Source organism: Pithys albifrons, chromosome 1 (assembly GCF_047495875.1).
Source record: "Pithys albifrons albifrons isolate INPA30051 chromosome 1, PitAlb_v1, whole genome shotgun sequence".
NCBI lineage: Eukaryota > Metazoa > Chordata > Aves > Passeriformes > Thamnophilidae > Pithys > Pithys albifrons.
This window is the reverse complement of record NC_092458.1, coordinates 22,668,961-22,740,547: the sequence shown is the minus strand read 5'-3', so window position 1 is coordinate 22,740,547 and position 71,587 is coordinate 22,668,961. Positions and strand designations below refer to the sequence as shown.

The 71,587-nt window shown below is 39.0% G+C and overlaps 2 protein-coding genes across 8 annotated transcripts; both read left to right on the top strand.

Annotated features, from left to right (window-relative positions):
• Window positions 1-23,419: 23,419 nt before the first annotated feature.
• LOC139683531 (interleukin-1 receptor type 1-like) lies at window positions 23,420-48,749 on the top strand. Of its 2 annotated transcripts, none has more exons than XM_071578808.1 (14): window positions 23,420-23,521; window positions 24,747-24,824; window positions 26,576-26,842; window positions 27,864-28,007; window positions 29,782-30,013; window positions 31,547-31,736; window positions 32,668-32,842; window positions 33,975-34,040; window positions 37,907-38,027; window positions 40,966-41,111; window positions 42,561-42,704; window positions 43,746-43,910; window positions 45,417-46,322; window positions 48,466-48,749. In XM_071578808.1, exons 4-13 carry the CDS (start codon window positions 27,947-27,949, stop codon window positions 45,791-45,793), a joined length of 1,677 nt encoding a protein of 558 aa, XP_071434909.1. In that variant the 5' UTR covers window positions 23,420-23,521; window positions 24,747-24,824; window positions 26,576-26,842; window positions 27,864-27,946; the 3' UTR covers window positions 45,794-46,322; window positions 48,466-48,749. The 2 variants fall into 2 exon arrangements, with proteins under 2 accessions (XP_071434909.1, XP_071434996.1); XM_071578895.1 differs by having other exon boundaries at window positions 23,425-23,521; window positions 24,750-24,824.
• A 3,454-nt stretch (window positions 48,750-52,203) lies between these two features.
• Window positions 52,204-67,486, top strand: LOC139683257 (interleukin-1 receptor-like 2). Of its 6 annotated transcripts, none has more exons than XM_071578332.1 (12): window positions 53,072-53,145; window positions 53,639-53,785; window positions 55,755-55,824; window positions 58,249-58,492; window positions 58,799-58,985; window positions 59,783-59,945; window positions 61,615-61,680; window positions 62,241-62,361; window positions 63,872-64,020; window positions 64,321-64,464; window positions 65,834-65,995; window positions 66,457-67,486. In XM_071578332.1, the coding sequence occupies exons 2-12, from the start codon at window positions 53,765-53,767 to the stop codon at window positions 66,846-66,848; spliced, it is 1,719 nt and encodes a 572-aa protein (XP_071434433.1). In that variant the 5' UTR covers window positions 53,072-53,145; window positions 53,639-53,764; the 3' UTR covers window positions 66,849-67,486. The 6 variants fall into 6 exon arrangements, with proteins under 6 accessions (XP_071434690.1, XP_071434346.1, XP_071434433.1 ...); XM_071578419.1 differs by having other exon boundaries at window positions 53,076-53,145; window positions 53,691-53,785; XM_071578589.1 differs by lacking the exons at window positions 53,639-53,785; window positions 55,755-55,824 and adding an exon at window positions 52,204-52,634.
• The last annotated feature ends 4,101 nt before the right edge of the window (window positions 67,487-71,587 follow it).

The window sequence follows — 71,587 nt, the reverse complement described above, 5'->3', positions numbered from 1 at the left end:
AGCATTTAAGCAGTCGTCCTTCACCCTCTTCTTCAGTGTTTGCTAAATGATGCTTTCAGAAGGAGAACACTGAATCTTTGGATGAAGTCAGAAGAGGTCAGATGAAGTACTAAATGCTCTTCAGAAATGACAGAAAAGAAATGAAATGGAGTGTTGCAAAATGAAAAGTGAAGTGCCCTATGCAATTGTCTGCTGATTTCCAGTGGGGTTTCAATGGAGTTTTGTGACTTCTTCAGTTCACCTGGATTCACAGGAGTGGGGGTGAAGATACAAGCCCTGCAAATCCTGAAGTACACTCTGTACTTCCACTCCTTGAGCTTACTGTTTGAGATTACTGAATGCCAGAAGGCTGACTGCTTCTCTGTGCTCTTTCAGAGCCTCTCTCTCCCCTGTAATTAAAGAGAGCCTAGTCATCATCTTGATTTATTTTTAACATTTAGCAGTAAAACTCCTAAATAAGTTCGAAATGTGGTGTCACAGGAAATGGAATAACTGGGTGTTGTGGTTTAACCCCAGCTGGCAGTTAAGTGTCACGCAGCCAGTTGCTCACTGCCCCACTCCGCCCCCAGTGGAATGTGGAGAATCAGAAAAAAGTAAGACCCATGGGCTGAGATAAGAACAGTTTAACAATTGAAACAAATAATAATAATGATGATGGCAATTCTGAAAAGGAGAGATACAATAATATTATATTACTACACTACCACTACTATAATAATACTCATACAATAGTAATACTTTTAATGATGGTGATAACAATAATAATAATAATAATACTAGTACTGAAAAGGAGACAGCTAGAAACAAGTGATGTACTATACAATTGCCCAGCATCCATTGACTGATGTCCAGCCCATCCCTGATCAGCCATCAGCCCCTCCCAGCCAACTCCCCCCAGTTTATGTACTGAACATTATGTTCTATAGTAAGGGAAATCCCTCTGGCCAGTTGGGGTCAGCTGTCCTGGCCATGGTTTCCCCCAGCTTTTTGCGCACCAGCTCGCTGGCAGAGCACAAGACAATGAAAAGTCCTTGACTCAGGTAAGCACTGCTCAGCAACAACTGAGACATCAGTGAGTTATCAGCATTATTCTCATACTGAATCCAAGCCACAGCACTGTACCTACTACTAGGAAGAAAATTAACTCTATTCCAGCCAAAACTACAAAACTAGGACTATGGGGCAGATTTTTTTAAAAAGTGCTTCAAATTATCTGAGAGGGTTTTTCCTATAAAGCTTTTTTAGGCTGTATTTCAATAAATAGTTCAATATTTAAACTAAATGTTAAAACCAGTACTATTGCAATAGTTTCTGTTTATGTATTATAAGGTTTTGTTAAAATATATGTCTAATAAGGGAGAGACAGTTTACTTTGCAATGCCTAAATCAACTCATGTACTGAAACCCAGAGTCCTTGAAAGTTGTTGGAATAGTTTTGTTCTTGGAAAAAAAGACATTTGTGGCTCAGCCTGTAAAGGCTTACCCAGAACTACTGCGCACAATGCAGGGGAGTTTGGCTGTGGTAGCAGTTATCTGAGTTTGTTCTGTGCCTGGCTGATGGTTCTTGGGAATGCACCAGACTCAGAGGAGGTGCCAACACCATCCTGGCATCTTATAAGAATTTTGAAGTCAGTCTGAGTTCAAACTGTTTTGAAATATGGCACATTTTTATGGAGGGGACTTGAAGATGCCTGAACAGTTTCCAAAAGGGCTTTTGTAGCCAAGAAAGTCCCAAGCCATCTTTTTGTTTGATTTTAAGGCAAATGTAGATAGAAACCATGCATCCTTCATTCTGTGAGGTTTGAGCATTTGACTTTAAACCTTCTTGCATAACATTTGTATTATCTTCCTGTCTAAGACTAAGATGTTTTTAGATGAATACTCAACAAACCTTCACAGTGATGCACTGCAGGCAATGAACTGGAAGTGAAATAAAATTTCAAGCATGGTATATTACATAAATTCCAATTAAAAGGGTGAAAGGTGAAAACAATATAAAATTTAGGAAAAAAAGATGATGTTTAGAATGATTAGGCTCTGATTCCAACCACCAGGACACTGGTCATTCAAGTTTTTTTTTAAAAAAGTCTACTGTGAGGAATGTCTTCAAATTTTTAGTCTCAACAAGAAAAGTAGTCAGTGAATGGTTCACAAGCTTGTCCTGTACAAGCATAAATTCATATTATAATTCATACTTTTATATTGCAATTTGTATTAGCTCTATGTTAATAGAAATTCGTTTTCAAAATGTAGAAATAAATTCAAAAAGAAGAAAATTTAAAATTCATAGCTATGTACAGGGATATAATTGAAAGCAGGTGTTATTTCTGATGAGATGATGCTATCTCTTACATAGTACAGTCCCATGGTTAATATACAGGTTTTCACGACTACCCCTGTAAGTGTTTAAATCAGTGAAGTATAAAGAGATGACGATAAGTTATTTATTTCTGAATTTGTTTCCAGACTATTCCTCCATTAAGTTTATTTAAAGTTGTCCAACTTTCATTTATCTTGCTGATCTCAAGCAGTAAGTCAAAGCATTCAAGTGACTCATTTCAGATAGCTCATTTCAGCAGCTACCTGGGGAAATCCAGGTCAGTCAAGATATGGTGTCCTGAAAGACTCTCTTACAAATCTGGACTTGTTATTTCTCCTCTATGTGGAGGCCAAATAAAGTTTCAATATTACAATGGAGCAGTAATTTCATACATGACACCTTGTTCAAATCTATTCAAATATCAGACTAGTATATTCTCTGGCTGTGGAAGCAGACCAGGGATGATGAGAATTCTATCTTTTTGGAAAAGGATTTTGTTTGTCTTGCTTTGGTCTTGTTTGTTTGATTTTTACCCCAAAATTTTCATTTGCCTGGAACTGAATTGATAATGATTTTTTACTGAATTCCTTCTGTTGAAGAAGTACAAACAACCAACTTCTTTCATGCTCTGTGGGTGCTTGCTTAACATGTACTAAGCTTTTGGCAGGCAATGAGGAGAACATCAGTTTTATCACTTACTGACATTTTTCATATTAAACCAAATTACTCCTTTCCTGTTCCATTTTTAAACAGGGAGCATGGCCTGACTCCTGGGTCATTACCAGCCTGCAAGAAACACGTGGGTGTTATTATTTTGATTTGTGTTTCTTACTGAAATTTTTTCTTTGTTATATTCTCTACTGATGCAACACAGAGTGTAACTGCTGCTCATAGAAGTAAGGGCATGGTCATAACTTCAGCTGCTATGGCTTATAAGCCTCTAAAAATCCTTTTGACATGCATCAATTGATTTAAAAAGAAAAGCAAATGTGAAAAATTCAGTACCTGCCTGCAGCTCTATTTTTCACTCTGTTTTATATATATATATGCATAGACATATACATAGACACGCACATATAAGTTCAAAAAGGTATCTGGTGGTGTTCAGAAATCCCTTTGGAGATAGGCAGCCTACATACATGCTCATAAATGAAAGTGGTTCATGGTAGAGGCCCAAGCTCTGTGCCATGATCATGTCTTTTTACTGCACACTCCCTGGCACACTTCTGGATTGTGTCAGCCAGCACTATGCTAGGAAATACCCTGTGCTACAGGGACTAGCCCAGCTAGGGACATCTCCCAGTCAGAAGTGAAGCTGAGAACACCATTTTGAGGCCACCCTCTGGAATTTAGTCTAGCCAAATGGAGAGAATGGAGAGAGAACTCAGACAACCCGTTCTCTGTCACATTCATATATTGGTGCTAAGATAATTGTGGATTGTCATGGTCTACCTGGATTTCTCAGATTTACAGCACAACATAATCTGTAAATTAAACTTAATTGTATGAGTATTAGAAAAGAAACAAACCCAAGAAATAAGCCTCACTACCCTTTATGCAGGCTAGTCTACCATATGAATTCACTAATTCACCACTCAATTAAAGGTGTTTCTAACTCACAAGTTCTCTAATTCATGACTCATAGCTTGCAACTTGTGCATCTATGGCCTGACAGAATGGCCTAAATTTGCTTCAGGGGAAGTTTAGATTGCATTTTAGAAAAGGTTCTTTACCCAGATGGTGGTTGGGCACTACCAGGCTCCCCAGGGAAGCACCAACCCTGACAGAGTTGAAGAAGCATCCAGATACTGTTGGATGTCTTTCAAAAGCTTTTTTGGGATATCTATACCTTCCAGCTTGGAAGTTTGGTCTATGCAGTTTCCATGAGTTATTTTGTTCTGAAGAAACTGCCAGACAATCGATATGGAGGCATGATGGCTACTGGAGAGAATAAGCTGCATGTTGCTGTGGCTGCATAATGACCTTTAACCCTTACTGGCCACTGTGTCCTGCCTCCGTGTTGTCCTCACTTGACCTAGTGGCACTGTTCCCAGCACACATCAGGCCTTAGCATTAGCTGTGTGTTAGCCAAAGTCTCAGCAGAAATTGAGAGAACATTACAGAGATGAAGGTCTATGGTGTAGTTCTTAATTTTGTTGCAAATTTTCTTATGGCAGAGAAGCAAAAGGGGCAGGGCAAACACACAGAATGCAGCAAAAGATAAGAAAGCAGCTTTGAAGCCTGCAACATAATGCTCTTTCAGTTGGAAAAAGCTGCAACTCCCAAGTATGGATGCAGAAAAGTTTTTTCATCTAAAAATAATGTGTGCTGTGTGATACACTGCTAATGTATACCAATTCTCAATCTCTACAGCATTGCTTACACTGGCATCCATGTGGAGCAAAGTGCAGTGTCTCTCTCACGTACAGCAAGCTCATCCCTTGTAGACTTCATAAAGGATATACCATCCTTGTTAGACAGTCTAGTTGTGGTCACTTTTGTCAATATTGGGCTATCAAGGCACAGCAGAGATTTTTGCTCAGTTTTGTAAGGTGTGTATACACTTACCTGCCAGGAGGTGCAAATATTCTCACCAATTAGACATAGAATTTCTCAAGAAACCTCTGTTCTCTCACAGGGCTGAAGCAGGTTATAGTGAAGAGTGAGCTGATCCACACCGTGAAGGAGCAAAGATGTGCCTGGGAATGCCACTTAGCTGGCATCCTGGGGACACCTCCAGCTCCAGTAGAGATTCAGAGCATGAGAAGACAAGGAGCACTGAGCTACCTTCCCAATTTTGAAGCTATAAGAGGACTGAAAAATTACCTGTAAAGGATGCAAATTTTGTGAGAGTTAGCGAAACATTTAGGCATGCTGGCAATCTTCTAGAGCAGCTAGGGAATTGCTATTGTTCTAATATAAAAATACGCAGAACTTGAAAACAGAGGAAGACAGTTTGGAAGCATCTTCTTCTTTTCTCCGCTGCACATCAGAAGGAGATAAAACAGGAAGCTTCAACATATCCCTTCATTGTTTTAGATTTTTCCAATTGCCTGGAAATGAGGGAGACAAGTGTAAAGAGATGGAGCCAAAACTATCTCCAGAAACGTCAAAACAAGCTTAGCTGCTCATAATCTGATACACTCATACAGTGAAAATGACAGTTTCCAATTTCCAACGGACTTAAAATTATTTCTAAGTTATGCATGAGTTAATAAATCCTAAAGCATGAAAGAGAGAGGAAAAGGATTAGGTGGGGAAGGAAAAGGATGTAAGAGGGTTGGGATGATTACAGTCACTTCAAGCACAGGTTTCAAGGTTTAGCCAAAACTAGTTGAACACCGGCAACTTCACTGCATGATTTAAGTAGTGCCTATTATGGCCTGGACAAAAAGTATCCGTGCTGAACAGCTGGATTTTGTATTGCACAAAAATGATCTCTTTTAATTGCCAAAAACTCTTGTCTAATGTGGTTTTATGTAATTCTGAAAAGAAAAAAAAATACAGATTAAAATGACTGCATGGTTTATGTTTTAATTATGGGACTTTGACCTTACACACGCTGGTAGACAAAGGAAGAACTTTTGAATCTTTATGAGCAGATCTTTGCTGTCCTCCTGAATTCAGACTAAGTGATGCCATCCTTCACAGAAACTTCTTGTAAAATTGAGGTAAGAAACTATTTGTATTTGAAGTTGGCTCAGCTGTTGATTTGAGGTGGGCCTACTCAAAATGAACGATGAATCTGATCTGTAAGACTTTGCAAAGCATTTCACCTTTTTAGCAAAGACTTTGTGAAGTGAGAATTTATAGAAAAATACTGGCTTGCTTAGCCCTATGTATAAGAAAAATGCCCCAACAAGTTGCCTTCAACAGAAAACACAATCAAGCATCAAAGAATTAGCCATGTTATTAAAATGGATAGGCAACTAATTATACTTAAGACAGTGATTTATAAAAAGTATATCTCCTGCTTACTAAATCAGGGCAATTTCCAATACTAATTGGGTCACCTAAGCCACAAAGCACATGCTTCACTTCCTCTTCAAGCATGTCCTTTGGTGGCTTCTCAGAAAGTTGCAGCTCTATGACATTACTTTGAAACACTCCAGAATCACCAGTGTTCCTTTTGCAGTCATCACCTTCCTTCTCTTGTTTTTTTTTCCACTTTACCCCTCTATTATTTTTATAATCTAAAAATAAAAATCCATTTTTTTCATCTTTTATATGTTCTGTGGCTACTACTTTTTATGAAATTTTAAATGTTTTGTCTTGGCATTTTTTTTAACAACGGTATCTTTTTCTGCAACCTCTTTAAAATTTTTTTTGTTTCTAGTTTCTGTTGATTCTTGCTTATTTATCTTCTGTGTTTTATATTGCTTTCCTGATAAAGCTATGCACACATGACAATTTCTCCACTCATATCCTCAATTTTTTAAAAGTTCAAATACTTCTTTTCCCTCTTCTTTTTAACATCAGGTTTGGCTTCCCATTCTCCCTTTCTGTTTTGTTTAATCCAACTCCACTTGTTTTCATCATTATGAGAAATTAGGAACTTTGAAACTAAAATATCATAAAATATTCAGTGTTGATATCTCATTTATGAAATGTACTTGAGAAATAAGGTGGGATGATGTGAAATTCCTGCTCTAATAGAAAATGGAAAATTCCCCAATAGAATGTTTAGGAGAGTCTTTTGAGGTTTAGCAATCTATAGTTCTAAAGATTTCAGCCTTTACTGAACATGCTTCATTGCTTTGTGGCTGTTTGTGCTGAACAGGCAGAACAAGTCTGCAGAACAATAGGACCCTCTAGTCTAGGAAGAAAAGCTCATATTTCCTGTATTTACTCTATTACATGACAGTCAATCTGGACACTTCTACTGAGAGAGGGAAAGTAGTCTCTCCTTGGCTGCCTGTGCCCATCCCACAGCTGGCAAGTGGGCATCAGGAATCAAACTGCATGAGTGCACAGGGGACTACACCTGGGCCAGAGGTAAAGGAGTGGAGGAAAGAAGTACATGGTGCATCTCAAAAAAGAGGTTGAGAGATGTGGCTGTGCAGCAGGAGAGCTGGGGCAGACTGACCATGGAGCCTAAGACTGAGAAGTGAACTAACTCCAGCCGAAGTTAGATTAGGAGCAAGTGGTTCATATTCTACTGAGGAGTTTGAAGGAATAACAGAAAAGAGTAAAAGTGGGTAGGAAATAGAACCTCATAAAGAGAAGAAATTTTTGAAAGATGGAGATTGTCTAAATAGGGACACTGGTATTAGCCACTTTTGTAGGAAAAAAAGAACAATGTGGGTAAAGTTTGACAGCAGATGGTTATACAGGGAGTGGGAGACAAGCAGATATGTTTAAGAAATGATATGTTAGATATGTTCCAGGAAACTGGAAATGGGTAAGAACACAGAGAGGGTGTGGCGAAGGTGTTGTTTGAAGGAGGAGGTGAATGAGGAGACGGGAATAACAGCCACTGGGGAGGAGCTCAAGGACAGCTGTACTGAGGAAACCTCGGAATGAGATTATAAATGAAAGCAGACTATGATTTTGGTTAGAAGTCAAAGAAAACAGAGACTATGACAAAAAACTCCATCTCACAAGACAGAGAAAGTAGGCAAAACAGTGGCAGATAAATCTCGTACAGGTAAATGTAAGCTACTGTATATAGATAAAAACAATCCAGCCCACGCCCACACGATTCTGAACATAGAACTAGCACTTACAGAGCAAGAAAGAAACTGTGAACTAATGTGCTGAATGCATTTTTTGCTCTTCATAGCTGCTGACAACTCTGACAAAGAAAAGGAGGGCACACCATAAATCTGCCAGTAAAACTTGTTTTACATATTTCAGACTTACTATCAACTAAACAACCAAAATTATGAAAGGCCTAGCAAAGGTGAGATGCATCAAACTCAGGGACTACAGGTCGCTTCCATCTCTTCAGAATGGGACAAGCTTGAGAAATATGATTTTAGGAATGAAAAGGAGCATCTGCCCATGGGTCCCAGCTGCTAGTCCTCACATGGGTTACATTCATATTGCATATGTGGATCCAGAGTTGAGAATAGATGTGAACTAACTTGTATCTATTGCAGACAGCCAGGGAATTAGCATCCTGTTTGACCCAGATTGACAAATACTATCAAATGAGGAACTGAAAAAAATTGATAAAATTATATTACTTCTTTAACAGAAAACAAACTTGCAATATCTGCAAGTGCTGATGCTACTTTTATTGTTTATGTTGATGACAGTTTCTCCTTTTTTGAGTGGTACAGGGAGTGGCAGGAAGCCTGGCAAACCACAGAGGTATAAGCACAGCGTGCTAACAACTTTTGAGTAATGTTCCAGTTGCAGTCTAATCTGCCTTAGTGCTGCACTGATTGCTACTACATTTGATGTAGTAGACATGACTGCCTTTATGTAACTCCACTTGTGGCTGAACACCTCTTGAAAGACAAATTAGGAGTGTTCTACTGACCTCCATGCAAAACTACTCTTACAGTGAGGAGCTGTATTCCCTGCAGTCTACTTTTTTCTAGGTTTCTAAAAAATATTTATAAACAATAAAACGGTGACTCTAGTATAGTTTTCCTAAGAATGACTTTCAAAGACTGTTTTTCACTAGCCATTGCAACAAAAACATACAGGAAAGCCCATCAAACTTTCATACCCAACTCAGTTGTAAACAGTGAGTTGGTCAATTTTATTTAAATGTGTTATAACTGGCTGGCATTAGGCTTCAGAAGGGGAGTTACAGTATCAGTAATAATTAAGACAGTGTCATGAATTGGGTTGATATAAACTGTAAGCTTCTGAGTCACCTCTTTTTAATATTGTTAATATTATCCCTTTGGACAGAGACTTTCTATGTTCCATAATCATTTAAGTATATTTTTCAAAAAGGAAAGTCACCCAAATCTATTCAGAAACTTCTAAAATAATGTAAAAGGAGAAAAACATTGTGTCTACATGCTTTAAAGCCAGGAACAGAAACACAATCAGGGATGAGTAGCTTGCATTTCTCCAAAGTGGTGTGTGGATTTGGCCAACGTAGAAATCATTGCATATTTCATTTTGCATATGCTCATATTTTCTGAGTTACCAGCTAAGCCCTTTGAGTATTTTTCTTTTAGGATGTTTTATCTGATTTCTGTCTATGCTCTGTGAGCTTGCTTTCTGTGTCAAGAGAGAGGAAACAGTTATTGTAACATCCTCTCCATAAGTCATTGATGCCATCCCTTTCCAGAAAATTATGGGTCCCAACTGCTGTAGATAACAGTGCAAAGAAAGTGAGGAGACAGCCTACAATTGCTCTGTAGAAGGCCAGCTGGGGCCTCAGGCTAGTTTCTCCCACATGTTAGGGTGCCTCTGAAAGCTGCCTTAAACAGTAGCTCCTTCATAGCAGTCTATCAGTGCCACTGTACAACAGCTTTGCTTTTTCTTTGCCCTTCTCTACTGTGGCTTTCCTGATGACTTTCCTGAGGTTAACAGCTAGGATGCACAGCAAAGGTCACGTGGAGGTACAGGGGAGGAATCCACTGGGTACAGAACGTCCTGGAGGTGCAGGAAACCTCCTTTGAGTGGGGCACAGCCTGCTAATCACACTCCTTCCCTTCCCCGCTGGTTGCAGTTGAACACCTCACCCCATTGGTGTAAAAGTATGTCAGATTTGTAATGTTTTCAGTAAACTGAAACGTGTCCTTGAAAAGCTGATCTTGAACAAAGCAAAACAAGCTTTAAAAGCTTCTGATAGGTAAAAAATCAAGGGAAAATACAAGTTTTGCAACTTGTTAAATCTGTGCACTTAACTTTCTAAAAATGAAGATAGCGTCTGTTCTACAATGAGATTTATGTAGAGACTGTTTATCTAAAGTACATACTTGGCTTCTTTCCTTTAGCTCTGTCTTTTCACTCTCAGTCCTTTATAGCCTTTGCCTTATTTGCTCCTTCTCCCAAGTATGCCGTCATCCTGCAACTGCTCCCTGCAGTGCTGCTGAGCAACAGCACAAATAATGTTCTAATGAAGGGTGGGGAAATAAAGAGAACACTTAGAGTTGAATCATGTGAACAAAGCCTACTGTTTCCAGTTTCCCTGCATGTAATATAAAATTCAACCCTTGGTGTGCCCTTGATTAAGAAAAAAACCCAAACAAGAGCGTGCTATGGTCTGATTCCAGTTTCTTGAGTTTCAGGCTGAAGCTCAAGAAACTGAAATCAGAAGGACATGAAGCTTATTCATCACCTGCTGACATAAGGGAGGCTGGGAGCATTCAGAGCTCAAGAACTGCTTCATCCATTTGCTCCAGTGATGGAAGAGATGCTTCCTTGCATGGGAGCACCTTCCTAGTTATGAGTGGCCACTCTTTGACCTGAAGAGTCCACTCTGGATGTGCATAGGAAACTGGTCATTACAGTAAGTTGAACTTTTTAATGCATCTTTAAAAAGCATTAAAAAACACAGCTGCTTTGTCCATTTTAATTCACTTTCAAACTCCATGCTTAGCACTCATGAGAGGTTTATATTACCAGTTTAATAGCTTACATTATCACCAGGTCAAATCATTGTGTGATACCAGTTAAATGCTAGTCCCTGATTCAGATTTTTTACCTTGCATTAGGCACTCTGGTCATTCACTTTTTTTAAGCTAACACCCTCTCGGACAGTGATCTAGTACCAGTTTCAGGGAATGCCCCAGTGGAGTCAGCTTTGATGTGACTGGCATGTTCTCCTAAACTGATTATATTGCTTAATCTCACAGGCATTGACCTTCGTCATCTCAGTGTGCTTGCTTTGAGCTGGGGAAACGTCAAGGCTGCTCTGAGCAATGGTGAATGAGGTGGCTCTGAATTCATTACAGAGTACTGCGAAAAGTGTTAAGTCAGCAACAGGTGATTTCATAAAAGCAGTAAAAGATAGCAATTATTGTGGAATGAGAGAAAGCAACTAGTTGACCGGAGGTTATGAGGTTACTCTCACAAGGTTTCTTTGCAAAAGAAAAGACAAAAAACTTCCAACCAAATCCACAGCAATGACAATCTCCTTTAATTGCTTTGAAACCTGTAAATAAGGTCAGAACTTCTCAAAACATATTTGCTCCCACTTTGTCCTCCAGATTACTTGACAACTTTGTGATACTTCACATAGGCAAATAATAACAAATCCAGAGAGTTCTATTGAAATGAACAAAAAATAGAAAGAGTAATTAAGCTCAGTGACTTGTTTCTCTCACTCCAGCTATACTCACTTGTAAAATAATGGTTAATCTCTGAGTCAAAGCTGTGGCTGCTGTTCATACTGCTCTGCCCTTCTGCCACAACAGCAAGATGACATTGGAATGACGGATTTGAATTAGGATTCCAGTTCAAATATTTGTTAGAAACATGTTCTTAAAACTCTTGGTTGCTCTTTTGCAGGGGATCACAAAGAAACCTTTCTCTACTTGCAAGCACAGCCATGCTGTACCTTGTAGTGATATTTCACTTCATTTTTCTTAATCTTTTAGTTGTGGCCTCAGAAATCTGACTCGTCCTTCCTTCTCCCTACTAATACAAACTCTTTTCTCACCATTCAATCAGCACAATAATACCATTTTTTTTCAGAAGGCTATCTCTGACTGTCCATGTAGGTCCTGCTCAAATTTTCCTCTTCCTTATATGTCTGGCTGATCTGATAAGCTTTGAAGGTCTAAGACAAAGGTTGAGATAGTATTACATCCTATAAAATTAAAATTATCAAAACATGAGCAGATATATCTCAAAACAGGGGATTTGGAACAAACTGCATGGCCTCCCTTGGGAGACCATAGCAATAGTTCTCATGTATTGTTATTAACATCTTTGTCCTCCCGTAAAAATTTGTTGGTAATATCCTTTAACTTTACATGTATTCCATGGTCTTTTGGGCAAAAGTGTACATCACAGCTGTTTAACCACTGCTTTGCATAATGGGACAAGACATGACTGAGATGGAAGATTATAAAAATAAATAATACATATAATGATAAAGCTCTGTAAAAGAGGCAAGTGGCACTAGAATCAGAAAGGTGTATAATCAAGGGGACTCCAGCACCTGAATCTCTAACTGTTACTTTCCACAGTCTTAAACTCTACACTCAGCAGCAGAAAGGTCTGGGTGCTTCAGAGGAAGTGATTTCTTTGGTAGGATACTGAGAGGCCGGAAGGCTTCAACCCTCTTGCACCACCACCCTCTGTTGTGCCTGACATCTCAAGAAAAAAAGCCTTCAGCTGCAGTGGAGACAAGTCAAATTATTTGAATGGTTTTCACCTGTTGTCATTATGAAATTTCAATGCAGGATACATATGGGAGGTAGGTTTGCTTCTGCTTCTGCAGCTTGAACAATATGGGAACCTGATACTTAGTTGTGAAGTGACTTGATACACCATAAAGAGATGAAGAAAATAGGTGAGTATAAGATAAGTCCTTCAGTTTAACCTTAACCCTCTAAGTTCACTAACATTCAACATTATGCTGGTTAGCTGTTTTACTGTCTTGAATAGCAGGGTTAGGAATAAACTCATAGATTTTGTATTTAGCCTGATTTACTGTAAAGAGGTAAGTAGCCTTTGTTCATATCATTGAAAGAAAAGCCTGGTATTAACAACACAGACCTCTTCTGGCTCAGAATGTTTCTTAGGGGCTATGCTTTTTAAAATATAACACAACAAAATCAAAGCTAGAATTTCTTGGGAAACCACAGCCTAAGACAACCCCAAATGGTTCCCACTTTCCTTACTTCTTTGTTGAACTGAATCTTCTTCAACACTCTTTTTAGCCAAAGACTATTGATCTACACATTGATTTTTCTCCTAACAGCATTATCAGAAGATATCCATTACACGTAATTTACTCCCATGAGAAAATGACTTGTTTAAACTGGTACATGAGCTGCTGAAAACTGTAAAACTGCTCTTCATCTGCATGGACCATGCCAGTCTGGAACATGTTATGGGGGCAAGGTAGCATGGATACCCCATTTCCTTGTTCCCAGCTCTCAGATACCACCACAGCTATCCAGGAGATTTTGAAAAATCACTTATCATGAGAAGTGATTGAGAAACATAATGGGACTGTTTGCTGTTGGTGGTGTGCTGTTGCAAATATCAACAGTTTAGGCTGAACTGTCTCTGACTAGTTATTAAATGCTTTTGAAAAGAGTCCGATAATTGCTGGTTGGTTGCAAAAGACACTTAGGAAGTGCATTAGGAAGAAAGGTATATTTAGAAAGCTCTGGAAGAGAGGTATTGGAAAAGGCCATGAGCACAGTACACTCTTTCATTTCATTTGTCCATCATTCTGTCATTCTGGACAGACTCTAGATAATCCTCAGAGTTTACCTAGGGACATCTGAAGGTACAGTGTATGCTTGGTCTGGTGTGCTCTGGATGATGCCCTCCATCTGTACAGCGCACCATACTTGACATGGTTATAGTCTCCACAGACTGGTAAGCTGGTCTGAAGAATGGTCCTGGCAAGAGCTGTAAGATGTACATTAAAACATATTCCAAGAAATCCTGTAATCTTCTTCCTGGGGAGGCTTTTTTCAGTGGTTTCAGCACCCTACTGCAGACAAAGTGCCACCTTGTCACAGATGAATTGTTAGGAAAAGTCCTCATTGTGGAGTTAACTCAAAGGGGCTTAATAATGATTAAACCATGATGGAATGATAACTAATTGATGACAGAATGAAATTTAAATTACAATCAAATAATGATTAAACAATAATTGAATGATAATAAAACAATGATTTAACAATTTGATTTTAACATTTGATGATGATTTCACAATTATTAAAATGATGGTAAAAATAATTTGGACATCTGTCAAACACTCTACTACTTACTACACTTCTAATAATTAAGCTATAGCTGGATATACAAATGTCACTAGCAGAGAGTAAACTTTTAGGCTTAATGCAAAATATTGCTTAACTTGTTCTAGATATCAGATCCTGGGTCAGGGATTTCTTAGACTCAAAAAGTTCCCTTGAGGGTTGTCCCTCCCCAAGAGGAGGTTACTGCCTGTACAGAATTGCTCAGTAGGCTAGGGGAGGTTACAGAAATTTATAGCATAAAGTGGCTGACTTGTAATCAATTCCCCCATATGGTGTATGTACCAGAGTGAACCTGTTGCAGTTTTAGCTTTTTCCAGTCCCAGCTCAAGCTGGCACTTTCCTGGTAAGTCATGCTTAGATTCCTTAGTTCCTGAGAAGACATGGGCTTACACAATTGTCCTGGCTTGCAGAGCAAGGCTGACTTAATTTCATTTCAAGTTCTGACTGGAACCCCACAAGGACAATCCAGTAAACAGACCAAAAAAGAAGGTATCTCCTTAGTCAGAGTTCCAAGACATCCCTGATAAGCTCAGACCCTGATAAATTCAGTATAAACTTCCTTGATGGGGTGTAGTTGGCAGAGCAAAGGCAACCTGTTGGGTGCAGGACAAAGAAACTGACCTTCCAGGAAAACAGGAGTCAAACAACTACTGTTCCAGGAACTTATGTCCTACACACAGATATTTATGCCATAAAGGTGTAAAAGGTAACTTGCTGCCTACCCAAAACAAGCTTCTCTGCAAGAGATCTCCCAGACAGACCAAACCCTTGCTGAGGGTGCAGCATGGAGTTGGGAGCTGACTCCAGACTCCATGATGTGAATCATCTTTGCAGTAAGACTTCTTCATTGTTGATTAGATGCACTCTTGGGAGTGGTTTCATGAGTGTCATACTGATAACACCTTGAATAATGTATTTATAGGCATACCCACAGGTAAAGGTTTGTAAGTATGTACTTGTTTCACTTGTTGGAATACTGCAATAACTTCTAATATATCTCTATTTGCTTTACTCTTTTAATATATATATACTTTCATAGCAGTAATTTTGAAGTGACTTGTAGCATATATTTATATTTGGTTTTACTAATCGTTTTTGTAGTAATTTGTAATAAACAAATTCACAGAAACCTCAACCTCACAGAAACCTCAACCTCTGTGTCCTTGTGTACTGCAGAATCCTGAGAACCCCATGGTCACCATTTTTACACATCCATGAGTCAGGTAATCCCCACAGGCTGCGACCATGATTGCTGCAGTACCCATCTCTGTGGGTACTCACATGGAATCTAGAAAAAAGACAGAGGACAAAACGAGCACATGGAATTCCAAAGAAGGAAAACATTTGAATTCAAAGAATTTCAAAATGAACTCCATTTATTTTGGAACTTAGCAGTTTACTGTGCCACCTGCAGCTGTATTTACTGTGGGTGGAGAGCTGGTTTTGATTACCAAAATCCAGGCAAAATATTTTCTGTGTCCAATAAGTCACTAAACACAGTGCCAATATTTTACTGTAACTTCTGTATCACAGGTCAGTTCCTAACACCGTAAAGCAAGGGCCACGGGAACAAAGGTGACTGACTGTCTGGCCAAAAGGGTACACAAAATATTCTATCCTCCACTCCTGTAGAAAGGTAGTCCTTAAATCACTGCCAACAGGAAAAATGAAGAAATTTTCATGAAATTCAGCAGAAAAGTTTATGTGGCTGTTGAAGATAATATTGGAGTTCTCTTTCCTGTTCCTTAATTTTTTATTATTTTGTTGGGGTTTTTTTCCTCCCCATCTTCAAAATGTCAGTTTATACCTGTGGTCCAGTTGTGTTTTATAGCAATAAAAAACCACATAATGAATGTCTTCAAGGGAGAAAGCGTAATGTTAGTGGAAGCTGGCATTGCTTAACACCACTGTCAGCATTTGCCAACTCATTTTTAAAGGTTTCACTCACAGGTTTTAAGTAAGTCTGTTTTTAAGGTTGATAAATCTTAATTAGAGCTAATACACTGTCACTGAGCAAAAGCTATGTCATGACACAGCCTTAGTAGTTTTCTATTTAAAGTGGTTTTGCTCCTTTCTCTCCATATTTGCTGATATTAGATGACTGAAAACGAATTTCTACTTCTTATTTCTAATTGGAGTATTTCTGTTGTCCTTCCTGTTTGCCTGTGGCTCCTCTTTTTGCAACCTAACTTTATGGTGGGGTGGGTACGCGGTGGATGCAAAGAAAAATAATTGTGCCAAGTAACGTATTTTAGACTTTACAATGCATAATCTTATAATTATGGAATGGTTTGGATTGGAAGGGACCTTAAGGATCACGTATTAAAGAATAGTGGATACGTGATATTAATATATAAAAAACTAGTAAAAAGCATAACTTATTTTCGAGTGAGCGGGTTGTAGTTCCAGCTGTGTTCACCACTCCAAATTACTTGGGCTTTTCCTAAGACTTCCTGCAATTAAGTTAGAATCAGATGCCTCCTTAGGTTGTGTACAAAGCTTCTGATGACTAATCAATTAAAAACCACTAACAATGGCTGTACTGTTTACAATGCCTTAGCGAAAACAAGGCTTCTGCATGAGCACAGTGACAATGCCAGCACAAGACCCTGAAACATGCATCCAGTAGACAAAAAAGTCAACTGCTTGGCAAAATATTAATCAAAGTATCTGCCTAGTCTCTGGCAGCATTTGAGGCAGCATTTAGCACAGATTTATGTTTAGCCTTAGAAAGTCAGTAAATTGCTCTCTAAAGGCAAAGGGTTCATGTTCCAGTCATGGGAAATCAATTGGCATAGGTAATTAATTATTTTATCATGAGCATTATCTTCTAAACACCTGCTACTTTGATTTTCTTGCTTTTTAGATAAAAGGGATGTCAAAGCTCAGGCAAAAGTAGTTTTGAATTTTGTTTCTTATGCCTCATGTTGTTCTGAGCTTTTGCAGTCATAGAAGAAAGCAGCAGTACAGTAATTTCTACACGCTTCTAAGGCAACTACTCCTTCCTCCTAATTCAGGTTGAAATCACAAACATACCCTAGTGTATCCTGAGATAAGAGTTTTATTTTTCAAAGCTCAATCCACAGCCAGTTACTGTTCCTAGATTCTTCCTTTTTCAGTTACCATATTTAAGGGTCTGTTGCAATTGTGTGCATGCTTTTTGTACCCTTCTAGCAATTTTAAGAATAGTCTTGTATGGGTTTCCTCAGGCCATTCTGTTACTCCAGTTTACTTGTTGCTTTTGTTCATGTGACAAGATAAGGAAGAATGGTTTAAAACTGAAAGAGATTAGGTGTAGATTAGATATTACAGAAAAAATCTTTACTGTGAGAGTGGTAAGGCATTGTAACAGGTTTCCTAAAGAAGTTGTGGATGCCTCACCCCTGTAAGTGTTCAAGGCTAGGTTGGATGGGGGCTCTGAGCAGCCTGGTCTAGTGGAAGGTGTCCCTACCCATGGCAAGGGGGCTGGAATTAGATGATCTTAAAGGTACAACCCAAACCATTCTATGAATTTTAGTGGTGTTCTAGCAAGACACTGGATTATCTGACTACAGACATGTAGCCATTATACGGTTTGTTCAGATTTTATTGTGTGCTGTCCCTTTCTGGCTGGGTGAGAAGGCTAAATCTTGAAGTCCTTTGTTCACAGTTCCAGGTTTCTTTTCTGCATGTTGGTCCTTACTGTACAATATTTAATAATAATTTCTGAGCACACATTGTACAAATTAATAAGTAAATTGCAAAATCAGAAGTTAGAGAGCTGGTCCATAATAACAACAGACAGATCTTGGTCATAACAAATGAAATATTTTAAACTCGTGCTCTATCTATCTATCTATCTATCTATCTATCTATCTATCTATCTATCTATCTGTCTATCTATCCATCTGCCTGGGTTGAACCACTGCATCCATCTCACAGATCTCACTGCAAATTAATCATAGTCATTTCAGTTGCATTTCTGCTGACTCCAACAGCTCTAACCCACGAAACAGGATAAGATCTTGAGGTGGATGTGTATCAGGCAGAGATACAAAGTTGTGAAACTTGATTTTCAGTTCAGTGACTCAAATACTGGTTAGTGAAGGCTTATTTGCTTTGGCTCTAACGAGTATTGTTAGTGCCAATATACTGTCTCCACCTCAAGCAAATCTGAAGGAGACCAATAACCCTGAAGCCATTCCAGGATCTGCCTTGAGAACTGCTTTGGTTCAAACCAGAACTACTCAGGTCATGTCAGTAATACAAGCACGTCTGATTTAATGAAGTAGTAACTTGGTAAGCCACAAAAAAGGGGCTTTGGACCTGCTTAGTCACAGTGGGAATCGAACAAAGCTATAGCACTTCTGTGTGCTGAAGGCAGAAAGGAAAATTCCCCAACAACTATTCTCATGAGGCATGGAAAAGAGTTACAGAAAAGATAGAAGAGAAGCATTTCATAAAGAAATCCCCAGTGGTCTTGGGTGGGGAGAAAGGTGCTCCTAGCATGCATTCCTTGCTTAGTGTTGCAGCGACAGTCACATAACTGCTAAGAACACCTCTGCTTAAGCAGCAGTTGCTCTTGAAAAATGTGAAAAAGTGATTTTGATGTAGAACTTAAGAAAAATTTTCTAACTTTTTTGAAAAGAAAAATTCAACATTGATTTTTGTTTTAAACCAGATTCCAAATGCAAAAGCTATCTGTTGAGATAACTGGTATGTTCATGTTTTTCACTTACTTAAAATGCCAATTTGAGATCAGTTGCTTTATCCAGTATAAATTTCCTTTAAGTACAGACAGATACAGCTGATCAAATATGAACTCTCTTTTGTATGGAAATGCCAAGCAGTATGACTAAACAAATCTCAGTACATGAAAACCTGTTTCAGGTTACTGCACCATGTACAAAACAGATCTTACATGCCTTTTGAGGTGTAACACTAAAAGCACTGTTCCGAGTGCAATGTGATGTGTGTGTCCTTATGTTTCTGTTACTACCCTGTCCTCTCTAAGAAGAGAGGCTCATACAAGAGGGCATGAAGGGATGGGATCTAGTAGGATATGTAGCTACTCAGTTTTGATTTGGACTTTGGTGACCAGAAGATCAACCAACACTCACATTTAAGATTTTCTGGAATGAGTATCTTTGTGGCCACAACCTCTGTTGTTGTGCTAAAATAGGTGTGTTCAGACTGTAGAAGACTCAGAATTGGTTTGTGTTTTCAATGATTTGTAGCTTTTGGTGCTGCAGTAAGCTGTAGCAAGATTTACCTAAGTATAAATAGTGCCCCTGACATAAACTTGTGTTTCTTGCTTACCTTCCTCCACATTAACCTATATTAAACTACAAGTCTAAAGACCCCTGTGCAGAACTTCAGTGGAATTACCAAACAGCCCTTGAATTAACCACTGTGACATAGTCACACTTACAACATCAGTTATCAATGTGTGGGGAGAGGAGTTGTACCTTTCAGGACAAACTGGAACAACTCACTATGTTGTTCTGAAGTTCACCCAGGCCAGTTACTCCCAGATACTGAAGGACACAGACTCCTGTCTGGCCTCTTGGTGTTGATTGGTTTCTGAACAATGCAGTCTTGCTGCAGCACAGGCATCAGTCCAGAGGTCTGAGACCTGAAACATGCCTCAGAGGCCTGCAGTTGGAAGCAATGACAGCCTTTTCCCAGTTATGTGTTAACTCAGCACGTCGGTACACTTGGAGTAATTGAGGTAACAGGTTGGGTTGTAAAACTCACTTGGGAAAACAGCTCCACAGTGGAAGAAATTTGCAAAATTACTGCTTTCTAACTAAAGTCTTACTAATGTTTGATGATCAATTCGTTCACATCATTCTTAGTAAACTCTAGGAAACATCCTCTGTTCTGCGAAAAAAGCATACTTTGCTCCTGAGTCAGAATTTGGCAGGACTCACAGTTGTATGCATTCTTTTGGAAGTGTACTTTCAGTTCATAGTGATTAGTTTCTCTAAAATGAGCACCAGAGAGTACTTTGAGGGGTTACTTTAAAAGTGTGGTAATGACGGACATGGGATATCGGAATTACGGATATAGTGATGTGTGCCACATTCTACAAATGACCATTTTATTTTCAATGCTTCAAGTGCTCTGTACATCCAATTACACTTCCTTGAGACTGCTAGATTTCTGGCATTGTCCTTCTTCTCTTGCTACATGGTGGAGAGCTTTCCTGATTGTTGTTAGCTACTGAGAGACACGTCTTTCTCTGAACCCTCCCTGAGTCGCCATCTTAATTTGAAGCATTGCTGTTATCCTTCAGATTTTGTGGACCGAAGGATTGGGCAGATAAACACTTAGAAAACCCTATTATCTTTGTTCTTAAGATTGCTATGGCCTATGAAGTTTCTCCAATTTAGCCAGTGACCTTAAGACCACCTTTGACTCAACAAAAGTGAAAGCAAAAGCAGATAAGCATTTTGAGCAGCTAAAATAGAGTTTGCAAAGGCTTATAATCACACAAAGCAAAAGGAATAGAAATTTAACCATCCAACTCATAAAGGGTTTTCTCCCCTTTTATATTATCAGATAAGCTGGTAAACCTTTCAGAGCTTTCTTCCCTGGGAGGTCCGTGGCTCAAGCCAGCTCTTCATCCTGATACTGGCAATAAGCAAGAAGCCAGAATGAGAATCCCTTTTTCCCTTTAGTTAGTATTAGTGAAACAAAAAGGGAAGAAAACTAACCCTTCTATCCCCTAAAATCCCAAACTTCCCCCTTGGAGAAGAGTAATGTTCTGTAAGTCTGAATCAGAGATCTCCTCTACCATTAAGTAAGTTAAAACATACATTCTCACATTTTCCCAAACCCTTAAACAAGCTGACAGTCCCTTCACACTCATTTGGAAATTGTTCAAACCTCAAGGTGGAGCTTCTTTTTACATTATATTTTTATAATTCCTATTAAAATGTGTGTCTACTTCAACTGAAATGTAAGGTTAATGAATGTGGATCTTGAATAAAAGCAGAGATAAGCAATCATTGAATAGCCCATAGCCATGTTTTTGAGAAGTGACTAGAAGTCAGCTTCTTAGAACCAAAATGAAGGTGGTGAAGACAAACAAAGGGGAAAAAGGCTCTGAATTAAAAACAATGGTCAAGGCCACAATTACAGAGAAAGCTCTCCCTGGGAAATTTGCATTTTGATGTTTGAACAAGTTTAATTTTACCATCAGACCAAACAATGCAAACTGTATAGAGTTTCTAGACACCTGAAGGAAGAAACTACTGGTTGAACTAAAAACTTGGTATCCTGGAATAATGAAAGAAATAGCTGATCAAACCAGGTAAAAAGTAAACATTTAGGCAGTTAAATGCCATGCTGATGACCAGTCCCATCAGATCTTGGAAGCTAAGCAGGGTCAGCCCCGGTTAGTACTTGGATAGGAGACCTCCTGGCAATACCGGGGGCTGTTGGGTTCTAGTCCCGAGGACTTCACGGTCACCGTCCAAGCTCGCTCACCCGTGGCAGATGAACCTTAGGAGATAAAGGGTGGGGCCATTTCCATGCACTCTGTGCCTCATCTAAAAAATCCACTGCGCAGGCTCGAAGGACACACTCACGTGGGGAGAGCCCTTCCCCAATCTTTGTTCATGAAGCCGAGCCATGATGATAATTATAGAATCATAGAATGGTTTGGGTTGGAAGGGACCTTCAAGATCATTCCTATTTTCAACTCCAGCTAACATGATGGAAAGCAAACAGAGCTCTGCTTCAAAAAAAGAGGGAGAACTTCAGGTGATGGAATAGAGGAATGGTGTCAGCAGTCACTCACATTGCTGGTTCTAGTAAATAGCAGACAGAAGTGAGTCCTTGAATGGGGTGATGGGTTCATCACGGACTGGTTTCACCTGCATGACAGTTTCTCAGAGCAGGTACAGGTAAGGCCCTCATGCCCTGGATGCACTGTGGTGCACAGGGAGAACCTCTTTATTTGAAGACATGAAATGTCTCTGCCCCCAGCGGGATGCCAAAAGCAAAGCCCAGCGCTGAGCTGGCCACAGGGCTCTCACCCTCTCCAAAGTCTGAGGGCAGCCTGAGGCAAAACTGGTGTTCCCACTGTGCTGAAATCAGCTTGGATGTCCAGGGGTCACAGCCTGAAGGGGAACTAAACCCAGGCATGACAGCCAGAGGAAGTGGACTGATTCCAGGGAAACTGGGGTTCACCCCAACCTTGGGGAGATGCCTCGCAGGATGTCACACAGGAGTGTGAGAAACGTAGTCTCAATGTCATAGGTTTTTAATTAGCATTTATTATAATGATAAAAGGAATTTCAGCATGCTGGGTGTGACGGATGCAAATATTGTTTTGCCATCGCAGGCCGAGCACAGTGTAACTAACATTTGTTTAGTCTCTACATACATATTCATTAATCATGCATAAACATTCTAAGTACATTGTTAAGCAGTTTAGCATATACTACTATAGCTAAGTTACTTTTACAACTTTAGTGATAACTCCACTATAAATTCTGCTCCCCTTAGATGTGGGAAAATTTAACTCTTCAATCTTTGTGTTACAATTCATGTGCTCTTTGACAAAGTTATAGGAGATAAATTGATTTAACACTATCCTGTTTATCTCGCCATGTGGGTATAAATTGGAATTTTTGTTTAATTGGCTGGCCATATGTTTCTTCTCATGTCACTACAGGAGCTCCAATAAGTCATTCGTTTTACTGACACGAATCACATTCATACTTCTCACGGGAGCCCACGATGAGGTCCGTGGTGCCACGTGCTCCGCGCCCCGGGGGCCGGCGGGAGTGGCTGGCGGGGGTAATCCCGCCGGGCCGGGCCAGGCTGGGCTGGGCTGGGCTGGGGCGGCCCCGAGGCGGGGCGAGGCGGTCCCGGGGCAGGGGTAGCTGCCCACCAGCCGGTTCAGTGCTCCGATTATGTGCGGTGGGCCAGGCCGGGCCGAGTTGGGGCGGCCCCGGGGCGGGGCGAACTGCCCGCCCGCCGGCTGAGTGCTCGGGCTGAGTGTCCTCAAGTTGTGTGGGGCGGGCTGTGCCGTGCCGTGCCGTGCCGTGCCGTGCCGTGCCGTGCCGTGCTGTGCTGTGCTGTGCTGGGGCGGCCCCGGGGCGGGGCGAGGTCCTCGCCCCCCGGCTGAATGCTCCGTCTGTGTGCCCGGGCTGTGTGTGCTCCGGCTGTGTGCGGCGGGCGGGGCCGGGCCGGGGTGGGCTGGGGCGGCCCCGGGGCGGGGCGGGGCGAGGCGAGGCGGTCCCGGGGCGGGGCGAGTTCCAGGCCCGCCCGCTGAATGCTCCGGCTGTGTGCTCGGGCTGTGTGCGGCGGGGTGGGCCGGCCGGCGGGTGCGGGCAGCGGCCCGGAGGTGAGGAGCGGAGCGGAGGAGGGCGCCGTGGCGACAGCGGCTCTCTACCTCCTGGGGCTCGACTTCGGCGTGGCGGGGCGGGGTGGGTGGCGAGACAGTCTCGGTTTTCTTTCCCCGCGCGTCTCCCAAAGCGCCGTGTCCCGTTTGCCCTTTGGCGACAGGTGTGGGTTGCAGTGCCGATGGCTTCCAGAAAACCAACCCAACCCCCGGGTCTGCCTTGCTCTGAGGTCGGGTGCATTGCTGCGAGGTGTGTGGGCACGGTCTCCATACGGCTGTGGCTGCTGCTCTCCCAGCTTTTATGGCACCAAATAGCGTCCTTGGAAGTAACTTTTTATTTTGTCTTTGTGTCTGCTTCCTCCTCGTGTGTCGCATTGTACCAGCGCAGGTGAGAGTACTGGGTACGAGTGAAGGCTGTAGGAGTGCTAACGCTGCCACATTTTTTAAAGTACTCGTAACAGGAAGCGGGATAAAGCTTGGCGTAGTTCTTTACCCAGTAAAACACTACAGAAACTATTTCTGTATTTATTTATTGCATAACGATGATCAAATAAGGTCTCCTTTTTTTAACTGTTCGTATGACGACAGTAAGGTTTTGGGTGGAGGAGATACCTGCAGAAATACTGGTATCAAACCCACCAGGAGCTGCTGCTGTGACAGTCCCAGACCTGCCGTGGGCACAGCCTGGATGGCTCCTGGCATCAGCCAAGGGAGCCACTGCTCGGGAGGAGTGAGCTGTCCCTTAAAAGCTACTGAGCTGAATCAAGGTTCTGGTTTGTTTCCAGAAGCAGCTCTCAGGTTTAGAGAATTTTCTTCAGGGACTCAAGCAAGCAGCTGGATGTGTTTTGCTTTTCTTCCTGTGCACTCGTTTGACTTCAGTCCTCAAAAAACAGGCTAAAAAGCCTTTCACAAAAGTTATTTTAGAATGTAGAATCCCTAATTCTGGTATTTTAATTCACATATTTTAAATTAATCCTTAAATGAGAAATGCATGTTACTTTTTTGTTTGATAACTGATTTCCTCTCTTCCCCTGAAGGTAATACATTATTTTTTTAATACTTTGTATCCCTATTTTTAATACATACAGTTTTATCTCCATGAGCCATCCAGATCCTTTTAAATGCGTCTTAACTGTACTTTGAAAATTGTAGTGGAAAATTAATAACTTACTTTGGACTTAAATAAAAAATGGGCCACATTAAAATTCTTATTGCTTTATAATGACAGCAGGAGTTGAAATGACATAGCAAAGTGTTCCAAGGATGGACTGCGAAAAGAACTCCTTCCACTTGATACTGAAAGAAGGTACTGTTTTCAATTTATGTGAATATTGGTAGGATCTATTCCTTTCGGGTGTGTTTGGATACTGTCATTGCCTCCAGTTTGATGTGGAAAAAGGATGGATAGTTAGCACTTCATTGTGCTAGAGTTAACCAGTGGTGGCCAGTTATATACAGCTACAGATGCTATTTTTGTTTCTTTCCTCTTGTTCTTTGGTGAAAGTTGGGGTAGTACCTGAATTTGAAGAAAATACATTTTCTTCAAATTCGGATTTTGAACAGTTAATACTTTTTCTCAAAGTGGAACTGGAATTTAACTTGCAAAGACTTAACTATTGGAGGCTTCTTTGTAGCTATTGTTTGACTGCATTTTGATGTACTTTCAAAAGAATGTCCTGGATACTAGGTTTTCCTTAAAGACACAACTTTTCTGTAGTTCTGCAACTTGCAGGATTGTCTGGAAGGGAAACACTTAAGAACGAAAGTTTGTGGTCATCGTGTCAGTGTCAGGATACCTCAGTGGATAACCAGCTTGGCTGGTCTGATGGCAGTGGTGTTTATAATTCATCACAGTCAGTTATAGATTCCCTGATTCTGTGACCTTCTTGAGGGTGCTTGTTCATCATGTTCTGTGACTTGGTGTTCAGGCATGCCCCTGCAAAATGATCAACTGCATTCTGTTTATATGAGAATGTTAGGCAGGAAAGTTGTGATCTCAGGAAAGTAGTAGATGCAAAAGAAGATACAGTCTGTTATAAATTTTATCATGCTTTGCTGTCATAACTGTTTTTAGTAATTTCAGGCATGAACATGATTTGTGGTATGGCATTTTGTTTGTTGTTGGCTTCTTTCTCCCTTTATTTCTGAGAAGATTTTGTGTGCATTTTTCCTTCAAGGCCATTAAGCTTTGAGCTGAAAACGGTTTTTCAGACTATGTAGACAGTGTAATCTGTGAAACTGGAATTCTCTATAGATGGAATTTTTGAGCTTCTGTCATTGTATACTGGGGGCATTTCATATTGCTGAGACTGTGTAGAAGGCACTACCAGGCTCAGGTTGTTGGGTGTGTGATCAAACATCTGCTTTCTAAACAAAGTTTGTTGTTTCATGTTTCACATTTGTGGATTTTGGGTAGTGTTTCTCTTTGTATTCTGTGTAAGAAAAACTGTAAAAACCTTGTATGGTCACTTGAAATCTTCCTGACCAGGAAAAATATGCTCTGCATGCTGTGAGGCATCACAACTACCGAGTTAGAGGCTTCTTCCTGTCTTTAGAGAAGTTTTAATCTTTACTGCTGCAATATTTGAAAGGTGTATGTGTGAATTTTGAAAGAGTAGAACTTTAAAAATGTTGCACTTTAGCATACAATATTGTAAAGACATCCACACTTGGTACTGGAGGCAAATACGGAGTGCAAAATGTAAAGCTGAACTTGTTGGATTCTTTATTTGTTATTATTATCTTGCCCAATATGAAAGTATTCTTTATTTACTTCTAGTGGCTAAATTTGTCTTATGAAGTTGCTTGACACCTATGTGATATTACCTTGTTTTTGGCAGAGACTTTGTTGTCCAAAGATCTTTACTAAAATTCTTGGTCAATCTCTACTGCAAGTTTTGCTGTTGCTCTTTTAAGCCATCTCTCTAGTGTAGGCAGAGGGTTGCTCTTGCTTTTACATTTAGGATGTCTGTAGAAAATTTGGGTTTTTATGTGTATGCTGCTGTCCAAATTATGTTTTTTCTAAAATCCTTTTTAACTCTTCTCTGCTTTTTACAGGTAAACTCAAACTCCAAAAATGATGATCTGCTCATTGGCAAGTTACAGGAAAAGCATGTACAAAGCAACTAAATAAAGACTCTGGTATGAAGGCTTTGTCAGATGAACTGTCAGAAGGAAGTATATAGTCAGTTATATTGAAGTGTTGAACTCTGCTGCTCTGTGTGTCCTTCCCTACAACCCCAACACTTCTCCATGTGAAATGTTTCAAAAGAAGGAACTTCTGTGACTTATTTGTCACTGAAGTGAACTACGTTGGATATAAAAGTAAGTCTAAGCTTACTTTTTCAGGGAATATCTTCTTTTCTGCCATTTCTAGCTGAGTAGAAGGCAAATATTAACTAGAACCTATGCAATGAATGTTTTGCAATGGACTGCTACATGTGAAACCAGTTTGCTTTAGAGTGAGAGGCAGCAGCATGAAAAATAGTCAGAAGCTGAGGAAAGGCAAGACAGCTAAATGCAGACTTTAACCTACAAGGAGCCGTTAGAAGAGAAAGGATTTAAGTGTTTGCTGGGTGGCTCAGAGTAGAAGGCTGGGAGAGATCTCTGATCACACTTTGCCAGAAGAATGCAGGTGCATCTGAGAGGGGGGTAGGACCTGGTTAAGGTTTAAAGGTTTCATGGAAGCCACTTGCAGGCCATGAGGGCAGTGGGTGTCTCTCCAATCATGTCTTTGTTGGAGAAAATTGAAACCAAGACCTGAGGTGTGAAGTGAAACTACAGTTCTTGGATATTTTTCTTTTTTTGTCTGACCACAGCAATTCATATTTGCTGTGGTTTCCACACATTTGACTTTAGATGCCAATTTAAGTGCCAGGTCACACTGAGATTAGTATGCTTGTCCTGTGAAGAATTGCAAGTTATCTGTTCTTAAAAGCAGTGATACCTCAGCCATACAAAAAACAGTTCAAAGAATGAAACCTCCTCTATCTCTCTGATTGTGTCACTTGTAAGCATGTGGAAAGAAGAGTAGCTTAGTCAAGCTTGGCTTTTAAACTCTGCAGTATAGCTTAAATCACTGTGCTAGCATAAATTGTTTGTGCTTGAGGGTTGTGTGGGGTTTTTTTGTTTAAGTATGCTGGCAAAATATAATTATACTTTATGCAAGAATTATTCCAGTAGAATAGTTCTAGTTCCAGGAAAAGTTCTAGTAGAAGGCTGAAAACTGAGCAGCTGTCTGTGGAGGCCAACAGTTGTTGTAGTTGAAATCTTCAAAACTGGGCCTAAATGACAAAATCCTTTTTTCCCTCCCCAAGATGACTAATGCTTCTTATGATTTTTTTAGGAGTAATGCAGGGTGCAGAGGACAGTGCAGCTTGAACAGTCTTGTCCAACCAATGCAATAAAACTTCTGGTTTGCAGCAAAATATGACATCTGTATTTTTGCTCATTGGTCATCTCATTCTACTGATTCCTTTGTTCAGAGCTGGTAGGTTACACCCTTTGTTGAAATTACCATTTTCAGAAAGAAAATGTGCAGGCGATGAGTTGTGTGTATTTAGTAGGAAAGAGATACTGAGAGAAAGTTGTGGATTTGAGGTTTGTTTTTGCTTCAGCGTATTGAAAATAGCTGAATGCCTCTTCTTTGAAATGCATGAAGCATGGCATGAACAAATGGACATAAATATTTTTCAATCTAGCCACATACATTTAGTGCTTTGATTAGCCTCTTCCTGTTTGCTATGAAGAAAGTTCAAAGTGATTGGCTTTCTTGACTTAAAGTTAGCTCTTAATAGCCTTAAGAGACATGCTTTATCTCCAGTCCTGCAAACAGTAGGGCTGAGTTTCCTTTACAATTAATGAGTAATATTTTTAATGATAAATTTAATTTTTCATTAAAGTTTAGAACTATAGATTAATGATGGTTGTCTTGCTACTCTTGGCGTAAGAAGTCTAACATTTATGTCTCTGAAATTAGTTTAAGGTACACAGAGACCTACTTGGAAATCTTTATATTAGGAAGGTAATGATACTGAAAGGATTGCTGAAGACTTTTTTATTTCGAAATTGAATATCTTAACTTTGTACTTATACAGTCATTCAGCAAGATTTTAAAAATTACTTCAGCCAGATGTTTTGTGATTTCATAGCAATTCAGTGTTGCACACATAATCACAGAACAATTTGGGTTGGAAGGGTCCTTAAAATTACCCAGCCCAAGCCCCCTGCCATGAGTAAGGGACACCTTTCACCAGACCAGGTTGCTCAAAGTGCCATCCAACCTGACCTTGAACACTTCCAGGGTCGGGGTATCTGCTTCTCTGGGCAAATATATGCAAAAGTTTGAAAGTTTTACCGTTTGCTTTATAGCCCAGTGGCCAGCTCTGTGCTAAAGTGGTGTTCTCCAATAAGTTTTTGCTTGCAGGTTTGGGTTCTTGACAACTTTTTGTGTTATCTGTCCTACTTTCTCTGACTCAAGTTTAAAGAAATGCTTGCTAAGCTTCATGATTGTTTCTTACCTTGTTATACAGACATAATTATAAAAATTCTGTTTATGCTGGCCTTTTCTGTGAAGTTCAGAATAACAGGCCTTCTGGATAAGGGTGCAAATGCAATAAGGAAACAATACATTATAGTCAAGACTTCTTAATCTAAATTCTGTGCCTCTCCATTTTTTTTGGTGTTGTAACATGTTGGTTTATAGGCTTCTTTATGTGTTGAGGTCTTGATATCATTCCATACTGCCTTCTGCATCAGGTTAAGAAACACCTGTTTTTTAACCCCTGACTTGTTTTTGGCCCCATAGCCATAATGGGCAGAATACTCTTAGGAGCTCTGTGATGCTACTGTTTGCACTGTGGTTTACATAGATAAATATTTACATTGAGACTTTGGAAATTCTGCAAAAGTACTAACGTGCTCAAATAACAAGGACACGACAGTGAGTTTGGAAGCTTGGAGTTGCCTGGTGTATCCCATGGGTCTTACACTCTGGTTTGTTCTGAGGCTGTTGGTCTTATGTGTGCTTGTTGCTGACCACCTTAACAGAGGGATGTTGTGACATAAGCTGTAAAATATGTGTTTGTCTTCAACCAGAAGGTGCTAAACAAACAAACAACAGTAGCCTCCTGATGTTTTAATGGTAAATTGTTACAGAAAGTTTATTTCCTAATTCTGTGTCACTTGGAATGGGTATTGATACTTCTAAAACATAAAAGTATACAGCTTAAAAGCATTGATAATTTTTTCATTTTTTTTAATAGAGCAGTGCGTACTTTGTGATTACTTTGTGCTTGTTGGAGAGCCTACAGCTATTACTTGCCCAATAATTACATTGCCAGTGCTTCACTCTGATTACAATCTGACATGGTATAAAAATGGTAGTGCTACACCAGTAACTACAGAGAGAGATGCCAGGATCCACCAGCGAGAGGGCTTGCTTTGGTTTATTCCTGCAGTGCTGGAAGATTCTGGACTTTATGAATGCAGAGTAAGGTAAGGAAGGAAGGATGGAAACAACTGGATTGCTAATGATTGCAAATGTGATAATGTATTTGTAGAACTTGAGTGTACAAAACCTTTTGTTTTAGGTGGAATGCTTAGATCAGCTAAAAAGCACGGTTTGACCATGATTTTTGTTTCTGCATGATGCCTTTTTTCTCTTTACCACTGCAAAAGTGGTTCATACAGAAGGCGCTTTATCTTAAAGCATGATAACACTAACAACCCTCTGTGGGAGTTGCTTGTTTGCTTTGTTTGTTTTGGATGAAGTGTAAGGTCACAGGAAAGTGTCTTAACTGCTTCAACTTTTCCTGCATTCAAATTGCTGTTTGGTACTGACAGATCAGAGCATTTTGTTTTCTTCATAGGATATGGCTAAATAGAAGAAGGATCTAAGAGAAGCAAACTGCATTTTATGCAGTATCACCACACACAAACTTTCTGGAGAACTTAGCAATTTTTTCAGAATCTTATTAGAAATGTACAAATTAAAAGACAGAAAACCATTCTTATGATTTATTTTAAAATACTACCTAGTGTTACTGATCAAAAATGAGAATGCCTATAAAAAGCAAAGCAATGTGCTCTCCAAGCGCTGGAGACGGTGAAAGTGATTGTCAGTAACACTACTGAAATGATCTGAGAGCACAGAGAAGAATCTATAACAAGCTTTTTTGGTACTTTAAAGCTCTTGCTGTATTTCCAGCTCAGATTAGTGCACTGGACTTAACTACTTCATCGGATCATCAGATATTTTTTATAATGGTTGAAATTCACTGTGTATTGAACAGAAAATTAATTTTGGGAAGACAGAGAGAAATTGTTCCTTTCCTCATGGTCTTGCCACAGCACACTGATAACAGCCAGTACAGGCTTTTCAGGTGACCCCAAATTTGTTTGAGTAGTGTGTAGCTGTGTGTGCTGGTGTGCACACAGTACATCAGTTATACTGGAGGGGTTTGGGTTGCCAATGTAGTAACAGTGGTCAGCAAAAACTTTCAGTATTGCAGGCCTTTGCATATTCTGTCTCGAGAGTTGACAAATGAAGTAAAAATTGGAAGGCATGTAATCCTTTCAAACCTACCCAGTTTTATAATTTTAATTTAGTTTTTCCTGCTATGCTTTTAGTTACTTGAGCTATGAGATATATTCCTGTGGGCACCTCACATCTCTGGCTTGCATAATGTCAGCAGGACAAAAAACTTGGCTAATGTTCAGTTGTGTTAACTGTAGGCAACATTTTGTGCATCAGTCACTTAAACCTTCACTGCAGCTCTGAGAAGTCCTGACATCCCCTCTGGTGCTTCCAGAACAGACCTCACTTGTTCACAACACAAAATTGAAGCTTATTCCCATCTCCTGATCTGGAACAGGGGGTGAGGGGCTAAGGATGGATCTTAGAAGCTAGGAGGTGTTAAAGGCAAGGCTGGTGGATGTGCCGAACTCCCTCTCTGTGAGCTCCTTGACTTGCTAGAAATAAGGAACCTTAATGTTAATGACCTGAATTGTCTGCTGTTCTCATTACAGGAACCTTAACCACTCTAACAAAAAAACTATAAATTTAACAGTTTTTAAGAATGATAATGGTTTGTGTTTTAATGGAAAAATGAAGTTTGAACAAAAAGTGACGAGCACAAATACTGGAAAGATTATGTGCCCTGACCTAGAACAATTTAAAGACAAAGACAATAATCAGCCTGACGTACATTGGTATAAGGTATTGTGCATGTGTATTTCATATATACAAGATACAAAATGTATTATTTAAAATGTGTTATGAAGTAACTGTGAAATGCAGCTTGTGGAAGGGAAAGTTTATTTTCTCTACATTTTGAACAAGGCATAAGTGTGAGTAAGATTTCTGAAAATCTGATTTATCCTTGGATTATTTTATGTAGATAATAATTTTTAAACCTTAAATATTTCTGTAAATACAAGGCTTTGGTTAATTATTTCAGTTTCACAGAACATTAGGCATGTCCTATCTGTTGACCATGCTGTGGTATTCTTATGCTGCTTGCTTGGGTTCTATGAAAATACTTTTGTGGACTGTGCAAGCTTAGAAACATGTATTTTATCTGTGCTAAGGTAAAATTCTGAAGTAGTTCAACTCTTCATTCTGGTGCTGGTATCAAAGCAGCTACGTATGTGTATGAGTAAAATGACCTTGACTGAAATATCTTTTGAGATGAAGGGATTCTCCCCTGTTGGTAGGTCAAGAAAGAGAAGGAATTTTTTCTCTCTGTCCACATTTCTGCAGAAACCCAGCCAGCACAATGCACTGCTCCAACAGCTCTCCCTCATCACAGTGAAGTAGGGATGCAGGCATGTATTCTTATAAATGCTGCTGCAGGCATGTCTGTTACACCTGAGATGGATAACTGTCAAGCTATTAATGAAGGCAGTGAACTAAAGCACAGCATTTGAAAACTGAAACAATTGGCTGCAGTGATTTTTAAAAAGTGCAAATGGAGCAAGATGTCCTCAGTTCCATGTTAGGCTGTAGTGATACTTAAATAAGAACCCACATCATGGCTTTCAAAAATGTCAGTATTTGGCAAGTATTTTAATAATTTTAGAGTTCAGTAACTTATTCAGTTGTCAGGTTTTTGGTTCCCTTAAGTCACAGGTACTTTCAATGTATTTAGGAGTGTAAGCCTGGATTTCTTGAAGACAAGAGACTTCTTTTGGCAGAGGGTGAAAATGCTGTCTTGATTCGTAATGTAACTGTGCAAGATAGAGGAAACTACACGTGCTATATGGTGTACACCTATATGGGAAAACAATATAACGTTTCAAGAACCATAAGTCTAGAGGTTAAAGGTGAGTACATGAGGTTATTCTCTTTTTGGGTCTGCTGTAAATATTTGTGTGCTGGCATAAGATATTTGTCATGTTGCCTTTCAGCTCTGTGAAATTAGAGTTGCAAATCTTTTCTATTTAATTTCTTCCTGAATGTAAAATTAAAATACAATGAGGCACATTGTTATCCTTGAGCCCTGCTTTTGAGGAAGAATTGTCATAGGGAAATGAGTAATGCAGGGTTAGGAATGAGAATTAGAAAAAAGCAGTGGTTACTGGGGATTGTTTTTCCTGAAACAAATAATGCACCATTAAATTAAATAAATTTAAAAATAGAGGGTTTTCTTTGAGACTGTCAGGGCAGCCCACCTCCTTGCAGCCCTTCTGGTGAATTTGATGGGAAAGGAGATGTGATAAGCTCTATAGATACTGTAAGGTTAATAAATTGTCCTCTAGAAAGATTAGCTTATGGTTGGCACTTGATTCTGTTTTTCTGCACACCGGATGTGGAACTGACTGTCTCACTCTCCCATAGAGTCATTTATTGCTCTTATCATTGTGATTGTGTCTTTGTGGGCAGTGTTGCTGGTGACCCGACTAGTAACATGATAATAGTCCTATCAGAATTGTTGACTGGCGATTAAATCAAAATTCTGACTTTAGATAGATGATATAGGAACAGTAGGTTGCTAGCAGCCAGTATAAATATCATGCAGAATAATACAATTCTGGCCCAGTTTAGGCATGTGTTTTTTAAAAATTTTGCTTAAAGAAATACCTGATTTAGGAGGTCATTGATACAATCCCTCTTTCTCTATCTTATCTGTCTCTGAAAAATTTAATTGCATTTTTTGTTTTATCTTTGTTTTTTGGTTTTGTGTTACTTTTATTTCAACTACTGGTAAATTTGAGATTTTTTTAAGAAGTACTTTTAAGGTAAGCTAAAGCCTTTTGTTAACTTGGGAGCTAAAAGAGAATAATTTTGAGAGAGTAGACCAAATATGAGATATTTCCGTTGTAAATTGGAAACTGGTAGTCAGTATGACACTAAAGTAGTACCAAACAAAACCAAACCATCGTAAAACTGTGAGTGGAAATAAGTTGTGGAATATTTCCTGCCTGAAGGTTTTCTTTTTTCCTCTGTTTTGATTAGAAAAACCACGGCAAATACAACCAGAATTTATTTATCCAAACAACAATACAATTGAAGTCGAACTTGGTAAGTGACTATTTAAGAGGTCTTTAACATTAAGTAAAAGAACTAAGCGCCTGCTCTTTGTGAAATAACAAGTGAAGAGTTCCACAGACTTTACCAAGACTGGAAGAGTGACAGGTGGATTGATGATATCTGGAAGACAGATGTTAGATAATAGAACATGATTCCCACAGGTAGTTTGTTGGGGGAAATAACTGTGCAGCTAAGGCTGGAGTCTCTTGACCAGCAGTGTTGTGCAGGGTGCATTCCTTTCTTTCTTCCTTTCTTATTGCCGTCTGTTCTTTTTCACCACTTCTCAGTGTCTGTGTCTTGATGTATCCCCTGTATCTGTGGAAATACGGTTACATACATGTGACATGTTAGGAGAGTTAACAGCTGACCAGTTCAGTAGTTTTTTTCATCCTGAATGTTTCTTGTCTCCCTTCCTTCTTCACAACCTGGATTTTATTCCTTGTTTTAGAGTAGTAAAAGATTTTGGTTACTGATCTTTTGTGAAACAGTGAGCTGCCAGTTGATGCATATCCCAGACACTGTTTACCTTGGAAACTTCTTCAGTAAGAGATTCTGGATATAAAGAATAATTTCTTCCCAGTGAGGCCAGTCAGGCAGTGCAGCAGGCTACCCAGAGAAGTCATGCAGGTTCTGTCCTTAGAAGTTTGAGAACCTGAGTGAATAAATCTCTGAGCAGGTCTTGCCTCAGAGTCAGCCCCTGCTTTGTGCAGAAAATTGGACTAGAGACCCCTCTTTTAATGTAGGTTATTCTGTGCTTCTCTGAGCCAAATATATGGTATTACAAGTCTTTCCCTAAGTAAAGTTATATATGTTTAAATTGGACTGTATATTGGACAGCATTGTGTTCTACTGACAAAGTCCAGAAGAATGAGATTGAGATTGGAGCTGCTTTGAACTGTAATCTTTTTTCTCATATTGTTTTAAATAAAATATTGATTAAAAAGAGCATTAACTGTTTTTGGAGAAGTGTGATTACTAGAATTTCCTAGTACAAGATCAGAACTGTTTTGTAATTTTTTGAGGAATTAGGTAGTTGGAGAAGCTCTGAGGAAAAGTTTGCATCTGAGGAAAAGTGGGCTCTGACACCACATGGAAGCTCATGCCAAAGCGTTGTAGATTATTCTTGTGTACCTCACACTGATGGTAGTCTGGCACAACACAACTACTTTTGCTGCTGCTTTTTCTGACGTTGAGCTTGTAAATACTGTGTGTATCGGGTGTTGTTTTCTCAGGTTAAGGCTTCATGCATGTTTTCATATCACGTGAAACATGTTCTCTGACCCAAATTCTAACTTTGAATATGGTGTTAAGCTGGACAGCATTGAAATACTGGTGGGTTTTGTGTGTGTTTGTTTGGAGTTGTTTTGGTGGGGTTTTTTGTGTTGTTCTTTCTGTTTTGGCCTTGACAGCTTGTGAAAAATACCTCATTCTGAAGTTACCAGTTTCTGGTGAGGATCAGGAGATTTCGACCAGAAGTACTAATGAGCTTTAATAGAAATTCATCCAAAGTTCAGAAGGCTTTGTTTTAAACTGAAAATATTGAAGATCTGATAAAAACAGTGTTATTTTATAGACTTACAATCCTGCTATCTTCAGATGGTTATTTAATGCTGTTGAAATATTCTAAAATGTCTCAACGGCCTCTTCTTTTCTAGTAATTACTTCTTCTCTGCCTTCCTTCCAATTACATGCCTGAAAGGCTTTGTTTATGTTCTCCCACTAATAAGTAAATTTGTTCACCAGATCGTGGATTTAAATAGGGAAAATTCTGCAGTAATTTTTTTACCTCACGCAACCCTAATCTTTGTGTGAAAATTTCTCTTTTTCTTTGTAATTGTAACTGTGGAAGAAATGAAGTTATGTTACAGGGGGGCTTTGCTGTACTGCATCTCCTATCCATTAAAGTATCATGTAAGTCTCATCCCCAGTTTTGACTGGTAATTAGTTATGACTTTCTGTTTAATTCTTACTGATAAGAATTCTTTACTTACCCATAAATTCTTACTGATGCAACCTCTCCTCCGGAGTGGGATCTTCAGCCTCTTAAATTTACTGAAGACATCCTTTAGGGCTTTTTTAATCTTTAGTAGTACTTGCTGAGCAAGTCTAGGGGGCTGCCAGTGACTCTGAGCCTATAACATTAAGATGTGTTATGGTATGGGACAACTTATTTAGACTCCCTGTTGTAGAACAGCATTTGGTCCGCACTTGACACAGCATTAATTAAAAGTTCTGGTGTATTGTTGGATGCCTTAGACCATTTAAGATGAGCAAACCTTGACTGTCTTGCAGCTATTAGGATAATAGTTACATGTAAGACTGAAAGGAGGTACAAAGCCTCCAGTCACAAAGTGGGTTTATTGTGACTACAAATGATCCCCTATTACAGGGGGGCCGGAGGGACACTTCAAAGGAATTTGGGGAAATCTGTTTGTTTGTTTTAGAAAGGCAGTGCCATTCAAAAGTAATATTCTCTGTCCAGTACCTGGGATCTGGGCACAGGGGGAAAAATCTTTTCCTATTAAATGTCTGGCACCAGACATTTAATCTCTAAGCACCTTACATGAATATGGAAATCTCTGTATGACTTTTGAATGAGAAATGGCAGGAGAAGGTTTTGTAGAAAGTTAACACTGAATTCATGAATGTATGGAAATGGAAGGCATGGAACACATAAGGGTTTTGTTTTGTTTTTGTTTTTTTTTTTCAAAGAACTGTGCAATGCACTAAACCACATCTTTAGAAAAATTCAGTATTATGATGGAAGGACAGGAGGGAAGAGATTAGGGAGAATTTCTGATTTCTATGCAAACTCTTGTTCAAGTAACTGGTTTGCATGTGAGCTAAAGGTTTATTCCATACTTTTGTTGAAGATTATTCCTTGTTGGAAGCATCTAGATCTGATGCAGTTCTAGGAAATGAAATACTAAGATCTTTATATAGGTGAACTGAGAGAGTCCACCTCCCATCAAATCATAACTTCTATGGGTAAAATACAGAAGAAAAGGAATCAGGAAAACTGCTTACCTTCCTGTATGTAGGAGTTCTCTGAGGTACATTGAAAATAAATACATTTTGCAACTTGGCTTGCTTAATACTGGGGCATTCTGTGAAATCTGGACTTTTGGTGGCAAAGGACCTGAGTTACAGGTGAGCTTGCTCTGGGAGTGTAGAGTGTGACAGTATTCAGAAACCATCCCAGTGGACAGTGTTGGCCAGAAGACTCTGATTTGGAGTAACAATATGCATGGTCCCTAAGAATGGAGTTCAGCTCCAGGGTGTAGCTGTCTGCAGATGGGTATCTGCACACCATCCAGAGTCCTTAACTCACGCGGTTATCAACAGGGGCTCAACTCAGTTGCCTACACAGAGTGCTGTTTGGAGTGTTCTGCCTACTCTAACTGCAGATTTCTTGAAGATCTGCAGTACTGTCTGACAGCTGCATGTGGATACCTTGGATGCTGAAGAGCATCTCGGATGTTGCCATAGTGTGCGCATGCAACTGATTTGAGCCCTGGAGATCTTTCAGTGGAGTTGGGAGAGCCATTCATTTAAGGTACCTACTTTAATGTGAGTGGACTTGAGCAGAGCTGAACTCTGTTACTGGCTTAGACATCTAGCTTACATGTAGATGTGAACATTTAGACACCTACGTTTAGGTTGAAATTTATATCCAGGTCATAGACATCCAAACTTGGATTACAAATGGATGAGTTTTAAGGACTCTGCTTTTCATAAGGTAAGTTGTTTGTTTTTGATTTTTTATATCCCTCATTTTCCCAACTGTTACTTCATCACTTGATCATGCTTCTTTTATAAGACCTTCAATTGCTGTGTTTAAATGGGTTTTTTTTCAGGTTCTCACGTAGTTATGGAATGTAACGTATCAAGTGGTATAAATGGCTTGATTCCATTCTGGCAAGTTAATGATGAGGATGTTGATATCTTTGATAAAACCTACAGGGAACAGTTTTATGAGTACGTATCCTTTGACATTGAATTATAAGTGCATTTGTAGGTGAAGTAATCTGCAGTAATTTACAGTGTGTTCAACATAAATTTGACTACCAGTCAAATGTCAGTCATTGGAAGACTGATTACAAGTCTGCATCAAACACAATATATTTTATTGCTTGTTTTTTTAAAAATTACATTTTATTATAAATGCTGATGTATCTGTTACTGATGTATCTGTACATCTGTAATGAAGCACTCACATGTAGATTTTTATAATCCTGTTGTGAAATACAATTTTGTAATGTTTCCGTATGCATTTGTTCTTAGGTGATTTTTTTTTTTTTGCTATTAGATTAAAGCCTGCCCTCTGTCATTAATATGAGAATGATAGGTTGTTCCAAAACAAAAAAAAATTACCCAACTTAATTTTGTGAACTTCGTCTTTTTCTAAGTATGGACACAGTTGCTAATCCTCAAGACCACGAAGCAGAAGCTCTTGTTGCAGGACATTTAGGTTTTGGGGTTTTATGTTCAGGAAAATAAAATTAAGCTGGTAAAACTTGCAATTCTTTAGAGAGAGAGGAGGACTTTTGCTACTCTGTAACTGGTCTATGCTGTAGCAGAGTGTGGATGTACTGTTTGCTTTCTCACTGTATCAATCACAGCTGTTAAATGTAGCCCTTAAAACCTAGTGCAAAGAAGAAAGGAAGAAAAAAATCTCAGCCGATCAGTTCACAAACATGGAGAATGCCATCTCCACCAAGTGCCGTCATCAATGCAGAATATGGCTAGAGAGTTAGGCTGCAGACTGCTTGGAAAATGATGTGTTTTATTCATCTGTTTCTGGCCTCTACTTTTTCTCCAGATTCTTTAAGGGGGAATTGATACTTTAGTTATTGATCTGTATACTTGGCTGTTTGTGTATAAATATCAGGACCCCAGCCTGTGGTCTGTAAGGCACAACTAAATCCATTATTCTTCAGGGCATGAAATTTCTCACCTTCATGAGTGTAGCTGTGTGTAATATTTATAGCTACAATATCTTACCTTATTCTGCTCTTAAACACATTTTCCTGAAAAGCATTTAATAGATTTAACTCAAAGCACTTCTCTGTTAGGATTTGTGGCTTGTTTGGAAGTGATCTCCATTTGTAATCACTACCCTGCCAGATAATTTTTCCATGCCAGAGATGGAGATGTGCAAAATACATACTGTGCTAGTTCAAAGCTAATTATCCAATATCAAGAACATTAATTGCAATATTAATGTTTTATTTCATGAAGTAGTAGCAGCAGTTAAATTTGTGAAACATTCTCTATAGCAAACCACACTGTAGACATGGCCAACATAATGGACTTAAGGCTTACATCTAGGAGGTAACTTCGCTGTACTGGGAAGAAAGTTAAAACTGACTTGAACAAATTTGAACATGTTGCAACATGATGATATTTGTATTGGAATCCCAGGACAGATTTTCGTGGTAATTATTTATGTATTAGAAACTGTTTCTTCAGGGTGTTCTGCAAAATGAGTTCTCTTCCTTCAGTACATCAGACAACGTTACTTTGGTATAGAGTAGAATTCTATAGAGTAGAATGCCAATTTGTATGTACCTTTCCATTGTGGCCTCTCTTACTCCTGTCAATCTATCTTATAGCAGGATGGTTTTAGCAGGATATGATACTGTATCTCCAAGTTTTTTGTGGCAATAGCTGTCAGACAAGGTATTATCACCATGTTTATTGTAATTTCACACAAAGGTCATCCAGCTTTGTAAATTTTGTTCTTCATTATTTCCCAAGCTGGTTAACACCATTGACTGTGGGCAGTGTGGGCTTTGGGTGTCAGAGTGCTTAAAAAGGTCTCTGCTTCATCATCTCTGTAAAAAGTCTTGGAAGGCGATTCTTATCTCGCCACTTTTATTGCTAGGTATTACTGGTTTGTATAGTCTTTCATTCACAGAATCATTCAGATTGGAAGGAGCCTCTTCAGATTGTCTAGTCCAACCCTCCTGCTCAAGCAGGGTCAGAAAGAACAGAGTGCTCAAGGCTGTGCCCAGTTGGATTGTGACTATCTCCACAGCTGGAGACTTCATAACTGTGGGCAACCAGTGCCTGACTACTCTAATAGTAAAAAAGTGGTCAGATGGGAAAGTGTTTTAATTGGTGCTCATTGCCTCTTGTCCTGTTAGTGGGCACTACTGAAAGGAGCTTAGCTCCCTCTTCTTCGCTCCTCCTTCCCATAAGGTATTTACACATTTTGATGAGATGCATCTGCTGTCCCTGAGCCTTTTTCTAGGCTGAGCAGTCCCTGCTGTCTCATATGACAGATGCTCCAATTCTGTATAATTTTCACTTCCCCGCACAGGAGTTGCTCCAGCAAATCCATACATCACTTGTACTGGGTAGCCCCAAAGTGGCCTCACTGCTCCAGGTGTGACCTCACCAGTGTGAAACAGAGGGAAAGGATTGTTTCCCTTAACCTGCTGACAGTGTTTTCTTAGTGCAGTTCAGGATGCCTGGGATCTGGTTATCCTTCCTCAGATGCAGGATTTGCATTTTTTTGAACTTCATGAGGTGTTCCTGTCAGCCCATTTCTCCAGCCTCAAGGTTCCTCTAGATGGCAGCTCTTTTATCAGTCATCCCTTTGAGTTTTGTATCACCTGCAAAACTGCTAATGGTGCACTCTGTCCAACTTTTCAAAAAAACCCCTTAATAACTGCCCCCCCCCCCAAGAACCCCCAAACCAAGCATGAGCCCCAGATCTTATCTGTTCATGAAGCTGTTTGTTACAGGGGTATGTTTACTGTGCTTCACTGGCTTCTTAGATTATTATAGAGTTAAAAAACCCAGATGTTCTTATATTTGTGGATAGGTGAATCTATCCCACATGAAGTACAGCTGCTCAGCTACTCAGTTCCCATTCAGATGTTACTTTTTTACCCCTTTTTAATGACAGAGAAGGATTGCCTCATGGACTTGCTGTATCTGGAACAAAATTTAACATTTCAAAAGTGAAAGTAAAGGATTATGCTCACAAATTTTTCTGTCACTTCATATATGGTTCTCAGCAATTTACAGCCTACATCAAATTGGAACGCCCAGGTAAGAGATCTCTTCTTGATAAAGTGGTGACTAATGATGCTTACTCCTCTGTTAGTTTGACAACGCCCTTCTTAGAGCTACAGCTGTGGGTTAAAGGGGGCAGTGCAGCTCAGTGCTTTCTTTGTGATTTTTTTTTTGTCACATTCGTAGCAAAATGAAGGAAAATTGCACTTTGATTTGCTTTGTCTTCTCTCATTCAGTATTTTAGAAAACATAATTGAAAGACTCCAATTTATTTGAAGCAAGTAGGAGATTCCAGTGGAATACTTTGCTTCTTTTCAGACACTTGTGCCTAAGGAAGCATGTGCTTCAGAGGATATTGTGTGTCTAGAAGAGCACTGAAAATGGCCACTTCTTTAAAAGAGCTGAATAGAAGACATAGCTCGGTCTGGGAACAGACTGTCAAAAGAACTTGAGTGGATATGTGGACCTAGTTGTCCTATTCTTCACTAACAAATAGTGGGGTCAGATTGCTACGAGAAACAAAAAAGCATCTTTGTAGTACAAAAAAGATCAAACAATGTAATAGTGAAGGAATGAAATAGATTGCTTGGAAAGGTTAAGGACTTTTCATTGCTGATGCATGTGCTGTGTTAAGTACCATCTAGACAGGCTTATGCATGTAGATTGGGAGCATCCTGCCACTTGGAGACCCCAGTCTGGTGCTCAGAGACAAGGATAAGTTTGACCTGTTCCTAGCAAGCATAAAATTTTCTGTTTTGTAGAGTAATTCTTTTTATTTCAAAACAGATAAACAGACAAGCAACTCACCATGTATTTTAAGTACACTTTTTTTTTTAATTTAGCTGCAGAAGGGCCTCTAGTGAGCTTGTTTTGATTTGGCTTTGTCAGTTGTGAGCCTTCACAAATTTTACTTGCCTCTAACTAGCCACATTGTCAATAGTCATTGACTGCAAGTGGATCTGAGCTCTAACTTACTACATAAGTTCAATTTCTTCATAAAGATTGTCAGGGTAGGATTTAACCTCAGAAATTCTTTAATATGCATTAACTAAAAAATGGAATTTGTGGAGGGTGTTTGTTTTAAGGACAGTAAATAAGTGGGATCAATGACGGGTCATTGAAGTGGCTAGAGATAAATAGTTGGTCTGGGGAGAATAGCATGGTCAGGAAAACACCTCCCCCCTCTGACATCCTTGCTTTCTGGCTAATATAGTTTTGTACAAGAATTCTCACTCTATTGCTGTGCATCAGTATTTTATTTTGGTGTTTCAGTTGAAAAGTAGCCTCATTTGTCACACTGTTAAGGTATTATTTTCTCTGGAAGATAGAAGTAGGCTGTCAAGTAACAGTACTTGCAGAAAGCATACATGAAAAAATTTATTCATTCATTCTTTTTTTTTAATATTTCAAAGACTGAACAGTTTTGCACATTTTTATAACTGTACTTTGTTTATTTGTTCTCTTTCTTATTTCATGCTACTGCAGCTCCAAATATTCAGGGTTACTTAATTGGAGGAGGAGTTTCCTTGGTATTTTTAGTATTTTTTACTCTCTTTATCTACAAGATCTTCAAAATTGATATTGTGCTTTGGTATCGGGACTCCTGCCATCCTTTGCTGGGTAAAAAAGGTATGTTTGTGTAACAATGCTTCCATCTTCCTTTGCAAAGCAGTGAGTTAACCTCATGGAGTGTGACTGGTCTTCCTTGGGATTTTTGAAAGGATAATATGTTTTTAGAATGTATAGAATTAGTTCAGATAACAAAAGCATCTACAGGATAAAAATCAGAAACTTTCCAGCAATCCAGAACTACCATTTCTTTTCCCAAAGACACACTCCAGTGGTTTGAATACTGTTCCAGCAGCAGTTTTTTAGATTTCTTTTAGTTACTGTTCTTAGACAAAGCAGTAATACAGTGGAATTGTTTGATAGTTTTTATTTTCCATAGATGAACCAGGAAAACATAACTTTCTTCTGTTTTCTATTTGAATGCATTTCTGATAGTTTTAGTTTCTGTAAATTCTGCTTTCCTGGCATTCAGAAAAACGTTGATAGGGGTGCTGTCAGCTGAGATTATGCTGAAGTATAGGTCATTTCCAAACTTCTGAGAGAAGAAACAGAAAATACCTTCTAGAGGCATTGAGAGTCTGTTAGATGTCTTGGAATTCTTTTAAATTCAGTCTTTCTGAAAAGTTTGTTCCAAAATATCTAATACATTTCAGATCTTGAAATTTGCCACTTTGTTTTTGTTGTCATGTCTGAGTTGTTGTGGTTTCAAACTCCAGGTTACAACACCACCTATGAGTTGTATGGCAACTGGAATTTTAAGTATTAGTTGTACTACTGGGTCCACTGTTTTCCAGATAATTCAGTGATGACATTTTTTATTTAGAGTTCAAAAAAGAATATTCAAATTTACTTAATTTTGCAGGTTTGTTGCCTATTCAGGTTCAACATCATGAATTCTAGAAGACTGATCCTACAAGTATTTCAGGCTTAGTATAATTTTTCATGCTTAGATAATAGCAGGGTTAGGACTTAAAACAGTGATTCAAGTGGAATTAAAAAAGCCCAAGAGATTAGACATTTGTTTTTTGTTTGTTTGTTTGCTTGCTTGCTTTTGTATCTTTAGAATTCATTTTTATATAAGTCCTATTGCTCATTCCTTAGTTTCAGATGAGAAGATCTATGATGCTTATATTCTGTATCCAAAGAACAGAGGGAGCTGCTTGTACTCACCAGATATTTTTGCTCTGAAGATACTGCCAGAGGTCTTAGAAAGACAGTGTGGATATAAGCTCTTCATATTTGGGAGGGATGATTTACCAGGAGAAGGTAAGCTCTCTGAAGAAATATTGGACTTGAGTTTTCTTCTTGACCTGCAAATACAATTGAGAAACAGGCAGTCAAGCAGATGGCATTCTAAATCACCATCACCTCTCACCATCAAATGGTGATGGAGAATGAGAAATACAGCACTGAGTGTTTCCACAAAGTCTGTGGCTTTTCCTGTGTCATTATTTAGCTCTCTAATTTTTTTTAGTGTCTAGGTAGCCTAAACATCTGGAGATGGAACAATGCTGAGGGGAAGAGGAGTTGGAATTGTGATGGTGAATGATGACTAATGGCAGGAAATATGAAAAGTTAGGTCTCATGAGCGATCTGAAAAAAGCCTGTTGCTATGAGGTGCCATTTTAACAGGATGGCATCTCTACTGTTTTCTGAGAATTGCTGTCAAACCGGCAGGATGCAATAAAGGGTATAATGGATGCTTAGACAATGCAGGTGAAAAAAACCCCACAAAGCAACACCAAGTTACCAGGAATGATCAGCTGTATCAAAGGCTATTTGTTCCTTCTAAAAGTTTTTAGAAAACCTTTCCTTCCTTACGAGGCTTTATATGCATCAAGTTTAGATTTCTAGTATCTGACGCTGAAAATTGTAAAGTCTATCCCACTGACTGGTTACATGAGGTGAAATAATGAAAGGCTTATGAATCCTTCTTGGTCTTAGGACTTTAAAAAGATAACACTAAGACTGACTAAATTTGAAGAGTAGGCCAAACCCACATCTTTTTATTTAAATAACTATTGTATATGAACCTACTTACATGTATATGAACCATATGAGGTGGCTCATGGATCACTCTTTTTTTCACATTTGAAAGGTTTTGGTAGTAGTTTGAGAAGGAAGGGTTTCCTGAGAAGTAGAATCTAAACTGTTGCTTTATTTTTTCAGCTTGAAAAAATACAATACACTGTTCTCAGGGTTCAGCCCTATGGCTTTTGTGTGATGCTCACCATATTTTACTGTTTGCCACCAGCACACTTGCAGCAAGTGTGGGTAGAGCCCTTCCCAAATCTTTGTTGGTGAAGCCTAGCTGTGATGATGACTGTTTGAGACTTAACTGATTGGAATGCCATTGAAAGGAAGATTCTTTTCTTTCTCTTCTACTTGTCACAAAAACAGATGAGCATACCAGAATAGGCTGTTTAAGATAAAAAATCTTGGGGTTCTGGAATTTGGTTGTTTACATTTGTATCTATGATGGCAATAAAACAGCATTGGCAAGGTTAGTAGTAGGTAGTTGGCAGCTCTTCTTTGTTTATGCAAAACAAGAAAATAGACATGCAGCCTGATGGGGTTGGATTGTGTTGTATTGGCCACATCTCTACAGTTGGCTGAGCCAAATTAACTGCTGGCATACTCATATCCTGTCCCTATTTGTGATATAAAGTATGTTGGCCTAAATATCAAACAGCAAATAAGCTAGCTGCAAAATTTTGGTAACATAAAATAGAAACATACAACCTTACTTTTGCACAACCTTTTTTTTTACAGCTGTGATCAGTGTTGCCGACGAAAAAATGCGTCAAAGTAGAAGAGTAATAATTGTTTTAGTACCAGAGCCCTCCTGTTACAGCATTCTAGACGATGTGTCTGAAAAGCAGCTAGCCATGTATAATGCTCTTATCCAAGATGGAATTAAAGTAATTCTCATTGAACTTGAAAAAATACAAGATTATGCAACCATGCCAGAGTCCATCAAATATATTAAGCAAAAGCATGGGGCCATCCGATGGAAAGGGGACTTCTCAGAAAGGTCTCACTCAGCAAGTACCAGATTCTGGAAGAAAGTCCGCTACCACATGCCATCCAGGAAAAGTGGATCTTCATCAGGATTGCATTTGTTACCAAAAGACTTAAATTTACCTTAAATAAGAAAAGAGAAATGGCCCTTAATGACCAATTCAGTTTATGTAGTTGGTGATGGATTGACTGAAGGTCACACATATCTGTTTTGTGCAATCTTACCCAGATTTTCTTAAGTGAAGATACTACAGCTTCATCTACAGATGTGAATCTTTTTTTTTCTGGCTGGATCCACAGAACAACTTGAAATATCATCAGTAGCACATGTAGGAAGGACATGAGTACTTTTCCAAGAATTGCACTATGATTTTGTGGAATTCTCTTGGTATTGAAAATGAAAGGGTAAAAAACCCATCAAAAATCCCGGAGAACTTGTTTTTTTACAATTAAAGTCTTAATATGAAGGGAATTATATTAATTATAATTGTGATATTATGTAATGGGCATGGTTGATGCCAGTAAATGTTTGTTTCATTTTTTTAATGAAATGACACAAAACTTTTTGTTACAAGTTTGTTATTTTCCTTGTTCAGTTTGCTGAGAGATAAGTTCCCCCATGTTACAGCCTCAGTGTGTTACCATCCAAGAGAAAAGGTAAGAGACAATCCTAGCCTCCAAAAAGTGCTGTTGATCCTGAAAAAGCATACACTTTTCCAGTCTGTTTTACATTTCAAAGAACAGTGCCATTTTTAGTCACTTGTCGCATACAGGTATTGGAAAAAAACCTTTGTAATGCTGTATTGAGTCAAAAAATTAATATCCATGGGACTTTTTTTTATTCTTTCCAGTTAAGTGGCTTAATATATTTTTTGCCCAAGTGGACCAATTGGCTAATGACATAGAATCACTCATGGGGCTACAGGATGATTGACTTCATCTGCCTTACCTTAAGGACCCATCAAGGGGCTTCAGGGCACCATTTCTTGTGGGTTGCTGGTGCTGAAGGAGAGCAGATCTTTCCTCCTGATCTTGGATTGGGGCTGGCTCTAGCAATTGGCAGCTCTAAAAGCCGAACCTGGCTGAACAGAGTAGTGTGACAGAAAATGTCCTTTTCCTTGGGCAAATGTTCTCCCAGATTAGTGAGTTTTCCGAGCTCCCAAAGGGATCAGAATGCAGTTGGAGAAGAAAAGGTATGATAAGAACATGACTTTCTGCTCCAGATGTTTTTACAAAATAGAACTAAAATACCATTGCTGCTCAAATACTCCTTGAAGTGAGAGAGAGATTGAGATTGAGAGAAGTGCCTTGTGTTATCCCCTGCAGCTACTTGCTTTTGTCCTTTCCCTCTGCCCTGATGATCTAAGGAATCTCTGCTGACTGTGTACTGGAGGCTGCAGTCAAGTTTTTCAAACAGCAGTTTGGGAAAGGAAGTTGTTAAAACTTAGTATATATGCTGAATCCTTTCTCTTTGATTTTTAAATTTTTTTATAGTGTTATGTATGCTGCAACTGTTAACTCTGGAGTAATGTTTGACTTTTGTGTAGGCAGTGATACAGTTTGCAATGTTCAATTCTTTTTTCAGGGCAGGGAATTGATTTGATTGATTTAAAAAATTATCAAACCTCTTTCATGCTATGTTTATAGCTATGAATTTAATAGAAACAGGAGATGAAAGCTGCATTGCCCATGCTTTTCAGTCTGTCCCTGTAAGTTACATTTTTAAGTGATGAGATCTTGCTCTATATGGAAACCTCAGGATTTGACTGTTATTGCCTTTAACTGCTGCTTGCAACTCTGAATTCCTGTCTGTGTCCTATCAGCTTCTCCCTTGCAGCACCTTTTGCTCTCCTCCCATTTAAACTGCAGCCTGTTTTTTCCCATGCTGTTCCCTTATCTTGAAACAAGCAACTTACTGTGTCAAACTTCATCACTTTCCAAGCTCTCCTTGAAGGCTGTTGCTAATACAGTATTAGGCAGTAATTTTCCATTTGGTATCTCCACTTTTTTATCTGAAAAATTACATATTCCGCATCCTTCAGAATCCATCTATTAATTTTGACTCTACAGTGTTGACTTTTTCTTCTTTCACGGCTCAGGCATTTTTCTTATGCCTTCATCCTTAACCAAACAAAACTGATCTTGGTGTTCTGCTTGATAAGGGACAAAACCAGCAGAAATAGATACCTCTCCTGCCTAAATCGCTTTGGTTGCCTCAGTGTGTGGTGGAAACTTGAAACTCTGCTTCTTAGAGACAGTAGATTCTGAGCTGTGTGAGTTATGTGTGTGTTTGGCCAGAATGGAGTAAGAATCTCTTCATTTCAGGATAGAAGGAGTAATAAGTGCATTTGAAATGTCAGAGTATTTCAAACTGTCATGGTACTGAAGTGTTTTATTGATGAATGTTGTGTATGTATAGACTAATGCTTATAGTCTGTTCTCATTCTGTGTTTTAGTCATGAGAGAAGTGTCAAGGGAGGATCAATCCTAGTCATGAAGTGCCACATTCACTTATCTGTTGCACACAATCTACGTTTAAATATGCTGTGTGTTCAGTGGCAGCCTGTTGTAGAGTAGAAGAGCTGTAAGATCCATCTAAAGTTACTGAGAACCATCTGAGCAAGGCTAATTGTTACGGTTCACATTGGCAGAAGAATTAAATAGGACAGAAGCTGTATGGTTTGGTCACAGAACTATTTTGTAAGAAAATCCCTGTATCAAATCTAAGGACATTGACAGTATGGTATTTGTACTCTGAGGACTAGGATGTAATACTGACTTTGTGCTTCCTTCCTGACAGCTCACTGTGTGCAGCCCAGCCAGCAGAGTTCCAGTGACCTTAAGCCTCCTGAATTACTTCTGCTGACTGGAATAGATTGCATGGAAAACTGCTACTTGTTATCCCAACCTTTAGGGATAGGAAAGTTACTTTACTGAGCCAAAATACCGGTTTTTAACAAATATTTTTTCCTTTTGATATATTTATACAAATGATGCTAAAGTTTTCATGTGTGTTACGTAAAGACACTTTGAAGAAAGGTTCATTTTTCGATTCAATAAAGGCACTACATATTTTTTTTCATATATAGCACTGTTGTTTTCTTCCCCCCCACATTCCTCCACTGAAGCATGCTGAGAATGAACAACGGCAAGCAACAGCTGTGACTTGAAGTGTCTTAACAAGACTGCTGTCTTTGTCATTCAGGCTGCTGAACCATTGTCTTCATCTGGTGATGGCACAAAATTAGCACTAACTACTTCGCCTTGCCTGGGCAAATGAGCTGTGAGCTTGGGTCTGCTCTGTCCTGTACTCTTTGCAGCAGGGTGAAGCTACAGCAGCCCTAAGGGTGCTGAGCTGTTCTCTGAGACCAGCATGGTCCCCAGCAGTGCCCCACTGAGCAGCCTTCTGCTGTAGCTCCTCCAATGCTGGGGGAGGAAAACTGAATTGCTTTTCAGCAGTAGTGGACAGGCAGCCTTCTCTGCTTGACTCCTGGGGCAAGTGCTGACTCTTACCTGCTCAAGGAAAGCCACAGCCTGGGAAGTGGGGCTGTAGTCTTGTGCTTGCTCTTTTTGAAATTCTGTTTTGTTCTAAAAATATAGGGATGATTTTAACAAGGCATTTTATGATTTCTAGTGTTTGCAGAAAATGGGGTGGTCTCTTCTTACTGATGGCTTATAAACAGTAGGGCCCCTAGGGCACAAATAAGCCTTATTGGCACACCTTAGGGCCCAAGAGTCCCATTTATCACTGTGTTGTATTTTAAGCCCAGTTGGAAATTAACCACCATGTAGCCACTTGCTCAACCACCCTATCTGTCTCCCACTGGAAGGGGGAGAAGAATCAAAAGTAAAACTTGTAGGTTGAGATAAGAACAGTTTAATAATTGAAAACAAAGTAAAATACAGTAATCGTGGTAAATGATAATAAAAAGGGAATAAAACCCCAAAGCAGTGATGCACAATACAATTGCTCACCACCTGCTGACAGATGCCAGACCCCCTTCCTGAGCCCAGCTTGACCACTGCTTTCAGGTAACTTCCACACTAAAATACTGGACATGATATTCTATGATGTGGAATATCCCCTTGGCCAGTTTGAGTCACCTGTCCAAGCTCTGCTCCCTCCCTGTTTTCTTTTGTTAGCAAAAACCAAAGCATGAGTGTATTGCCAACATGACTCATTCTGAATCCAAAATGCAGCACTGTACCAGCTACTGAGAAGAAATATCTGTATCCCAGCAGAAAACAAGAAACTCTGTTTCCTTTCTGGGACCACTGGGGCTCCCTGTCAGGGAGGGAGCTGCAGCCCATGTGGCATCCTGACAGACAGTGAAGTGTCTATCAAACAAACTTAAGCTTGACTTTGTACAGAGGTGAAAACCAAATGCCTGTGATGAGATGGAAGCTCTCCAGAGCACATCCCTGTGAGAAGCTGTTACGGTTTGTTCTTGCAGGTGAAGACTGGGGAACCTGAGCAAGTATCATGCAGGTATCACACAGGAGTAACTGTTTCTTTCCCTCTCAATCCTATATGTGAAAAACCAAAACAAAGCAACCAAAATAAAACCCCAACCCACCCAAAAACAACAAACCAATTCTATCCAACCCCAAAATGGGTATTGTGGTAGTAATTCAGGAATACTTGTGTTTCTGTTCCCAACCACTGGTGGGGCCTTCCGATTTTGACAAAGTTAATTTTGCTCTGACTGGCACCTGTCAGAGATCAGCATCTCTAAAGACCTGAAATACTATGCTAACTCTGTAGTGAGCGGTGTTTAAGCTAAGTTATGGTGCCAGCAAAGCTTTTTAAATTAAAGGTGATTTTATTTATTTTTGTTCTTGGTGAGTTCTCTATTGTTCTCTTTTTGTAGAAAGCCAAGAAAGAAATGGTGACTGGGCTATGAGCATTTAGTTTCATGCAGGAGGTTTGTGTCCCATTTTGTTAGCATGCATCTTCCTGGAGATGCCTAAGGAGCTGGAACTTTCTTAACTCCCAGTCTGTAATTTGATAATCATACACATGGTAATCTTCAACTGAGTGTGATGGATGACTACCAGGCTTCCCCAAAACACCTTTCAATCATCATCAGCCCAGAGAGAGTAACCCTGCTATCAAGACCATTACTCTACTGATATAGACGACCAGAGGCTCTGACTGATAGACCAGCACTATAAATAAGGACAAGTAACCTGACTAGCTTGTCCCTGCCCCCGCCAGCTTGAGTCTCATACAGGCTCATGCAGTTTGCACAGTGGCTCTGGTGCCTGACCTGGAGCACTGCGCTCCTGCGCCTGCCTGTTATACCTGATCTTGGTTTTGTCCTTTTGTCTGAAGTTTCTTACATGATTAAAAAAAAATAATGAAACCACACAAATGAGGATGTGAAAGGGAGGGGAGGATGGCAGCAATGGTAATTACTCTTTTTTGTAAGATTGTTTGGTTTTGTGTTGGTACATCAGACAACAGGGAATATGCTTTTGAATGCAATGCTGCTTCCCTAACCTGGTGTACTGGTTTCATTAGAAGTTAATGATTAAATAGTACTTAAGGAAAATGATGAAATAATTTAAATGTTATATACCAAAATGCTTACTCAATAATGGTTGGGTTTTTTTCATTACATGGTGAGCTGTAGCAAAATATGTTTAAATGTCTTAGTACTTAAAAATACTGCTGGCTTCTGTTATAATGTTTTTTGTTATGATCAAGTGATACAACACTGACAAGCTTGAATACTGTGTGTCCTAATCAGTAGTGTTTCAGAGATGAGAAAAAATACTTTGCCTATTCACTGATTGAATAGTTCTCGTGTCATCTATTCATTTTGGTAATGTTTTAACAGTCTTTTATACCAGAAACATTTTTACTGGAAACATTTCTTCACTATTTAGTGGTATTATAATGAAAATTGTCAAAAAATCAAACTCCATCCCCACCCCCCCGACCACGACTGCATACAACAGAACCTCTAGTGTGTGCATCTCAGAAGGAATTCTTAGAATTGAAAAGTTTGGTGTGTTTTTTTTTTTAATCGGTGCTCCTAGAACAGTGTAGTAGAGCAGATTAGGGAACACCTCACTTGGCTTTTTGTTGGAAGGTTCAGAGCCAAATATCTCATTGATAGGTGTCACTCGGTAACTCAGACCAAGCTGCCGAAGCAGCCTATTGAATAAGCAAATCAGCTGATGTCCTTGAGATGCTCCCGCCAACAGCCTCCATAGTCTCGAGGAGCTCTTTCTCTTCCACGGACATGGTGTCTTCAGCTACGGAGCTTTGCAGCTGTCCGTGCCACAAAACTGAAGAAAAAAGAAAAAAGCGAAAAAAAAAAAGTCGTCAGTCACCTCAAATCTCGCAATCTGTACTTGGAGGATTTCCTGGGGCGGAGGCAGAGCCCAGCCCACGGTAGCGAAGGGCTGGGGGGGATGGTTGAGGCCAGCGTCTTCACCAGTGACTGTTGTTCAAACGTCGTATTTTTTGCTGGCTGGGTTTAACAGGCACCGCTTACCTGGGCCGGGGCGGGGAGAGAATGGGAGGTGGCCCTGCCCTGCCCTGTCGCGGGGCCATGTCCCCGTCGCGGGGACACCCAGGTTTGCAAGAGGCAGCCGGGGAGTGTGAGGCGCCGCTGGGAGGAGCTGCCCGGCATTTCTAGGAGACGGTAGCGGGGTTCGCCCCGCCCCCGCACGGTAGGCAGCACCGAGAATTTACCTGGGCACTGATCCGTCCGCGGCGAGCCTGCCTGCACTCGGAGTTTCGCAGCCGGCGAGGATGGGGGCGGCCGCTGTGGCTATGCACGTCGAGGGCGGCGCCACCGGTTAGGTGTAACCGGGACCGCTTGTCTCCGTCAGTCGTCTTAACAGGGCGGACGGCGTCAAGCCTGGGATAATCCGAGGAGGAGATCCGTAGAGCTCCGCAGATGGTTCTTCGATTCTACGCTCCGCTTTTGGGGCTGGGAGGTGGCTCAGACCGAGGTGATGCCTCCTGGGGAAACTGAGGGCTGGGGACAGTTTAGGAGTGGGAGTGAAACTTGTAAAAGGTCAGCGCTTTCGTGGCTCGGTTCCTGGCAGAAAGCGTGAGAGCGCCTGTTCTTCGCAGCTGAATCTCGGCTCCCGACTGTGGCGGTGTCCTGCGAACCCCGCATCCTGCCGGGACGGGCGGCTCCCGCCCCGCCCCGCCCCGCCCCGCAGCCCCTTCACAGTCAATGTTTCCAGCAATACTCCAGAATTTAAATGAAGGGTATTGAAAAATTATTTCCTGCCATACCTGCTGAGGGATGCCAGCGTTTCACAGAAAAAAGGCTCCCGTGTTAGTCGCAGTGCTGTAACTACATCCCACACGGGGCGGCTGACCCAGCTTTTCCGGACCAGGTAGGTATGTCCAACACGTTTGTTGTAATCGTTTTTTTCAGATCGGAAGTGAGACATTTGATTAATCTCTCTAGAAGAAGCATGGCATACCTTGCAGTTAATAGAAGCATTCAAGGTAATATGAATATATATATTTTAAAATAGTTTAAAATGTTCATGGGCTTATGTAACAGAAAGTCTGCTACTCTGACTTGCTGTTCTCTCAATTCTGAGGACAGGACTGTTGCATGTTTTAATATGTCTGTGCTTTGGAATAAGATACTCAAAGAAAAACTACCACATGTTTGCCAAAAACAGTGAAACCTGTGATGCTTTGAAGTTCCAAGGAGACTTTTATTAATTGAATAGCTCAAGTTTGAGAGGCCTAGAGAACTGAGGAAAAGGTGGTTATACCTATTTAATGACATATTTTAAAGAGAATTATACCTTATTATGTGCTCTTGTGGATGTTGTAATTATAAATCAGGTACATGTATCATTAAAGACCTCTTTCAGACTTGGCTGGTTGGTTGGTTCAGGGTTTCTTTTTTTGTTTGTTTGTTTGTTTTTGTTTTTGTTTTTTTTTAAAACCCCCCAAACTTAAATTGATAAAAATAATTTCCTTTCAGGGTGAAACTTAATGGACATGGCCTCAGATACCTGTAATTTTTTCCCCTCCAGAAAATTTGGTCAGATAACTCTAGTTGAATTCTATCCTGAGTGGGAAAACTCCACGAGTTGATTGCAAGCTCAAGATGTTATCATGGCAGAATGTGGTAGGAAAAATATTTGCACTTAGCTCTGCAGTCACATGTTTGTTATTTTCATCATTAATTATGTGAATGCCTGCACAGAGGAGAGCCTAAGTTTATTGTTCTACTTTTCAGAGAAATGGAAGTTTTTCACTGTGAAAAGTCAGAGACAAGAAGGAGTCTCCTCAAAACAGTCCATGTGTATGGTTTTAAACAAGAGTATATATATTTGCATGCCTTCCATGTTGACAAAAGGGCAAGTTATAAATTTAAACAGTTAGAAAAAGCATTGAAATTATAGAGAAGCAGGATTCTGGAAGACTTTCTGGATGTGGCAAAATACTGCGGCTGCATCTGCTGAATCTAGTGCTGGGGCAGAAAGCTGCTTTAGAGTCACGTGAAACAGAACACTAGAGTAAGGTAATGTTGTAGTGGAATAGAGGTTATGAAAAAACGGTGATTCAGAGAAGCTATAAAAAATACCTGGTCATAAGTCAAGTCTATTCAGTCTTATTTTATCTTTATTTTCTTTATAATATTTTCATATTTTTTAAAATAAAAACTATAGATCTTTTAAGAGTTACTGTCCATCACAACTACTGGAGGGAGTTGTAGCTTTTATACAAGCACACATAACCTGCCTCCAGTGATTTTAATGTTTTGTGTATCTCACTGCTCAGGATTCTTGTGGGAACTCATTCCTTCTCACAGCTAGGCAAGAAAGGACCTGCCTGGTAATGTAAGTGAAAATTTGCAATGAGGGAGGAGGAAAGAGAAAGGGGAAGAAGGAAGAAAGCAAGCAGGCACTGCAGAAAGTAGTGTGGATGACTCAATATATGGCACGCTTCTGAGTCAGTTTGGTGAAGTAAGACGTAGCAGCTGGAAGTGTTATCTTTTACTGTTGTAGAAAATGGTGATCACCTAAAGATTCTTCACAACAGGACAGGGTTCTGCTCCTCCCTCTGTTTGAATAGTTGCATTTATCCTCTCACAGTGCTGTAAAACATTTTGATAGGCTTAATAGAAAAAAAGCAGAATGACAGGTCAAGTTAAGGAACAGCTTGTCAGAGGCATGTATCTAATAGTCCTTCTCAAAACACATTGTGGATCGGAAGACTACTAAAGAGTCCTGATAATCTTTCTCAAATGTATTAATAAGCGGGTAAAACATAAATGCTTAGATTTTCAGGTGAAGGAAGATCACTACTGGAGTCCCAAACGACTCTTCTACTTAGCATGTATTTTTAATGATTCAGAGAGAGGGAAACCGTTGCAGTGGCAGAGTTTGCCACCAATACAAAGATATCTAGGCTAGAAAAGGGGGTGTAAATTGCAAAGAGTGGCAGAAAAATCTCATGATAGTGAACGACTGAGTTAACGTAAGAAATTCATTGAAGAGAAATGTAAAGAAAATTTAAAATGAAAACATATGGTTAAAGTCCTAGCATCCCATGCTCAGCAGCTGACTGGGTTTACCTGATTCTTAGCACTCAGTGACAAGATCTTAGATTTTTACTACATAAGCCCATGAAAATATAGGTCAGTGCTCCCTAGTACTCAAAGAACAAAGAGGTGGTTAGAAACTATTAGGAAAAAAATCCTGAAAAAAACCAATAATTGCTTTAGTTTATAAATCCATAGTACACCTATATTTTGAAACTATATGCAAGTTCTGTCCTCTCGTCCCCATCTCAGACAGGCTGCAGCATAACTGGAGACAGTACAGAAGTAGGTGACAAAAATAGTCAGAAAAATGAAATCAGATTCCATCTAAGGGACAACACTTTTTTAATTCTGTTATAATAACTAGGAGATTTCAGGTAAAACAAGCAGGTAACAGGCTCTAAACAAGTCAAAGACAATTCCTGTATTTCATGTGACCTTAATTAACTGTGTAATTCCTGTATTAATTGTGTAATGCAAACGTTGACTTTAAGTTGTGCAGGTTCATATTGGAAGACACTAATTGAAAGTTTTCTTTCCATTTCTGCAGGGAAACATGACAACAAAAACACTGTTTTCATGTAATATTGCAACAGCTTTTCTGTTTTTAATTATTACAAGTAAGTTTATTGACTATGGAAACTTGTGTTCTGAAACTTTTTTCACACAAGTAATACTAACTTTCTGAGAAAATAGCTGCAAAAGTAAAATTTAAGTGCATGCCAGTGAGCTCTTTTAAATACTCCTAAGAGCAGGAACCTATAAAACATAAAATATACATTATTTTATGTAGTGTCTTATCACAGAATCATTTAGATTGGAAAGGAACTCTTGAAATCATGTCGTTTAACCTCACTGACGTGCTCCAGGGTCAGCTAGAGCAGGTTGCCCAGTACCATTTCTAGTTTGATTTTGAAAAACTCATGGAGACTCCATGACCTCTTTGGGCAACTTGTTCCGGTGTTTGATGACCCTTACAATCTAAAAGTCTTTTCTTGTTTTCGGATGGAGTGTTTTATGTTTCAATTTGTACTCATTGCCTCATGTCCTGTCAGCGGGCAATGCTGGCAAAGTCTGTCTCTCTCTTCTTTGTTCCCTCCCATCAGATATTTGCACAAATTGATAAGACCCACTCACACTCTCATCAAGCCTTCTCTTCTCTAGGCTGAACAGTCTCTGTGCTTTCATTCTCTCCTCAGGTGAGAGATGCTCCACTCCCTTAATCATTTTTGCAGCTATGGGCTGGACTCTCCCCACTAAATTCAAATCTGGCAGGTCCTAATGTTACGCAGAACACTGTTAGCCTTTTTTACCATGAGGGATCATTGGTGGCTCATGGTCAGTTTGTGGTCCACCAAGACCCCAGTGTTCTCTAAAGATCTGCTTTCCAGCAAAATGGTCTCTAGCATGCTGGGGCCTATTACACTGTTTCAAAATATTAGCATTTAGTGGCAGAAAAGTGTTATCAGGTCTTGTGACCACAGCATTTCCTAACAATCACAGTTATTGTAGGGCATTCAACACAAGATACCTGACTAATTCAATGTTTGGGTAAGTAATTTGAAAAAGATTTATAGTGAGTTGTTGCAAACTGTGGGTGACAAAATTATCCTTTGATGGTTAAAACTGATGCTCACTATGAAGAAGGTGTCTGCATATCAAATAGTTTTTTGATAGAATGTCAATAAGTAAAATCAAGTGGATATGAAGGGGCATGGAAGGTTCATACACATATAGCAGAAACATGTACAGCGTGTGTGTGATGTGAGCATTAAGCTAATTGAGAACTGCCTGGGAAAATGCTGCTTCGATATCTCTGGATGCTCTCTGAAATAATTAACTCTGTCATCAGTGTTGAGCATAAAACCAGAATTTTTGGAAAGCAGCAGAGCAGAAAACTTCATTATGCTACTCTGCAACCCAGGATGAATGTGTACCTGTTCAACTTTGCAGTTTTAGTAATTCCATCTCAGAAAGACTATATCAGAAGAGATAGAGATGAGTGACTGTGTCACTTGATGTGGGATGGCTTCCATATGAGAAGGAGGATTCTGAGGTATAGAAAAGAAATTACTGAGGCAAGATGGGATGAAGATCTGTAAAACTGTAAATACGGCAGACTCGGGCAGATGTGAGAAAGTTTACCATTTCTCGTAACAAGAAATGCATGATACCCAGAGAAATTATAAAAGCCAGTGAATGGTTTTTCATGCAGAATATAAGAGGAAAGCAAAGTATTTACTGTATGTGTTGTGTCCTCCTCTCTTTTGCACATTTGGCACTGGTTATCAGTGCCAGGATTTTGGGCTAAACGGACACCTGTGTGCCTCTGTGGCAGTTCTTACATTCTAAGCAAGGAAGTTTAGGTAAATATAACACTGACTCAGGAATGTGACCGTGGTTTCCAGAGTTGGCCCAAGTCAAACTCATGGTGTTGCTCTTTTTCTGCTTGTGTCAAAAGAAAAGAAAATTATCTCATTGGTGATTGCAATATTTCCTATCTAAATGTTCATAAAATGAGGGGTGAGTTGAAATTTCCATAAGTAAACTTATTATTTGTGCAACAGAATCTTTGACTTCAATGTCCTCTTAGAACATTTGGGTGTCAAAAGCAGTCTGTTTTGAAGGATTACTTTGATTACAGTTAAGTGAAGTTAAAAACAAAGACGTTAAAAGTGAACTTTGTGTGCATGTGTGTGTTTCTGTACATGCACAACGTGAAACAGACTGGGAAAACACAAGGACTTTAGTAGTTTGCATCCAAACATGCAAATAACAGGTCTGCTGCAAACAAAGACATTCTACTGAGTGTAAATATTGCATTCAAAAAGCAGCATTTCATTTCAGTGGCATAACTCTATCTGTGTACCACTGGATTGTACTCTAAGCTGTAAAGGTAAGGGATTAAAATTGTATTTTTAGTAGTTGACTTGAGAATGGAGGTGAAAACTTCAGTGAACTTTATAAATGTAATCAGGAAATTATTTCAATATGTTCTTGGAGAGTGTTTGAGTTTTTCATTAATGTTTATCTCTTTTCTTTAGAGAGATATGAAGCCTATGATGTGATGTTGAGGCAAAGTCTTGTGCCTGATGGGCAGCCCCTTGCTATTAACTGTTCTCTGGAAAAGAACTTGAAAAGTGGAGACTACAACTTAACATGGTATAAAGTTGGTAACCAGGCAGCTGTGCCTAGAGACAAACTGTCTAGAGTTCACCAGCACAAGAGTTTAATTTGGTTTCTTCCTGCAATATTAGAAGATTCTGGAGATTATGAATGTGTCATAAGGTGAAAGTTAAAAAAAAATTACTTTTTATAGCAATGAGTTGCAAAGTCAGTAACTTTTAGAAAGCAAGTAAAATTTTGAGGATAAGAGAAATACTAATGAAGAAGAGAAAGTGCAGTCACAAAAACTAACTTTATGTTGCGGAAATTGTCTAGTTTTGGGTTCTTTTTCCTTGTAGGCAAAAGTAAATCTATTAAAGAAACTGTGAACTTCTTGTCTTCTCTTTCTTCTCCAAAAAGAATGCCATATATTTTTGAATTGCAAAATGTGCCAATTAGATTAATTTAATTATGTTCTCTTAATTGTAGAAATTTGTCAAGTTGCAAGAAGATGCGTACAAAAATAACAGTTTTTGAGAGGATTGATGGTTTATGCTTAAATGACAAGTTTGCTGTAGAGGAGGTGATATTCACATCACCATCCGCAAGGGTTGTGTGTCCACACTTGGATTATTTCAGGAATGAGAAGAATATTCAGCCTGTTCATTGGTATAAGGTGAGAATGTCATGATTCATACTGTCTTAGAGGTGTCCATTACTTGAAATAAAAATCACTGACTTTTGCGAATTGGAGCAGAAAAACTAAAGATTTATTGTAAATGGGAGAAAAATTATTAAAAAAACTCCAAACAGCAAAATCTGGAAGAGTATTAAGACTCTTTAATTTTGTAAAGGTGTATTAGGTTTTTTGATTAACGGGATAGAAATTCAGGTTAGACGTAGGAGTGCCGTGGACTCGCGTATCCACCAGGTGGCATCGGTTTACCTGCCAGAGAAACACATTCACGACTTTCTTTTGCAAGGGAACAGATTTAGTATGAGATATCCCTTATGTGCTCAGTATTGTTCTATTAAGTAGTTCTATTTCATGTCTCCACTAATTTAAAGGCTTCTTCTGTTACAAGAGTGTGGTACCTTCTGCAGAATTTCTGTCTGAGGCTCATGCAGTCTATATCATATTTAGGTTCCTTAAAAAAAAAAAAGAAAGTGTAATTATTGAGTGATTCTTTAGGGATGAATACTTTTAAAATCCTGACTCTTGCATTCTACTTTCTTAGTTCTCTAATACTGAAAGTTTCTTTCCAAAGGAAATGAACTGGGGTATCTTTGAATTAAAAACTCAGCTAAAATGAAGCAAGTGCTTTTTATTCCACAGCCCTTGCTCTTTCTCAGCCTCTGTAAGGCATCCATCCTAATGCTGTGGTCCATTGAAGCTTCAGATTGTACTAGAGTGAGACAAACCATGTAAATATACAGTGATATGAATTAACTGAGTTCTCTACACATTTTTAGAACTGCCAGCTGCTGGAAGGGAAGAGGTTTGCCTTCTCAAACAGTGATCTTATAATTTTCAATGTTACTGTACATGATCAGGGAAACTATACGTGTGAAACAACATATACCTACAATGGAAAACAATATAACATTTCACGAGATGTCAGTCTGATTGTAGAAGGTAAGTAAGTAATTTGACCGTGTTTGTGTTCATAATGACTCAAAATTTTTGTCACAAATTTCTAAAGTGGAAAGACTTGATCTGCACATAGGCATGCTTAGGTCTACAGGTTTTCACCTAAATATGAGGGAAATAAATGCTGGCTGAGGGCGTTTATGTTTTGTGTGTTGTTGCCACCATGTTGAAGATTCATTCCTTTGTTCAAAGTCCTGCTCATCTTACTTCTTTGTCTTTTACATTATCCTCTTAATGCAAGTGCAATGAACTAAACCTGCCCAAATAATAATAGTGTCTTCATTCTGTGTGTAGTATCTGTTTCCTTCAAACCTTTGTCTCTTCTGCTTTTCATTTTAAGTTGCTCAGCCCAAGAACTGCTCATCTCTGATATTGTGTGTGTGGCTCAGCAGACCCTGATTTATGTTGGGGAGCCACCAACACAACAAAAAATTATAAAAGATGGTATAGGTGTAAAACATGGAATCTTTTGCTAGCACAGTATTATGAGATTGATGATGGATCACTGAAAAGACTGTGCTATACCAAGGTATGCAATACCAATACTGTTTTTACATTCCAGCTGCTGAAAGACATTTAAAAGTTTACTAATGTATTGCTATTTATTTGGTTTTTTTGTACTTGCCTGTTTTGTCTATGGCATATATATGCATACATATGTGAGCATGTAAGAGTGTGTATGAATATATGATGGGAGTATGTATCATATTTATATGTCTATTTGATAAGGATAAACAAAATCTGAGGAACATAAGGTTGGATCAAATGAAATGATCATTCTGGTTTTAAAAGCTGTCCCTAGAACTTCTCTCTCAGTGGAATTTTGGCTTCTACTACTCAGTAGAAGCAAAATCGTGTCACTTCCTTGCCATAACTGAGTGTTTTTACAGTAGTTTTTAAAGTAGTTTTTTAAGACTCCAACTGAGCAAGTTTACACTTAAATGGGTGGTTTGAGGTCCAAATAATAGGGCAGACCCAATTTTCAGAAGGGGAAAGGAAGGACATATTTGAGGCAATCCTATGTACTTTGCTAGGTATCTCAAATGAGATGCTTTATGATTTATATTTACTAATTTGTACACTTGGAGAGTGTCATATATGTGGTCTTAATTGTAAACATCTAAAAGGGATCAATAATATTGTACTTCCGCATAGGTAGTGCTGTGGGAAAAACTTTAAGGCCTTTGGCTAGAGCACAGAAATTGAAATTCACCTTTAGAAAAGTAGAAGTCTAAAGTAGTACTTTAAAAGTACTTGGCTCCAGTTTGTATCTGTGTGGTGCTGGGTGACAGGCTATCTAGACTGTAGAGGGGTATTTACTTCAGATATTTACCCATACCCTTCTCAGCACCTGTGCATGCAATATTACAGAATTTTTATGTCATGAAACAGCCAGTCCACCATGAGTGTGTGGAGATTTGTGTCATTATATTTTGGAAGAGATGGAGTGAAGAATAGCTTAGCTTCAAGTCAGAAGTAATGACTATCTGAGATGTGATACTTTCAGTATTGAGTGATGTTTGCTATAAAATTGCTGACAGCCTTGTCTGTTGTACAAGGGGGTGTTTTTATGTTGTACTTGGGTTATAGATCATAGAACAGACAGCAACTGCCCTAATGGTTTTCTAAAAAGCACTTTCTTTGTTTTGGTTAGTGAGCCCACCAAAAAAGCCTCCAGAAATATCTTACCCAAGAAACAACTCCATTGAAGTGGAACTTGGTAAGTAGTTTTCTCCATGAGGAAATATGAATTTGTATCCTAGTGAAAATTTATATTCAAGAAGTGCCCTATTCTGTGTTTTCTTGGTTTTGTTTTTGGAAAAAAACCCTAGTTCAGTGGCCAGCTCAATTTATCTTTTTTAATCTTCCAAAGGGTGAGTGTTGAGTGGTGAGGGGAAAGAAATTATGCATGTTGCTTACAAAGTCCCAGGGAAATTTCTTAGATGCAAAGAAAATTGTAGGGAACCCAAATGATTGTCTATTACATCTGTTGCTTTCCATCACTCTGGAAGAAATTCTAAGAACAGATCCATCTCAAATCTGCAGGCAAAGTGATGCCTCAGAGGGAGGCATCTTCTTCCTGGATTCAGCCTTTTCCATCCTACCCTTTTCTTTCTGGATCTGCAGATCACTGAGTATATAGACCCCCTGTTAGAGTAACTTTTCTGAAAGGGTTTGGTACCATCCTTAGCTGGTCTGTGTGGGAATCTGTGAACAGAATTGTATAGACTTTTATAGGTTATGGAAATTAACTCTTTACTTTGTAACACAATTTTATAGGCTCACGGGTTACAGTGGATTGCAATACAACAGGTGCTGATGGGTATGAGGTGTTTTGGACAGGCAACGGTGTGTATATTGATGTATTTTATATGAGCAGAATTTCTGCAAGTCCCTATGAGTAAGTATATTTTCAGATTAGAGAATTTTGTGTTGGCAACCAAAGTGGAACTCTGTACCTTTGACATTAAAATACTAAGCAACATTTTCCCCTTGCTTTAAATAGCAATTAAAAAAACCCCCAAAACTCTAATGCTTGCCCTCCCCACTTCACTTTGTGCTTTGAAATAAATACTTGAAACATAGTAGGCACATGGACTTCACATGAAGTTGCATTTTTCTTGGTCATTGTAAAAAAAAATCTAAACTTCCAATCTAAACTGTTTTGTTACAGTCTCTTAATTGTAATACAGTAATGCAGGTTATGGCCGGCAGAGACCTCTTTTGGTTGGATCAGGCATGTACAGGTGTATGAACTTCAGACTGTCTATTGTGCTCTCCCTTCCCTTCACATCTGCTTCTATGAAAGGTTGCAAGGGGACAAAGTAATATACTGTCATAAAAAATTTAATGCCATAAAAAATTGGGTCATAATGCAGAGGCACATGGTCATTGAGTTGATATTGTAAGAGCAATGTCACTTTTTGTACTTTGTAGCACTTAAATGATCATCTTTGCAACCATTAGTCATCTGCATTGGTGATGTTGATTCATTCATTCCCTGTTACAGTGTTCAAATTACTGTAACTTTTTGCTTAGAAAGTGATTCATTTGGTCCTCTATATGCCCTTTATGATATGTTTCAAGCTTTTATTTTGCATTAAATGGTAACTAGACTATATTTTCAGGAAAGAATGGTGCTTGACTAAGTAGACTAATTAGTTAATTTTGCATTTGAGGTCTGCTATTAACAAGGTAGCAGTGTCCCACATTTTGCTGGTGGTTAAAATGTAGTTTAGTTCACACATCAGTCACATGTCATGGTACACAACAACTGAGTGTGCTGTATGAGCTTTTTTGTGCCCTTGTACAATGTATAGGGGATAATCTGTGTCTCTTAATGTGCAGTGTGACACAATCAGCTGTTACAAGTCTGTTCTGATCCATGGGATGAAGCACAGTTCAGACTCCATTCCCTGTAGCTGGAATCACACTGTGAATTGGTGGTGTCTGCTGCATGTCACCACCTTTGATGTCCTCCCTGTCCCAGAGCTGCTGACCACTAGATGCCTTGTTCCAGGGTCTATTTCTGTGTCATAACCCATTGTGGAATCTCTCTGTCCATCTACTCTTACAGTCATTGGGAAGCTTGTAACAAGGGTTTGCTTAGGTTTGTAAGGTATATTTTTGTACTTCAAGTTATAGCAACCTTTTTTTCCTTCGGGGAAACACATCTCCAGATAAGATAATGCCTTGGTGTCTTGATGGTTTCTAGTGCATGTGCTAAATGTCAGTACGAGGACAAGTCTGACTGTTTAGGTTTCTTTCACATAATGCAATTGCTCATCTGTTGTGAACTGTGGTTGACATTTGCAGAAGGAAATAACCATTGTTGTGCTGCAGATGAGAGAGATGAAGCCATTCCAGAATGGGCTGCAGTTTTAAGGTTCTGTTTGTCACCTTTTGGATAGGGGAGAAACTTCTTATGATGGACGCCCTATGCATTCTGTGAAGCTAATAATTTCAGAAGTGAGTAATGAAGATTATGAACAGCCATTTGTCTGTCAAGCTTCAAATGCCTTTGGGCAGGTTGCATCATATATTATATTAAAACACAGAGGTAAGAAATACTTGTTATTTTTGAGGCCTGTGTTTATCTTCACTCCCCCAGAAGGTGTTTTGATACCAAATTCTTGTATATCATTTTGGTAGAAGACAGGGTGCATTGCAGTTTGCCGTGTGCATACATTTGCCTGTGTGTAGGGAAGGAATCACTGTAGTAGAGTATTTCTCATTATTTTAAAAAACAGGTAACTAGAAAAGAAAAATATAATATTCAAATTTGTATTGCATTTGTGTGGAAGATCAGATTTGAACAAATTCAGCATTGAAAAAGCAATCTTCTTATATTTTTGTGCAGTTCCTGATCTACAAAGGTGGCTGACTGGAGGTCTTGTCTCCTTGTTAATTTTAACATTTGTTATTTTAATAATCTACAAGATTTTCAAGATTGATTTGGTTCTTTGGTATCGCAATTCTGTCTGTGCCATTTCAAGTCAAGAAGGTATGTGAATGTGACCAGGTATGGAAATGTAATTAGCCTATTAATTTTTTTCTCTTGCTATCACTTCTGAGAAATAATGGGATTATTTAGTAGAATGTGTGTGGAAGTTCCATGAGGCATTTTCAGATGCACACAAAAACATTTTGGGAGAGAATTTTTTCAGTCATATGGGTAAAATATATAATCATGCTTAAGGTAATAAAAGCTGTAATATTAAAGACAGTCATGGTGAGACAGGCCAAAAAAAATTACAGGTTATTCCAAAATTAGCATGTTGTTTTTGCTTTTCTGTGATTTCTTTACCTATAGCTCTATGGTCACTCTGATGATGAACAATAGGTGTCAGCAGAGCTACATCCTGTAAACTAGCTTTTAAAGACATGCATTAAATATTTATTTTGAAAATCAAACTAATTTTTTAGAGATTATTTTTTTGTTTTATTTTGTTTTGCAATTTCTTTTTTTTACCCACATTTTCTTTTGAATTTGGTAAATTATGATGCCAAAGAGAAAATTTGCTACTAGTTCTGTGTTCTGTGATTCTTCTTACATGTTTTTGTTTGCTATACTGTAGACAAATGCATGAAGATATGCATGAAAAATTTGAAATAAGGACAACATCTTAGATATTTTTGTATCAGTGCTCAGAATTGGACTGTCTAAAGTTCCCCATAGCTTGAAAGTGAATGCATTACATACCATGAGGTAGTTAATGTTTACTCGTGGCTGTCCTAAATGTTTTCAAAGAAAAGTAATTTCAACTTTTGGCCAGAAGCTCAGTTCTTCCAGAGCACTTTAATGGAGTTCTAATTGAAAAAAAAAATCAAGGAAGCTGTGTTTGTAACTTTTTGAGTTAAATCTGATTTTGAATTGGTTACTTCAGTCCTGCTTACTATGCAGTTTTAAATCTTAAAACCTCAGCTTCCTTCTTGCCTTTTCTTCTGTGTGCCTTTACTCCAGAGAATTATTACAAGAAAGAATTGCCATTTTCCCTCCCTCTCTTAGGTTAGTTAGAAGTGAAGATAACTGCTGTTGAGTTTGTTTCAGGGGAGGTGATGAAGAAAGTCATGTAGCAGGGCATTTCTTAATGTCATGGCATGTCTGGGGTTGGGAGATCCTTCCTGCAGGCCCCACGACCTGTATCCAGCTGACTTGCTGACTCCTCCCTGACTATGATGGGAGAGGGAGTCAGATTCTGTGGCTGATCATTTTTCTTTTGATTTGTAGAGCTTTTTAGTTACTCGAAGTTATTTCAGATGAATGAAATCAGCCCCTGTTCTTATTTTTAAACAGACCAAAATGGAACTTTGCAATAAAGGTATTTTTCTGAGTTTTAGTTTTTTAATAGAAATGTTTGTTTTTGTTTTAGATGGGAAAATCTATGACGCATATGTCCTGTATGCAAAAAGCAGTGAAGGCAGAAGTTTCTATTGTCTGGAAACCTTTGTCCATAGAATACTCCCAGATGTTCTAGAAAAACAATGTGGATATAATCTCTTCATATTTGGAAGGGATGATTTACCTGGAGAAGGTATGCTTTAATTAGTAGAGGTAATAAGTTATCTTTTGAGACATTGTTCTCAGTTTTGAAGTTTATCTATACAATTAAAAACTGCATTTTTTTAAAGAAAGCTGTATTTGTTTATTTATAATGGATAATTTGTCCAATGGACAATTCTTTTTTTTTAACCGAAAATTTTGTTCCAATATTACGAAGGTCTACACTTTTTTTTTTAATTGATGAACAAATGAGGATTCAACAGCATTAATAATATTGTTGAGGTTTTTGGAATAATATCTCCTCCTGGGAGCTAAAGAAAACTATTTTTTCATCCGTTATGTCATGCAGTGTATCATGAATCATGAATGACATTGTGAAGATCTTAAACATTCATACGAGCTTCATGTATGCGCAATTTTAAAAATAAGAAGTACTTTACATCAGTTGCAAAGTTTCTGTGCAAACTCTGATTGTTCCTTTATTACTTACAGCCGTGGTCAGTGTTGCTGATGAAACTCTTAAGCAAAGCAGAAGACTGATGATTATTTTGGGATCAGAAACATGTAGTTGCTGCCTGCAAGAAAACACTTTTGAACAACAGCTCGCTATGTATAATGCTCTCATCTGTGATGGGATTCAAGTAATTCTTATAGAAATGGATGAAATACAGGACTACACAAGCATGCCAGAATCAATCAGATACATTAAGCAAAAACATGGAGCTATCCAATGGAAAGGGGACTTTTCAGAACAATCATGTTCAGCAAATACAAGATTCTGGAAAAATGTGCGCTATCAAATGCCATTCAGGAAAAAAGTATCTTACTCTGAAGTGTGTTTATTGCCCTTAACTTTGAACAACTCTGCAGCAAAGGGAAGTTAACAAGCACTTACTAAAATAATAGTGAGAAGGTAATTCTGAATTGTGATGTTTCTTGCACAAATTTTTCATATCACAAAGTAAATGTTTTCTTTGAGATGTAAAAACTACTCAGCCCTTCCCTAAATTACAGCCTAAAATAAAACCTCTGTGCAACTTTATTTCAGTTCTTGATTTTTGATAGCGACACAATTTGTTGTGTTAACCTTTAACAGATATGAGAAGTAAACGTTATGGTGGTGGTGTTGCACTGTTAAAGAGTCCTGGTCCACATAAATGCTGTATGAAGAAGGAGCTGTGAAGACCATTTTAAAAAATTGAAACTGTAGTTGATATATAAAAATCTGTTTCTATCATCAGCATTTTCCTAGCCATTCAGTTCCACTTCTTGTTTCTTCTCCATGATTGTCTGACTTCCTCATTGCTGCAAGAATCTGCACTGTGCAAGCTTTGAGGTCCCTTTCTGAGCAAAAGGCCTTATCCTTGTTTCTTTGAAAAGTTGGGGAAATACATGACATAGGAGGTATATTTAAAACTCACAAAACTAAATGTGTTTCACCTGAACAGCTGGTACCAAGTGTCATTCAGCAAATGGCTTTTTAAACATTTATTAAATTATTCCTGTGATATCTGGTCTTTGGTTTTGTTTTTGTTGTTTTGTTGTTTTTTTTTTTTAAACCTAGTCTCTTGTAATTGTCAGGAAACTGAAAATATTTCTGATTTCTTGAGAACTGAAAGTTCTAGAGTGTGTTGCTACTCTGAAAACCACAAGTTCTCATTCTGAGCCTTAACTACATGCACAGAAATTCACTGAGAAGCTATCAAAGGACTGGGCTTGGGCTAGGTCTCCTGGAGAGAAATGGCCATTCTGAAACACAACCAGCTGGTAATGACAAGAAATGGTATCTTGTCTACTTGTGAAAGAAAAAGTTAGGCATGTGGCTTTATCAAACTGCTTGGAAGTAGCTTGATACTTCTGGACCCCAATCCATTGTTCTGTGTGCATCACCATGAGAAAATGGCATGCTGCTTCCTTTTCAAGGGAGTCTGAACCAGCAGGAGTTTTCATACTGCAGCCTTGAAGAGCATCATCTGAATGTACATGCAAGTTCTGTTTGCTTTATTTGTTCTTTTCTGAAGTTAAGTGGGTTCTTACACCATGTTTATTGCCAGAATAGCATCTGTCACTGAATTTCTATCAGTTGGTTCTCAAAAGTATGTATATGGTAGAATATATTCTTCATTGAGCTGTATTGATGGGAGAGAAAGCAAGATCCAGGAATGGAAATACATACTTAACGTGAAAGATTTGCAGTAGCATTTCATGGTACCTTTTTCTTTGACAATGTCTCGCAAATACTCCTTGGGAGCAGTTTCTCATTCTCCTTGATGTGGGGTTCACAACTTTCCAGAGCCTTTAGAGACTTGTTCTGAGACGTCACTGTGAATGCTGAGATCTGGATAGATGAATCAGATGAGGTACTATTGTTCTAGTAGATACTGAATCAGTTTTCTGATTTAAAAAATAAATTTAGGAACTTGGAGGGTTTAGGTAATCATTATTGTCAAATTTTTACATTGTGTTTAGACTTAGACTTGCTCAGGAAAATATTAAAAATTACATTTTCCTTTGAAGATTTTTTCATTTATGTTTAAAACCAGAACCCTCTTATTTTTCATGTAGAAGGAGAAAAATAATAAAGAAAAGGTGTTGAAACTGTGCTAGATTTTTTTCAACTTTCTAATTTCATATGCCTTGAAGTACAATTTGCAGTACTACAGAAAAGTACATTGATTTACATGGAGTTGTGCTGGTATTTTTTGTTTCTTCTACGCATGTGCTGTTATGATTTCTGACTGCTTTTTTCATAGTTTTTTTCAGAGTTTTGCTACAATACTCAAGAGAAGCATTTTCCCATTTTCCCACAAAAGAAGACTCTTAAAGGCTCTTAAGTGAAGAGAGATGAGTCAGAATTTATTTACTTGATAGTTTCTTTCAAACAATCACATTTAGTATAATTATGTAGATATTTAGTGTTCTTGTGTGAAGGTGAGTGTGGGAGAAAGGATGTAGTTATCATGGTTAATTGTTGGCTAACTACTTCAGTGTAGCATGACGTGAAATGGCTTATCCTTTTATCTCTGAGTTTATTTGGAAGCTAAATTTTGTCTCTGCTTTCTCTCATTGGAAATTGTTTTTAGCAAGTCACATAGGAAAACACACTAATATTTTGTGACAGAATAAAAGAAATCCCAGAGAGACAGAGGTACTGATTGCTCTTTATTAAAAAGAGAAAACTCCAAATCTCAACAACTCCACAACTGGTTAGCTGGCAAGAGGTTTACTTCAGAAAACTTGTTACCTTCAGAAGGAAAAGAAATGCAGTACAGTCCATGGAAGAGTATTTGTTCACCACAATGTAGCAGATATATTCCAGTTTGTAGCCATGGTTTAGGAATAGTATTCTCCAATTTAGTAGTCCCACTAAAACCACGCTGTTACTTGTTCCCCCTACCCCTCAACTGGAAGCACAAAAGGCAAAGATCATAGGCTGAGACAAGAACAATTTACTAGTAACAGCAATGAGACAAGAAAATAAACAGTAACAGTAACAATATTAATAACAAAATTTATAAGATAAAGAAATGATTTACATATAAAGCCTGAGACAATACTGACTGGCTCTTCCCCACCATGTTTTCTCCCCACCAGAAGGAAAGCCCTTCACCTCAGAAGCCAGAAAGAGTCCCTTTCCCCTGCCCTAGCAATGGACAATGATGTGAGATGGTATTGAATATTAGGGACCTGGCTAATTCCTCTCAGCCACACACCCTCACCGCTATTGCAAAAAATGAACCCTGTCCTTGGCCAAACCCAAGACAGTTGTTTGTGCTGACAGTGAACACAGTCTGAACAGTATGTGGTATAAGATACACTGAAAGCATTCTCTGCACTATTTTTTTTATTTTTCAACCATAACTACACATTTCTTCTGCCATATTGCCCTGTCCCTTCCTTGCCTTGTGATTAATACATTAATACATTGTCTCAAATTTTCTAATTCCACTGCCTCTTTCCGTCCATTCTGTGAGACTGGTGTTTTCTGGGAGACCTTTCTCCTTTCATGATTTTCCTCCTATATCCTACATTTTTAGCTCTATGGTAACTAGTGTTAAGATACAGCCTGTTTCATGTTCTATTGTACACATCTATCATGGTGTAACCCCACCTAGAAACAAAGCTCCATGCAGCTGCTTGACCACTCTTCCAGCAATGGATTGGAAGGGTTAAAGCTAAGAGACATAAAAACAGTTTAATAGGGAAAAAAAAAGGAGTCTGGTGTCTGCTGGGCATCAGGAGGCACAGTTAAAATGTATAGCTTGTGTGACTTCTAAGAGAGCACCCACGTCACTGTGGCAATACAGATGGAGTTAGAGCTCTGCTTGGCCATGACAATGTTTATCAGGAGTTGTTATTTCACTCTGAAGAAAGGTAAAAAGCTCACCAAGTCATTAAGGTGAGCTTTCTGTTCCAAAAATGTTGGTTTTGAATTGCTGCTCCAGATCAGGTGACTTAGACATGTAAGTTTTTATGGTTCATTTTTGCAGCCAGCCACTCATTTGATCTTACCCTATTTTTTAGCACAGCAGTGACTGAAGCAGGAGGGGGCTTTTGAACACTGTCTCATTAGATTTTTTCTTTCTTTTTCATTAGGCACTTTCCCTGATGGGCTTTATTTCTGTTGGCAATTATTAAAATCCATGTTCTTGCTTTCCCTTATCTCACTTGTGATATATATCAGGGGAGTGCTTCCTTTTCCTGCATTTTTTAGGGTAATACACTTCAGTGCTGCCTCATCCCTCCTCTAATCTCTAATGCTGATTTGATTGTTTGCACTTTCTTGCTCAGTTTATCTACTGTCCCCTGAAACATGTAAAGGGATCAGGTCCTTAAGAAGGTATATTTTTTCTCTTTGAACACATGGTTTCCAATACCCATACTACTTGTTTGTTTGAAATATGCACAACTATTTCTTTTCTGCCATGGATACAGTTGGATGGGGAAAGAAATTTAAGCTATCTACTCTTGTCCTATCTCTCACTCCTAGGGAAGCACAGACTGTGTCAGCCAGGTCTGTACCTTATAGATAAGGTGTGACAGAACTACATCATTTCAAATGGAGCAAGAAGTGGCAGGGCAAGTGCATCTTTAGGACCCTCAGATTAGTATGGTGCTAATAAAGTCAAGATTGCAGGTTCAATCCCTATGTAGACCTTGCACTTAAGAGTTGGACTTCATAATCCTTGTGGATCCCTTCCAACTCAGAACATTCTGTGATTCTGTGAAAAGACATTACTGACACATAAAGGATTTTACAAATTCATCCATTTCTGAAACGATGAATAAGCAGAGTATTTGGGAGTTGCAAAAAAAAAAAGATTCATATGTGCCTTCAAAACAGAAAAAAGTTTGGCAATTAGCTTCCCTACATATTGCAGGAACAAAAAGGGAAAAAGCTAAAGAGGTGTCTGGACAGGGACACTCACAGTGGGAAAGAAACTGTGTGCCATATGTCCCCCTTCCATCTGTGTACAATCTCTTCTGGGTCGTGACATCTGGTTCTGCTTGATATCTGTCTCTGATTCCTGTATTTTTAAAGTAAACAGGGTCTGATTCTCCTCAGAGACTGAAGAGAATAGACCACATGCTGACTTTTAAAAGAAAAGCCAAGTTTTTCATA

Bases quoted from the DNA above. Each gene is read 5' to 3' on its own strand.
- LOC139683531 (XM_071578808.1), top strand. From the start codon at position 27,947: ATGACATCTGTATTTTTGCTCATTGGTCATCTCATTCTACTGATTCCT. The intron at 32,843-33,974 runs GTGAGTACATGA...TGTTTTGATTAG, and splicing joins CATAAGTCTAGAGGTTAAAG to AAAAACCACGGCAAATACAA. The intron at 41,112-42,560 runs GTAAGAGATCTC...ATGCTACTGCAG, and splicing joins CATCAAATTGGAACGCCCAG to CTCCAAATATTCAGGGTTAC.
- LOC139683257 (XM_071578245.1), top strand. From the start codon at position 52,937: ATGCCAGCGTTTCACAGAAAAAAGGCTCCCGT. The intron at 62,362-63,871 runs GTAAGTATATTT...CCTTTTGGATAG, and splicing joins ATTTCTGCAAGTCCCTATGA to GGGAGAAACTTCTTATGATG. The intron at 64,465-65,833 runs GTATGTGAATGT...TTTTTGTTTTAG, and splicing joins TGCCATTTCAAGTCAAGAAG to ATGGGAAAATCTATGACGCA.